The 72,089-nt window shown below is 33.5% G+C and overlaps 2 protein-coding genes across 5 annotated transcripts in view; one reads left to right on the top strand and one right to left on the bottom strand.

Moving 5' to 3' along the window:
• Window positions 1-25,720: 25,720 nt before the first annotated feature.
• LOC134684888 (uncharacterized) lies at window positions 25,721-65,914 on the top strand. Of its 4 annotated transcripts, none has more exons than XM_063544200.1 (5): window positions 25,721-25,876; window positions 39,560-39,643; window positions 43,170-43,234; window positions 56,661-60,416; window positions 61,761-65,914. In XM_063544200.1, exons 4-5 carry the CDS (start codon window positions 56,683-56,685, stop codon window positions 61,792-61,794), a joined length of 3,768 nt encoding a protein of 1,255 aa, XP_063400270.1. In that variant the 5' UTR covers window positions 25,721-25,876; window positions 39,560-39,643; window positions 43,170-43,234; window positions 56,661-56,682; the 3' UTR covers window positions 61,795-65,914. The 4 variants fall into 4 exon arrangements, with proteins under 4 accessions (XP_063400270.1, XP_063400269.1, XP_063400272.1 ...); XM_063544199.1 differs by lacking the exon at window positions 25,721-25,876 and adding an exon at window positions 27,546-27,796; XM_063544202.1 differs by lacking the exon at window positions 25,721-25,876 and adding an exon at window positions 34,051-34,135.
• Window positions 65,915-70,667: 4,753 nt separating this feature from the next.
• The window catches only part of LOC134683492 (uncharacterized), a 2,074-nt gene continuing 652 nt past the window's right edge, over window positions 70,668-72,089 (bottom strand). Inside the window, exon 1 of the mRNA XM_063542801.1 lies at window positions 70,668-72,089. This exon is cut by the window's right edge and continues 652 nt beyond it. Within this exon, the coding sequence (XP_063398871.1) occupies window positions 70,828-72,089 (1,262 nt within the window). The 3' untranslated portion in view covers window positions 70,668-70,827.

The raw sequence follows: 72,089 nt of genomic DNA, 5'->3' as shown, positions 1-72,089 counted from the left end.
GATTTCATTCTACCAATTCGTTATAGTGATGGTCCTTCAGCTGAGATGATTTTTCTGCTGATGCTAGATTTCCAAAATGTTCAGTGAAGCCTTCGATTACTTTGTCACCAGAGTAACAATTGTCATTACAGTTAAGTCGGCCTCATATCTTGACTTACATCTAGAAATTGACAATAAGGGTCGATTGAAAACAAAACTTAACGACAAAAGAGATAATTTCAGCTTTCCAATTTGTGAACTTTCCATTTCTACGTAGCAACCACTAGCAGCACCTGATTGATACGATATTCCCGTGCTTGCATTTCCTATCATGATTTTCTTGATAGTTGATTGTTGCTCAAAAGGAAGCTATTAAATCAAGAGTTCCAAATGATGAAGTTGAAATAATCTCTTCGTTAATTTTACGGACGCCATCACCAGTTGGTTGACCGTTATGGAATAACCGTTTCACAAATGATATCGGATATGTTTATTACGTCGTTACTACAGTCTTCTCCCCTTTCATAAATGTGACCTACAGAATTATACTATTTACCGGATGTGTTATCTCATAAGCAACACGACGGGTGCCACATGTGGATCAGGATCTGCTTACCCTTCCGGAGCACTTGAGATCTCCCCTAGGTTTTGGTGGGGTTCGTGTTGTTTATTCTTTAGTTTTCTATGTTGTGTTATGTGTACTATTGTTTGTCTGTTTGTCCTTTTCATTTTTAGCCATGGCGTTGTCAGTGTATGATTGTTTTATGAGTTTGACTGTCCCTCTGGTATCTTTCGTCCCTCTTTTAAATGTAGATCCATTTTACCGGCCCTGTTTCTGTTCCTACTGCTTTTTACGAGTTTGTGGTACAGCATACTGTCTCTTGTTCTTGCTCCCTAAATCTCTAGTTTTCCCCGTCTCAGTCTCTAGCCAGTTAAACTTTTACCTGCTTTTTAAATTCCTTGCTAGTATTAATTCTGTCTGGATATGTTCAGTTAGCTGGGTTGGTCGGTTCCACAATTCTATTCCATACAGCATAGCATTTTTTCGTCCCTTTCAGGCTACTTTTGATGATTGGCGTCCATACTTTCAGTTTTGGCTTTGCCTTATATCTTGATTTATTCGATGAGCTCTCACTTGTTGCTTTTGATAGCATTTAGTGCATCTTACTGATTAAAAGATTAATTGGCGTTTTCTGCTGTATCAGCTGGGCTTTCTGCTATTGTATCCATCTGCTCGTTTATAATTGCCAAATAAAAACCCTGGTCTACTTTGCCAAATATTATAGTTGGTTGAATTTGCTTTAATATGTTGGTTTGGTTTGTACTAATGTTTGGTATCCCTATTTTAAGTTCACATCTAATAGGGTAATGGTAATAACTTACTAATGACATTCTTCAAGACCTCTTTAAATTATCTGCAACCTGCACCTGTCTGGACTTATTCAGTAAGTAGTCGAGTTCGGAACATTCTTGGCCATTTGTCTTAATAAAGGTCATCCCGGTATTATTATAGTCTGCGATGAGTTGTTGTAAGTACTTTTCCCGCTTGTTTTGTCTTTCTTCATTTCCCAAGTCTTCGGTGAGGTCTCCGACAATTACAATATCATGCGTATCTTGGTATTTTATTATGATCTCATCTAGTTGAGGGGGAGGACAGGGGTAAGGGAGAAGGGGGTATGAGAAAGGAGAAAGGGGTGGGAGAAAGGAGAAAGGGGGTAGGAGAAAGGAGAGGAAGGCTGGGAGAAAGGGGAAAAAGTTGGAGAAAAATATAAAATATGAAAAAATAAAATATCTCTCTTTTTTCCGGTAAATTAAAAAAAATAAAATAAGGAGAAGAGGGGTAGGAGAAAGGAGAAGAGGGATGGGAGAAGCGAGAAGGGTACCCCCTGTCCTCCCCCTCCTAGTTGGTCAATGGTGTCCATGTATTCATCTATACTGTTTTGCCCTCCTGTTGAAGGTAAATACACTGATCCTTACCTGATATTTCCACACGTTGGATCCTCTCTCTAACGTCATCCAGTGGTCTGCCTCTACTGTCTATTTCTATGCTGAGCCTGACTCAGCTAGTATAACCATGGGATTGTATCGCAGTCTCGGCAAATTATAAAGAATAACAACTTGTGAGTGAAGCTTGTAGATTATAATTCCACCAGAAAGGATACAGGAGTTTTTACAGAGTGTGTAATGTTTGGTAAACTGAAAGAAATAAAAATACAATTTTTTACAATATGTACGAAAGAAATATATGAATGTTCAATGCAATAATAATATCAAGTCAAAAACGAAAGTAGAATTCTCAGTTCAATTCATAGAAATAAACAATTACAGTTCGTATTGTTGAATAAACATGGAATCCAAGTTAACGGAATTAACGGTATATATATTTAACAGTTTATAATTGATTTGAAACGTACTTGACGGTGATTTGTCACAATATCCACAGGAGCAGTTTTGTCGTGGCATCCATTTGCAATAGACCGGTGAGGAAGAGAAAGTAAGCACTAGTGAAAATACGGAGAAGTCCAGATTATTTCCGGAAAATACGGATGTCTAAAAATCCAATCATATAGACTATACAGTGAATATATAATTGCGGATGTGATCCAGAATACTCCCCGTCTGAAATCTACCTGATATCACTATCATTCCATAAGATATAACACATATGAATGTCACTATATAAATCCAGAGATATATACATATATTTACACAGGAGTGTTCTCTATGAAGAGGATCATGTCCACGATAGGGCGTGTGTAGGTTGTGGCTTTTCCATTAACGATAACTCGCACTTCTGCTTTTCGGACATGTTCGTCTGAACTTTTAAACGAGTTCACTATAATTCCAACGGGCCATTGGGTACGGCAAATGTTTTTGTCCTTAAGAAGAATGACGTCTCCTTCGATGAGATCACGGCGATCTTCGGTCCATTTTCGTCGTTGTTGTAGTAACGGCAGGTATTCCTTCCTCCAACGGGACCAGAAAACACTGGCCAGAGCCTGTACTCGTCTCCATTCGGCAAGACAGAGATCTCGTTTGTCGAATTCCCCAAGATGGTCTGAAGTGAAAACGTAGTCGGTTTTCTGTGTCAATAACATAGCCGGAGTTAATATTAACGGATTCTCTGGATCTGTTGATACCGGTACTAGAGGTCTAGAGTTCACTATTGCTGAAACTTCTGCCATTAGTGTGTTCAGCACGTCATGTGTAAGGCTTCTTCCGGCTGCGTTTAGAAGCATAGAATCAAGAATTCTTCTGGTGATACCAATCATTCTTTCCCAGGCTCCACCCATGTGGGACGAATGCGGCGCATTGAAGATCCAAGTTGTACCAGAATTGTACAGAAAGTTCTTGAAGGGTCCATCTTCAACGTTGATTGAGTCAATCTTTAAATCGTCGATTGCGCCAATAAAGTTTGTTCCACGGTCAGATCGGAAAATCTTTACTTGGCCTCTTATAGCGGCGAATCTCCTGACAGCGTTTATGAAGGCCGAAGAACTCATTTCCTCGATTAATTCGATGTGAATAGCTCTTGTCACTAAGCATGTGAATAAAATTGCCCAACGTTTTGAGTTGGCGTATCCACCACGTGTTTTACGTGAAACAATTGTCCAGGGTCCAAAGGTGTCTATTCCAACGTTAGTAAACGGAGGTGAAGGTTCAAGACGGTCCTCTGGCAAATCAGACATGATTTGATACTCAGTTTTTCCTCTGAGTTTGCGGCATGTCACACATTTGTGAATAATAGATTAGATTAAGCGTTTTGCTCCTACGATCCAAAATCCTGCGGATCGAATCGCTCCATCTGTGAAATGGCGACCTTGATGTTTTATCTTGTTGTGGTAGTGTCGAACTAATAATGTTGCTACATGATTGCGTCCAGGGACGATCAATGGTTTCTTTTCATGGAGGTTCAAGTCCGATTTTACAATACGGCCTCCAACTCGTAATAGTCCTCGTTCATCCAAAAACGGATTGAGGTTAGCTATCGGGCTCCGCTTATTAATTTGTTCCTGACGTTTTATACAATCTATTTCATCTCCATAAACTTCCTGTTGTGCAGATATTAAGATGAAATTTTCGGCATTTGAAAAACTATCCACAGAAGTCACTGATGATGCCTGTTTTGACCCGTGTAAACGAGAGAAACGTTCCAAAAAGGCTATCGCTCGCACAAGTGATGTCCAGTTGGAGAATCGATTGAATCTATCAGTTCCGATACCTTTATGCTCAGGTGTGGAAAATGTTTTTGCAACATTAACAGTTGCACGGATTTCTCCATCTTCTTCTGGATCTATTAGTTGGTATATATCCTCAGAATTCTTCTGTTCTTAGGAAAGAAGTTGTTTTGGTCCTAATAACCATTCGCTGCTGTGAATTTCATGGGCTTGTACGGACCTTGTTCCCGAATCTGCGGGATTACGGTGAGTTGGTACATAATTCCATTGACTTGGAGAGCTAAATTTTCTTATTTTCTCTACTCGATTGGCGACATAGACGAAGAACCTTCTTGTCTTGTTACTTATGTAGCCTAGGACTACTTTACTGTCTGTGTAGAATTTTACGGTGTCTATATGTAAATCTAAATTATCCATGATGGTCTGTGTTATCTCGACTGCTTATACTGCAGCAGATAGTTCAAGGCGTGGAATAGTATGACCACTTGTTGGTGCAACTTTAGCTTTCCCAAGAATGAATCCTATGTTTGGTTCACCACTATTGTCGGTCGTGCGTAGATATACAACAGCTGCTATGGCTTTTTCTGATGCATCAGAGAAGACATGTAACTCCTTTGTGGCGGTTTTGCTCAGATACGGCACGTAGGTACGTGGAATGCGCAATGTTTCGATAGCAATTAGAGTATCTCTCCAAGATTTCCACTCATCTGCTGTCTCATCAGTGAGAGGTTGGTCCCAATCGACGGTTTCTGATACTATTTTCCTCAATAGGAGTTTCCCTTGTATAATTACCGGAGCCAAAAATCCCAGAGGATCGTAGAGACTGTTTATCGTTGATAAAATTCCTCTCCGAGTGATCGGTTTGTTTTCTGATGATAATTGAAATAAAAAGTTATCAGTGTTTACGTCCCAGCTGAGACCAAGACTACGTTGTAGGGGTTTGCTATCGCATTCTAAGTCTAGATCTTTAAGATTTGAAGCCAAATCACTGGCATGAAATGCAGACATAACTTCCGCACAATTAGAGGCAAACTTGTGAAGGCGTAAGTTTCCATATCTTGCTAATGCTTGCTGTGTGTCCTTCATGAGCGTAACAGCTTCCTCTTTAGTGGGACATGACGTAAGACCGTCGACATAGAAGTCTCTTGTAACAAAGCTAGTCACGTGACTGCCAAACTCTTGTTCTGATGCTTGAGCTGCTTTTCTGAGTCCAAGCGTAGCAACAGCAGGTGACGGACTATTCCCGAAAACATGAACTCTCATGCGGTATTCGACAAGGTTCTTCTGTAGGTCATTGTCTTTATGCCATAAAAATCTCAGATAACTTCGGTGGTCTTTTCTGACAACAAAGCAGTGAAACATATGTTGAACATCTGCAGTTACTGCGACCATTTCTTTCCTGAAACGCAGCAGTACTCCCAAGAGATCGTTGGTCAAGTCTGGACCTGTAAGCAGGACGCTGTTTAGTGAAACTCCGTTACATTTGGCGGAAGAATCAAATACACCTCTTATCTGATCGGGTTTCTTCGGATGATAAACACCAAACAATGGCAAATACCAACACTCCTCATCTTCGTGCAATGGTAAAGCGAGCTCTGCATGATTATTGTCTAGGATTTTACTCATAAAAGTAAGAAAGTGTTCCCGCTTAACTGGGTTTCTATTCAAACTGATGTCTAACATATTAGCACGATGAAGAGCTTGTTGTCTGTTGCTTGGCAATGGCTGTCTTGGCACTCGGAACGGCAACGGTGCTACCCAACTTCCTTCCGAGTCTCTTACAAATTCGTTGTCCATCTGCTTCATGAACATTTTGTCCTCATATGACTGTCCAGGCTTGTCATCGTCTCTTGTTTTTTCAAAGAGTGGCGATTGTAGGTCTTTCGTTACGGGGTCTGTGTAGTTTTCCCGGATGTCAAACTTGCTTGTGCATGGTTGAAAGGTTGAAGGTTGTCCTGTAGGCAAAATGTTGGTTATTTTGACATTTATCTCAAGAGGAACATGCTGCTTGTTAATGCAGGTTTCTCCTATCACTACCCAACCAAGTTTCAATTGTTGTGCATATGGAGTTCTGGGTGGTCCTATGTGCTGATTGAGGACATGGTGTGCCTCTATAAGGTCTCTGCCAATTAAGAGAAGAATTTGGCAATTTTCCTCTATTGGTGGAATGCTACCTCTAAGTTCTTTTAAATGAGGGTGGTGCATTGTTACTTCAGGAGTAGGTATTTCGTCTCTATTACTGGGAATATGATCACATTCAATCAGTACGGGAAGGTCAAACTTGTCATTACCATTGATTGATTCCATGACGAAACCTCTTCCTCTTTTGCCGGAAGTGACTACTTTGCCGGAGCATGTTGATAAAGTATAGTTTTCTGGTTTATCTTTGACGTCGAAAAGATTAAAGAATTCGGGCGATGCTAGTGACCGGTTGCTTTGGTCATCAATGATGGCGTACATGCGAATAACTTTGTACTGGTTATCTTTGTGATAAACATTCACAGGAAGTATTTTAGCACAAGATTTTCCACTATATGTATCTTTGCAGATCTCAGTACAGGTAGAGTTAACTGAGGTTGCCTTAGTTTCAGCCGATTCTATAGGCTCCCCGCCGTAAGCTTGCTTAGGCGATCTAGACTGTGAACTTGCAGGTTGCTGTGGTCTAGTGATGTGAAGTGCGGTAGTGTGTTGTTTACTTCCACATTCTTTACAACTTATGCTTGCATTGCAATCCCGGCTTCTATGTGTGGTAGAATCACAACACTTGTAACATCCATTGTTTTCTTTTAAAAGACCTTTGCGCTCCTCTATTGACTTGGCTCGGAACGCTCGACATTCATTTAAGGAATGTTTTGTATTGTGCAGAATACAAAGACCTTGTTTGCTGGCGTCTCCAGATTGCTGCTCAACTGCTGTTTTATGAGCACCAACTTTAGTCCTAGGGTAAGACATAGACCTTGGCGTAGCACCTTTTGTATTTGGTGTGGCTTTTGACCCAAAGATAAACCCAGGATCATTCTTTGTTTTACTTATTTCCCTGATGAAGGCAGAGAATTCTGTGAAAGGTGGAAAGGCAACTTCATATTTGGACTTGTATCTTGTAGCCCTTGTTGTCCACTTTTCTTGGAGTCCGTACGGTAACTTTTCAACAATAGGATTAATCCCGGATGAGGAGTCAAAATATCCTAGCAAACATCCCAGCTTGGGATTTTCCTTGTGATATTCTATTTCTGATAGAATGTCAGATAGTTCGTAGAGACGTGTGTTCTCCTTATTTGTTAAGGTAGGGAATTTGGCAAGTTTACTCATGAGAGAGGCTTCCAACATTTCTGGAGCACCATACCGCTCGTCAAGCCTCTTCCATAATCTCTGTATCCCTATGGTAGGATTATTGGCGTTCGACGCTCTTATGCTAATGGCGTGTTTAGCAGACTCTGGACCGAGCCACTTGATCAGTAAATCGATCTGTTCTGAGTCAGAGACTTGTAACTCATCAGTCACATTCTTGAAGCTTGCTTTCCAAGTATGGAAGGATTCTGCCCGATCGTTAAAGCTCGTTAACCGGGAAAAAAGCAGGTCCTTACGTAAGAGGAATCTAGTTATCTCCGATGTGAGGTTGATTTGTTGCTGGTGTGCAACAGGGATCTCTTCTATTATGCCTTGTTTTTGGTGTGAAACAGGGATCTCTTCTATAAAGTCTTGTTTTGGGCGTAAGACAGGGATCGTTTCTTTAACACCCTGTTTTTGGTGTTCAGTAGGGCTCTCATCTGAAAGGCCTAGTCTTTGTATGCCGGTTACTAATCCCAGATCTGGGATAAAGGTAACTTCCGGTGACTTAGAATCGGAAGGTAAGACAGCAGATGTCTGTGACAGCAAGTTCAGTGCCGCGGACGGCACGAACGCTGGTGCTTCGTGGCTCAGCTCAATTTTAACAGGAAATTGCTTTTTCTTTTGAGGTGCTGTTACTTCCTTCACAGCTGTTGATACAGGAAGTTTGTTGACAAAATCTTGCACACGCTGGGGCGGGTCTTCCTTTTCGTCAGGTAGTTCGCTAAAGGCTCGACTATCGTCGTATTCCAGAATACGAGCCTCGGCTTCTGCGGCTGCAGCTTCTTTCTGTGCTTCAAGAAGGTTAAATTTGGCTTTAAGCTCGGCCTTTTCTCGGCTTACTCGTGCGGCCTCTTGTTGCATTTCAGCCTTCCTGCGCATAGCCTCTTGTTCTAATTGCACTTTTCTGTGAGCGGCCTCCTGTTCTTTTTCAATTTGGCTGAACAGGGCTTGTTCCTCTAACATTGCTTCCTGTTGTAGGATAATGGCATGTTTTTCTACAAAGGCTATTTTAGACTTGGCAGCCTCTGCCTTGGCACGCTTTTTCCGTGCTAGGCTTGACATGTCTGACACGTTAGAACTACCACTGCGTGAGGTTTTCTTACCTTTTGAGGTCTTTGTTTTAGTGGATTTGGTCTTTGTTAGGGCGAGGCGATGCTCGTGTAGTTTTTTCATAACAAGTTCCACTTTGGACAGACGTAAATCCAAAGAGAGTTTACATGCATCAATTTCTTTTTGACTCTCCAATGTTCTGGTCCTTTTCAGAAAGTCAAGGTACTCATCTGTGAGCCTACGATAGTTATTACAGGCTTTAACTAGTTTGTCCTGAGCTGTGAAGAGTTGCTGGAGCTCGTTAGGAGGCGTTGTTACTTCCAATAACTGGGATTCAATGTCGCCCAGAGAGCCTCCAGTTCCTGACAGAACTTGTCACGTTTTTCAGTGAAAGCTCCTTGTCCTTTTTCTGTGAGGTCACGTACTCGCCTAGCCTCGGGAGTTTCATCTGACTGTGATGTATTTGACGGATTTTCTAATAGTTCAGGGACATCTCCTTCTTGGGGCTGTATCTCTTCTTGTTGTTCCATATGACTGGGATCCATGTTGACTCAACGTTGTTGGGTTGCTGTCGAGTATACACAAGATCTGTAGTCCATTGTCAGTGTAAAGGTTTGTACGTTGCTACGTTGTCGTTCCTTGTTTGGATATGTAAAGACAGGTTGTCGTCAATTTACTATGCTGAGCCTGACTCAGCTAGTATAACCAGGGGATTGTATCGCAGTCTCGGCAAATTATAAAGAATAACAACTTGTGAGTGAAGCTTGTAGATTATAATTCCACCAGAAAGGATACAGGAGTTTTTACAGAGTGTGTAATGTTTGGTAAACTGAAAGAAATAAAAATACAATATTTTACAATATGTACGAAAGAAATATATGAATGTTCAATGCAATAATAATATCAAGTCTAAAACGAAAGTATAATTCTCAGTTCAATTCATAGAAATAAACAATTACAGTTCGTATTGTTGAATAAACATGGAATAATAGTTTATAATTGATTTGAAACGTACTTGACGGTGATTTGTCACAATATCCACAGGAGCAGTTTTGTCGTGGCATCCATTTGCAATAGACCGGCGAGGAAGAGAAAGTAAGCACTAGTGAAAATACGGAGAAGTCCAGATTATTTCCGGAAAATACGGATGTCTAAAAATCCAATCATATAGACTATACAGTGAATATATAATTGCGGATGTGATCCAGAATAATTTCATTTTTCCATGTTACTGCAACCCCTCCATGTCACCTTGGTAGAAATGTTGGTTGTATTGGGTCATTTTGAGCACAACCTAATGCAGCATAGTTGATACATTTGCCGATCTCTTGTAGATAATGTAGCAGCCAGTGTTCTTGAAGCAAGCTTAAGAGTATATCAAAATTTATTAACTAAAACAATTATCTCCCTTACAACACCAAAGGAAGATGACAACTGAAATATCTTGGACGGAAATATCTCCATTCCGAAAATGTATTTTTTAGTTAATGTCACAATATGAGGCATGGAAAGATTTCCAATGAAAGGCTTCTTAGTGAAGAAGAGTTGCAATATATTATAAGGGAACGTCGGAGTTAGCAGCCAACCTAAAATCTCAATGAAGGAGAAAATAAGTTTCTATCAATATTTTATGAAGTAGAAATCACCCCATCGAAAATTATACGGACGCCATCACGAGTAGGTTAACCGTTATGAAATAACCGTTTTACAAATGATATCGGATATGTTCCTTACATCGTAACTACAATTCCCTTTCCTTTCATGAATGTTATAACATAATCAACACGACGGGTGCCACATGTGAAGCAGGATCTGCTTACTCTTGCGAAGCACCTGAGATTATCCCTAGTTTTAGTGGGGCTCGTGTTGCTTATTCTTTACTTTTCTATGTTGTGTCATGTGTTCTATTGTTTCTCTGTTTGTCTTCTTTCATTTTTAGCCAGGCGTTGTCAGTTTATTTTCGATTAATGAGTTTGACTGTCCCTCTGGTATCTTTCGTCCCTTTAAAAAAAAAGGAGGGGCTCCAACCCCTGAAATTCCACCCTTGATCCGCCACTGTGTATCAGGGGCGGATCCAGCCATTTTAAAAAGGGAGTCCCAACCCAGAGTAAAGAGGGGGGGGTCCCAACCCAGAGTAAAAAAGGGGGTTCCAGCTATATGCTCCCATTCAAATGCATTGATCCTTAAAACAAAGTGGTGTTCCAACCCCCTGCCCACCCCCCCCCCCCCCCCCCCCGGATCCGCCAATGAGTACTTTGTTACAATTATGACTGTCAGCTGTGTTGTACATATAATAAAAACTCCTTCAATGTTTAACGTTTTCCAATCGATATTTATATTTTGCGTTTCGTTGGAACGACGGGACGGTAAATTGAAAGTAAAACAGCACATAGCAAAATCTGTTGAAAAAATATCAGATAACAAACAGAAGAAGAAATAGTTTCCAGAATGCATATGTTCAGGACAATGGTGTATAACCCCTATGAAAATTAAAATAACCGAAATACCGGAATTCCTTATGTAGAAAATGATGGATTAAACTAACCTGGTTTTATAGCCAGCTAAACCTCGCACATGTATGACAGTCGCATGAAATTCCATAATTATAAATCGACATACATGTAGTAGGGAATAAAATAAAAAAAATAAAAGACAAGAATACAATAAATGACTTCAGCACAGAAAAAACACATTTAACGGATGCATAAGTACCGAGCCACACCAAAAGGATATTACAAAACAGTAAAGGTTAGTAATTACAAAGATAAATGACAAAATGCTATAACACGTCATTTAGATGTGCCAGACTTAAGTTAGTTCACAATTATGTAAAATGTTTTTATAAAAAGCAATAAAAATTTAAACTTTTATACTGACAATATATAAGATAAATATCATTTGTTCGTGTTAAAGTGAAAAGAAGTGCACACAAACAATTCAACTCCTGAAAGTATTTTCAGTTTATCACCACAATGATCTATAATCTACCGTATTGAACTCCATAGAATTCATATTTATAGGATCACAGTATTGTGTAATGTCAGATAATACATTTCCTCAGTTTTCTTTCGTTGTGTGACATTCCAAAGTGGCCTCTTCGGAGATCGGCAACATCTAACACTCCTTTGCTATCATAGTTAACGGCCTTAAATAATGAAGAAAATTCCATACTGTAGCCTCAGTGAGAAAAATTCTAAAAGTGAAGTGAACTTGTCATTATCTTATTCGAATTAAGCAAAAAAGGTAAAATATGAAAACAAATGTATATACGACAGGACGATAAATATAAAAAAAGAAGATGTGGTATTATTGCCAATGAGACAACTATCCACAAAAGACCAAAATGACACAAACATTAACAACTATAGGTAACCGTATGACCTTTAATAATGAGCAAATGCCATACCGCATAGTCAGCTATAAAAGGCCCCGATAAGACAATGTAAAACAATTCAAACGAGAAAACTAACGGCCTTATTTATGTAAAACAGTGAACGAAAAACATATATGTAATACTTTAACAAACGACAACCACTGAATTACAGGCTCCTGACTTTGGACAGGCACATACATAAATAAAGTGGCGGGGTTAAACATGTTAGCGGGATTCAAACCCTCCCCTAACCTGGGACAGTGGTATAACAGTACAACATAAGAACGAACTATAATCAGTTGAAAAAGGCTTAACTCGTCAGATAGACAAAAAATACAAGTAGACGTGGCCGGGTACTTATACATCCCGACACAAAAAAACGCAATGAACGGAGTACTCGCAGTTATCAGACAGCTAGTTCAAAGCCACTAACAACTAATAAAAAAAGCATGCATCTAAGACTAAAGACAAGCACTGGAGTACATAATCCTTGAATCGATTAGACATATTCTCTGAAACAAGCAAATGCTTCCTTTGAGTAATATATACTTATCCAGCCGTGAGCAATGAAGCCATTGAGACTGGGAGTGCTTCCTGTGAGTAATAGATACTTATCCAGCCGTGAGCAATGAAGCCATTGAGACTGGGAGTGCTTCCTGTGAGTAATAGATACTTAGCCAGCCGTGAGCAATGAAGCCATTGAGACTGGGAGTGCTTCCTGTGAGTAATATATACTTAGCCAGCCGTGAGCAATGAAGCCATTGAGACTGGGAGTGCTTCCTGTGAGTAATATATACTTAGCCAGCCGTGAGCAATGAAGCCATTGAGACTTGGGAGTGCTTCCTGTGAGTAATAGATACTTAGCCAGCCGTGAGCAAGGAAGCCATTGAGACTGGGGAGTGCTTCTTTTGAGTAATAGATACTTATCCAGCCGTGAGCAATGAAGCCATTGAGACTGGGGAAATGGGAGTGCTTCCTGTGAGTAATAGATACTTAGCCAGCCGTGAGCAAGGAAGCCATTGAGACTGGGGAGTGCTTCCTGTGAGTAATAGATACTTATCCAGCCGTGAGCAATGAAGCCATTAAGACTGGGGAAAGCTTCCTTTGAGTAGTAGATACTTAGACAGTCGTGGATAATAAAGCCATTGAGACTAGTTAGTGCTTCCTTTGAGTAGTAGATACTTAAACAGCCGTGAGCAAGGAAGCCATTGAGACTGGGGAGTACTTCCTTTGAGTAGTAGATACTTAGCCAACCGTGAGCAAGGAAGCCATTGAGACTGGGTAGTGCTTTCTTTGAGTAGTAAATACTTAGCCAACCGTAAGCAATGAAGCCATTGGGACTGGTTAGTGCTTCCTGTGAGTAATGTATACTTATCCAGCCGGGAGCAAAGAAGCCATTGAGACTGGGGAGTGCTTCCTTTGAGTAATTGATACTTATCCAGCCGTGAGCAATGAAGCCATAGAGACTGGGGAGTGCTTCCTGTGAGTAAAAGATACTTATCCAGCCGTAAGCAATGAAGCCATTGAGACTGGGGAGTGCTTCCTTTGAGTAATAGATACTTAGCCAACCGTGAGCAAGGAAGCCATTGAGACTTGGGAGTGCTTCCTTTGAGTAGTAGATACTAAGCCAGCCGTGAGCAAGGAAGCCATTGAGACTGGGGAGTGCTTCCTTTGAGTAATTGATACTTAGCCAGCCGTGAGCAATGAAGCCATTGAGACTGGGGAGTGCTTCCTTTGAGTAGTAGATACTTAGCCAACCGTGAGCAATGAAGCCATTGAGACTGGGGAGTGCTTCCTGTGAGTAATAAATACTAAGACAGCCGTGAGCAATGAAGCCATTTAGACTGGTTAGTGCTTCCTTTGAGTAGTAGATACTTATCCAGCCGTGAGCAATGAAGCCATTGAGACTGGGGAGTGCTTCCTTTGAGTAGTAGATACTTATCCAGCCGTGAGCAATGAAGTCATTGAGACTGGGGAGTGCTTCCTTTGAGTAATAGATACTTATCCAGCCGTGAGCAAGGAAGCCATTGAGACTGGGAGTACTTCCTGTGAGTAATAGATACTTATCCAGCCGTAAGCAATGAAGCCATTGAGACTGGGGAGTGCTTCCTGTGAGTAATAAATACTTAGACAGCCGTGAGCAATGAAGCCATTGAGACTGGGAGTGCTTCCTGTGAGTAATTGATACTTAGCCAACCGTGAGCAATGAAGCCATTTAGACTGGTTAGTGCTTCCTTTGAGTAGTAGATACTTAGCCAGCTGTGAACAATGAAGTCATTGAGACTTGGGAGTGCTTCCTTTGAGCAATTGATACTTAGCCAACCGTGAGCAATGAAGCCATTGAGACTTGGGAGTGCTTCCTTTGAGTAGTAGATACTTAGCCAGCCGTGAGCAATGCAGCCATTGAGACTGTAGAGTGCTTCCTTTGAGTAATTGATACTTAGCCAACCGTGAGCAATGAAGCCATTGAGACTTGGGAGTGCTTCCTTTGAGTAGTAGATACTTAGCCAGCCGTGAGCAATGCAGCCATTGAGACTGTAGAGTGCTTCCTTTGAGTAATTGATACTTAGCCAACCGTGAGCAATGAAGCCATTGAGACTGGGAGTGCTTCCTGTTAGTAATAAATACTTAGCAAGTCGTGATCAATTGAGCCAATGACACTGAACAGTGCTTCCTGTGAGTACATGTAATAGATATGTATTGCCAATGAGACAACTATCCACAAAAGACCAACATGACACAGACATTCACAACTATAGGTCACCGTACGGCCTTCAACAATGAGCAAAGCCCATACCGCATAGTCAGCTATAAAAGGCCCCGATAAGACAATGTAAATCAATTCAAACGAGAAAACTAACGGCCTTATAAAATGATGAACGAAAAACAAAAAGTGTAACACATAAACAAACGACAACCACTGAATTACAGGATCCTTACTTGGGACAGTCACATACATAAGTAATGTTGCGGGGTTTAACATGTTAGCGGGATCCCAACCCCCTAACCCGGGACAAACCCGGGACAGTGGTATAACAATACAACATAAGAACGAACTATAAGAAATAGTTCAAAAGGCTTAACTCATCAGATGGACAAAAATACAAGTACTTCGTACAATTAGTTGTTTAAATCGCTGACTTTGAACACATTATTATATAGATTCCCTCCCAGGTACGAGTCTTGGTTGAGACAATGTAATTTTATAATAAGAATCATGCTATGTGGATTCCAGTCACTCCCACGTGTGTTTAGTATCAGACACATGTTTTCAGACATAGCAGATGTCTCATTGCCATACGTAGTATATGTTCGCTAAATAAAGTAATTAGCAAAAATAAGATCTTGTATATGATTAAAGTATTTCAAGTAATTTTTGACTTCATGTGTCTGTTTTGCCAGGAATTTTGGACTTCATTTTGTGTTCTTTTGGCAATAATTTTGGACTTTATTTCGTTTTGCCATTTGCCAGTAATTTTGAACTTCATTGTGTGTTCATTTTATCAATAATTTTGTGATTTATTTTGTGTTCATTTTGCCAATAATTTTGAACTTCACCATTTTTAGTAATTAAGAACTTCATTTAGACAGCCGTATGTGTCCATATTTCTAGTAATTTTAGACTTCACGTGTCTGTTTTGTCAGTAATTTTGGACATAATTTTGTGATTATTTTGCCAATAATTTTGACTGCAATTTTCAATTTCATTTGGACTTCATCGTTATTTCAGTAGTTTTGGACTTCATTTTCCCATTTTGTCAGTAATTTTAGATTTCGTTATGTGTCCGTTTTGCCAGTAATTTTTGACTTCATTATGTGCCCATTCAACCAGTAATTTTATACTTCATTATGATTATGTGTCCGTTTTGTTACTAATTTAGGACTTCATTATGTGTCTGTTTTGCCAGTAATTTTTGACTTCATTATGTGTCCGTTTTGCCAGTAATTTTTTACTTCTTTATGTGTCCGTTTTGCCAGTAATTTTGGACTTCATTATGTATCCGTTTTGCCAGTAATTTTGGACTTCATTGGGTGTTACGTCTTGGAATTTACTTCCCTCGTTAACAACTTTGAAATTATTTTTAAAATAGGAATACAAAATATATTTTAAGATTAGTTTCCCCAAACATATTTTGATTTTAATAAGATAAAGGTATGGTGATAAATTTTGTGTTTTACATTTTTGGATCTTTATCTTGACATTTTAGTGTAAACACAATACTCATTAATCAGACAGGGTACAATGGGGCAGTATTGATTTTATTAGGAAATGTCTTTACTGATTGTCACTTTCACTGAATATTATGCAGAATAGATTGTTTGAATTTAAAGTAATTTAAAATATTATGGCATGGAAAAAAGTTTACTTACTGTTATAAGCTAATTATATTTATTCCAAAGAATTTGCTGTGAATGAAAAAAAAATGCCATCAGATTTTTAGATTAAAAAATCAATTAAATTGTTCATAAAGTTGAATTTGAAAGGTATAGTTAAGTAAAGAAAAGAAAAGGCAGTTTCGTTTTTATCATTTCGATATTCCGTTTTCGTTTATCAAAATGAATAGATTATTAGAAGACGTAAAACTTCTTTGAGGAATAGTTTATAAATCTAATTAGATATCGAAAAGCGATTGTTATAATAGGTACTGTTTTACACCTGAAAATTCAGAATTAAAAGGGAAGATGATTTTAAACGTTTTTATTCAAAATTATTAAAAAGCAAACAATAAGGGCATAACATTGAACAAGGGTCCTTACCATGTATGTTACAAGCTCTATATATCACAGAGCTGTTTATATATTTATAATTTGTTGGTAAAATAAAAAAAAGTTTCAACTCCCTAAAGGCAAAGTTTACCTAGGGCTATTATATTTCCGTTTTTGTAATATAGCTCTTCACCTGTTTCGGTTCTCAGTTATAAACTCCATGGCTTTCAAATATTCGATTTCAAGTCTTTCCAACGAATATGTAAAACCAGAAATAGCATAAACTGATTCTTTGTTCTTTTCCTTCAGTTTTTTGGGCAGAGGGACTTAGGATAGATACCTAAATACGTGGTGTATGACTTGGGAAAACACAGATTTATAAAAACCTGTGAACTTGCATTCCTCAGTCTAATGATAAGTATTAAAACCGTAGACCTTAACTTAGTCAATCTCAACAGATAATCATTGATAGATACATTCAATGGCAACTATTATTTTGACATAAAATTGAACTATCAATATGAAATAAAAAATCGAAATCCATTACAAAATGTATATATATCTACTTTATCAATATAAGAAAACCCAAGTAAAAACCTCTTTGAAGTTGATAAAGATTGGCACGTTTACAAATACTGGGATTTTGTCAGCTTTTTTCAAGGACATAATGAATGTTAATGCACTCTCTTGTGTGTGTTAAATCTTAAACATGTCACATAAAATATATAATGGGGCATTTGTGAAAAATAACAGAGGAATAGTCTTTTGCAAATTCAATCTATCTTTAAATATTAAAGTCAATCGTTGTCTTATAAGTTGAATAAGTGCAAAAACCCTACAAAAATCATTAAAAAACACGAAGATCAAGATAGAACAAAGGAACATTCTTCTGTTTATAATGAAACTATATGGAAGATGCCTTCGTTGGCTTCACTTAATTGTTTTTCTACAGATATTATCCTTTAAAACCATTTTAATCTAGTCAGCATTTAAACAATAGATTTCTTCTACGGTTAGGGAGCTACCATTAGATTTTAGGAGGGGGTGCTGGTAGGACGAAAAAAAAGCATCATGAGCAACTTGGCAAATGAAAGACAGGATGAAAAATTATGTAAAAAAAAATCAAGATAAACTGATAAAAGTAGGTAGGACCGTATAGAGTTAAAAAGTTTGAGGAATTAAGGGTTTCCGTACGGCCTTCAACAATGAGAAAATATCCATACAATATAGTTAGCTATAGAAGGCTCCAACAAGATAAATTATTTCCGTATTTGGTTAGGGCATATCGTTTTAAATAAATGGGCTGTAATGCATGGGGAATATGACAGTTCTTGTCCATTCGTTTTTATGTGTTTTGTCATTTGATTTTGCCATGAGATTATGGACTTTCCGATTAGATTTTCCTCTAAGTTCAGTATTTTTGTGATTTTACTTTTTACTCATCTCGGTGTTGATCGATAACTCAAGTCATGATCTACAAAATATCAAAATCGAGTGATTTTCATTGGAAACACTTTCTGTTTTCTATCTTCGTTTATATATAGCTCAGAGATATATAGTTATGCACAAATACATCTATTTTAGTTTACGGAGCACACAGCTTAACTTTCTGTTATATAAGTGTGTAGTTCCTTTAATAGAAAAAACATCACTGCAAGTTCGAAACGGTCCCTAGCACCCACTTGAGCGGACCTAGCGCCCACTTGAGTGGAATTAGCACAGATATTATACTAATCAAAAAGATTGAGTTCAGGTACAAACACTATGTCCGTACGGTGACATATATAGTTGTTAACTTCTATGGGTTAGATTTGTCTCTGGCAGATTCGTCTCATTGGCAATCATATCAAATCTTCTTACTTTTATATTTAACTTAAATTGTTTGTTTTCATGAATATAATGAAGTCGTTATTTTTTCCAAAGAGGTTTACTTTCCTTTCTTTGAGATAAATCAAACATTCAGTTTTTTCCCTTTGTCCAGATATTTATAAAATACACATTGGTTTAACCATAACTATCAGAAGTGTAAGTTGTAGTGACCATTGAACCTGTTGAACTGTCCTTACTCAAACAGTGAATGAATACATATTGACACTAAGAAATTTATGAATCTAAATAGTCATTGACATTTTATTGGTTAAATATGAAGAATTACAATTTCTACAAGAGTTCGACCACCATGAAGTGGTTCTATTGGGTGCTTAAAGTTCAGTGAAGTACCATTGTAGCTTTTTGATAAGGTGTGCATGTCAACAAACCATATTGTCGACTCAGCAATAACTGTTATAAAGACGTAGTGATAAATAACGGGGTTTAAACAACAAAGGGTTTGGTTTATGTTACAAAATTTTTGAATCAGAATAAGAAATAATTATGTAAATTGTATGTAAGAGTGTACCTTACAATCAATCTTTTATCAGTGTGACCTATGTTAAGTATCTATATTTGAATAAAATAATGATTCTAATTGTTATGATCTTTTTTTCTCAGGTTATTGAAAAAACTTGTTTTAACAAGTCAACAAATTTTCAAAAGATAATAATTGTGCGTAATTGTTTTGTCAATATAACTTAACGGAAAAATTCCACAAAATCAACATGAGTCTGGCTTGTTAGACTCAATCGTTTCAATTGTATTACCATTTTTCTGTAAAAAAATACCAACAAAACCATGTCGTTTTAATCAAAATGCATATTTTGATGTCATAATTGGTGGCCTTGTGGTGTTTTATGCTCTTTGTTCATTCTCATTTTTTTTTGCTCTTTGTTCAATCTCAATTCTAAATATAAGATATAGCGTTAAATTATTTATAATATATGCATGCGCTATTTTCGTTTATTTCTTCTATTATCTGAATATATAAGAGATTGAATACTGTCAAAATATGTGAACATTTGTATAGTTCGTTAAGGGAAATCAGTCTAAAAATCCTCAGTAAGTTTGTATCAGCCATTTTCATAGATGTATTCTGAGCTTCTAAAACACATAGATTGTTTCCAATCTTTCTCATGTAAATGCTTCAAAAATAATGAGGAAACTTGAATTTTACTAACACATCACTGAATTATAGAGTTATCTCCCTGAACCAAGGTCTCCCCCCTTAATTGATATAAAATGATTATTTGGTCTTCATCAAAGACATTCCTTTCAGACGAGCTGAATGAATTCTTAAAGTAAACATAAGTGTCTAAAACAGATATATAACGGTGAAATAAAGAAAAATAGCAGAAAAGACAAACAAAGTTTCACTCTTCTCAACACATAAACTTAAAAACAGGAGAAAAGTCAAACAAAGTTTCACTTTTCTCAACACATAAACCTAAAAACAGGAGAAAAGACAAACAAAGTTTCACTTTTCTCAACACATAAACCTAAAAACAGGAGAAAAGACAAACAAAGTTGTACCAGTATATAACTTTTATACAAAGTGCTCATTGTCAATTTCTAGATGTAAGTCAAGATATGAAGCCGACTTAACTGTATCTGTAGTATCCTTTATCTCCAATTCGATGGGATAGATGCGATCCACATAGTCACCAAATTTTGAATTGTTTAGTGAAAGAACGTCATCTATATAGCGGAAAGTAGAGTTAAAGGATATTGCTAACTTCTTATCTTTCTTCCTAAGAAGTTCCTGCATGAAGTCAGCCTCATAATAATAAAGAAACAAGTCAGCAAGTAGAGGGGCACAGTTTGTTCCCTTTGGTATGCCGACAGTCTGTTGAAAAACACGTCCTCCAAATATGTTGTCAATCAAGAAATCAAGCATCTTGATAATATCGGTTTCAGAGAATTTTTTGTTTGAATCAGAATGGTTCTTTACAAAGTATGATTTATCCCTCCCTAAGACAAGATACTTGTATCTACGTTGGCCATTCTTTTTTATGAAGCAAAGTAATACCAACTCTTTTAATTTGTCTTTTAGTTTGGAATGTGAAATAATTGTGTAAAGAGTAGAAAAGTCAAATGTTTTAATACTGTTACAAGATGAAAGAGAGTTAGATTGTATGTACTCTAAAAGATCTTTGGAATTTTTAAGTATCCACATCTGATTCACGCCACCTCTAGAATAGGCAGTTTCACAATAACTTTGAAGCCCGTCTTTGATTGCTGATAAAATGGATGTTAATAATTTAGAAAGGGGTTTCGTGGAGCACTTGGAAGACCCAGCAATATACCGTTGTTTGTAAGGACACTTATGTAGTTTAGGTATCCAATACAGTGATGGAAGATCCAGTTCTTCATCTTTGGTTGAAATACCAAAGGAACAAAGAACAGACCTATGATTATCCAGGATTTCCTCTTTGGTAAGTGTCAGGAGGGTATATGTTGGGTTTCCAAGTGAATTGTCTATACCCAATTCGTTTATCAAGCAATTTATGTAATGACTTTTACAGATAAAAACGATGTTATTTGGGGCTTTGTCTGCGGGGACAACAACATATTCATCATGGAGGTCAGATAGGTGTTTAGCAACATTTGGATCTTTGAAGATTGACGTAGCATGGGCATTGATGGACCCATTCAGTTTCTTAATTCTGATTTGTATTAACGACCTCACTGCCTTAATCCATTCGGATAGAGTGTCTACGTCTTCCTCCTCGCGCTTAGCCCATTGCCTGGCATAATCCTCGACTGAATCCATCAAAATTTTAAAGTTGTGTTTCCAATTGATGGATTTAGGCTCACGATATTTCGGACCTTTAAATGGATTTAGGCTCACGATATTTCGGACCTTTAAATGTCACAGAAATAATTTTGAAGATGACTTTTCATTTGGTATTGCAAAACACGCCAATCATTAAATAGTAAGACTATGTTATTATTATATTTATCAGTTAGAATATATCATTATTACATATTAAAGGGTTTATAAACTTATACGTATAAGTAAACAAATCAGTTGTACTCAATGTAATGCGTATTTACTTAATAAACCTTTGGTATGTAGTTTTATATATCGGATCTGCCTTAAAATAATACATTTAACAGAATCAATGTCCGCATTGTTAGTTCTGGGCTATGGTTTAAGTAAACTTGTATTTTATAAAAAAAAAAAAGAATGCATCAGAAAAATTGTCTTTAAATACCACTGGAAAAACGTGCATATAATTAAGATGGATATATGTTTATAAACCATTCTGAATTAATATATATGAGATCGATCCCAACAAGCTAAAATTCGCGACATTCTTGTCAAATAATACCGATGATAGCAATAAGGAACGCCATCTGTATAGGAGATATAGTCAAATTCAAATATACAATAGAGAAATAGAAAGACGGACGGTACTAAAGGTATAGTCCAACTCATAAATCGAAAATGAATTGACAATGTCAGGACCAAAAACGAAAAACGATCGAAACATAAAAACGAAACAGTCTAAATAAAACAATATATAAAACTAAAGACTGATCAACACGAACTCCGCAAAAAAATACCCAGATGCTCAAGAAGGATAAGCAGATTTTGCTCCACAACCGTCCTGTTGGTCATGTGAGTACAAACCCCATATTTAATTCATAGTGCGGAAAAAGCTCACAATTGACAACAAAGTCAACTTTCCCGAAATCTAGTTTTAGTGAAAAATCTATCAAGATGTCGAACACACTGCATCTGCTCTTGTGGCATGATCTGCAGCCAGGCCGGCAAAATCAAGAAATTATAATCTATATCAAATCATAGGTTGTCTGACGTCACCATCTGTAAACTGACCGACAATGTTTTGTAACGTGTCCTAATAATTTTTCTTTATAACTTAAAAATAAAATTAAAAGTTTATCAAACGGTTGCTAAACATACTAGTTTAACTAGGCCCAATTAAAAAATGGCGTATACCGCCACATTCAGAACTATTGTGCTATTTCATAGCGGTCATGCAGTTTTCATTGGTTAAGGAAGCCGGAATACAACATATTTTCCATAACGGTCAACCAACTCGTAATTTTCGTAAATATTTTGAATAGATGACTTAGCCACTCCGCTTATTACGCTTGATTTAATAGCTTCTTTGAAAGCAGCAATCCTCAAGGAAAATGTCATTATAAATGCCCTGAAATCTCGATCAACTGCATGGGAGATATATATACTCCATATGTTCAGACGCTGTTGGAATGTGTTACATAGAAATGGAAAGTTCACAATTGGATAGATTAAATCATAAATTTAATTTCTAGATGTGAGTCCAGATATATGAGACAGACTTATATCAGCAATAAAAGTTTGGTATTAAGGATGTATTCTTCTGACTTTTCAGTCTCGTTCAGTCTCGTTGAAATCTCGTTCTTAAATTATTTCCAAAACATATGATAGAAGTGGAAAATATTAATGAATTTTAAAAATATTATAATCAAACATAACTCTGTGAAAAAAATGTGTATTTACCATGAACGGTTTTTGAATAATTCAGTTTTCAAATTTTAAGACCATTCAAGTCAGTATTTTAGTCAAAATTTTGAGAAAATGGGTGAGGGATACAAAAATTGATTTTACAAGAATAGTATACATCCCATCTCATTTTGGTCTTTTCAAAATTCTTAGATATGTATTTTTTCAATCATTTATAACAAAAAAGTTGAATTAATATGCATTTTGTTCCTTAAAATGAGAAAAATCATAAAAATACAAAATTGGCAGTATGGTAAATTTTACACAAAAAAGCATCAAAATATGATAAAACTTTCTTATATTAACACCTACCTATAGTTTTTGTAAGTTAAATTTATTCAGATTGGTCCACTTCATCTTTATGGAAAGTATGAAAAAAAGTTTAATTGTGGAACTGTGATTTTTTTCACGATAATAGCCCAAAAATAGGAAAAAATCGATGAAAAGTGAGAAAATCATCAAAATTGGGCATTTTCAAAGGGCCGTAGCAAAAAAAGAAGCACACCACCATATGATTTTTTCTTCACCAATTGTTTTGTTACAGTCTTATAAACCTAAAAATCAGGTTAAGAAAAAAAGTTTAATTCTAGAAATTTTTGGCTCCTCAGAGGTGTACATCCTTAATATCAATCAAAACAGGCTTCTTCTAAACTGCTTAATTTTCAATGTCAATGTTTTGGAATTTATCTCGATGTACCTGCATGCATGCAATTACACTGTACACACAATTAAAAATACACAATTATTTGTTTTCAAGTACTAGTATACACATGATCAATTTCTAAAAAAAATTTTACCAAATTTTTTTAAGAACAAAAATGATTTTTTTTTTTCATTGTTGTCCCCTCAAAATATGTGCATCGCGGGGGGGGGGGGGGGAGGGCATAGGAATTTGAGATTTAATTTGTATTATACTAACCCTTGCCTAGGGTCGATGAGGGTGACTAAAGGAAAACCTTTTGAACTGGTAAATACCTGACACGTTATCCACGCCGTGACTGGACGATTATTTATAGGGATCCGCAATATGTATGCTGCACGAGACATGAAACTGAATACGATACTATTAAGGCATGTTTCGCTCCCCATTCTTTCGTGGTACATCGATAAGAAGGTCAAACATAGTAAAACGAAAGTATACAACAAGAAACTTGATAGTTTTAAAACAGGAGCACAAGGAAAGGACGGGTGTTGGTTGTATAAGGTTTTCTCAATATATAGATGTAGAATATTATTTGTACTTTGGTTGGTTTGTCACGGAATAGAAGTTCCTTCATAATATAAGTTCCAAATGGAAACAATATTCTGGAATATTATTTCCACAGCACAGGCACTTGTTTCTATCCATTGGAAGAACCACTATCAACGTATATTTACGAGAAACAAGTGCCTGTGTTCCACAGGAATAAATATTACAGTAAATGTTCCTAACGGAAAAAAGGGGATTTGGTTGATTTAAGATATAGGGAATCACTGAAACATGACTGGAGAAGACCCCCTTTAGTTCAGTCAGTGCTTGTCGCTTAGAGCTAGCTAAAATGAGAATGGCATTAAAACATACATGTCCTTTTGGCTTAGTGAGAGCAAGATCAGAATGGCATCGAAACAGGTGCCTAATGTTGCTTAGTGCTAGCTAAAAACAGAATGGCAAGAAGTATGTGCTTTTTGCTTAGTGCTAGCTAAGATCAGAATGGCATTGAAACATGTGCTTGTTGCTTGAGTGCTATCTTAAATCAGAATAGCATGAAACATGTGCTTGTTGCTAAAGTGCTAGCTAAAATCAGAATGGCATGAAACAGGTGTTTGTTGCTTAGAGCTACCTATACTCATATGAAAAAGAAGATGTGGTATGATTGCCAATGAGACAACTATCCACAAAAGACCAAAATGGCACATTATTTAACAACTATATAGGTCACCATACGGCCTTCAACAATGAGCAAAGCCCATACCGCATAGTCAGCTATAAAAGGCCCCAATAAGACGATGTAAAACAATTCAAACGAGAAAACTAACGGCCTTATTGATGTAAATTGGCATGAAACATGTGCTTGTAGCTTAGTGCTAGCTTTAATCAGAATGGCATGAAACATGTGCTTGTTGCTAAAGTTCTAGCTAAAATCAGAATGGCAAGAAACAGGTTTTAGTTGCTCAAGTACTAGCTAAAATCAGAATGGCATGAAACATGTGCTTGTTGCTTAAGCATGTTTTTCAAAACTACTAGCTAAGATCAGAATGGTATTGAAACAGGTGCTTGCTGCTTAGTGCTAGCTATTATCAGAATGGCATGAACATGATGAAACTTGTTGCTTAGTGCTAGCTGTAATCAGAATTGCACTACAACAGGTGGTTGTTGCTTAGTCATGTGAAGTACTAGCTAAGATCAGAATGGCATAAAATATGCGCTTTTTGCTTAGTGCCTGATTAATCAGAATGGCACTGAAACAGATGCTTGCTCCTAGCTTTACTAGGATGGTGACATTACAAGTATGTGTTACAAGCTGAAAAGAAAATCACAGTAAAACTTTTGCTTTACCATGTTTACACTAGTAAAAAATAAATGACAACTTAAAAGTAGGTTAACAGTAAAACAGGTGGGTTGTTTGGGATAGATAAATATGTGAGCTTTGTTAAATCAATTTACTAAACTTATAAAAACTTATTTAGGATTTCCCTAGTGGAAGGTGTTAGAAATAATAATTATCAGCTGTCTAGAGTGGGTAAGGTTTATAATAAAGACTTCTGTCTATCAGGAAACTTTCTATGAACCTAAATGGACTCGGTGCTGATGGTAAAATTGAAGTCTGGTGACCAGTGAGAATTGTGCTTCCTATCTTACTGACATTGTTGATGGTAAAATAAAACTTTCAGGTTGGTATCAACTTATTGTGAAGATTGCATAAAATTAATTTAGAAATACATTGATTGTTTTATGCTTTGATGAGACAGCTACTCATCAACACAAATATGAAATAGACATTTGAACAGACAACTTTCGAGTTCGATGCGTTTACGTCAAAAACTTCGGTTTTAGTGAACATTTATGCTGCACAATGATGATGACTAAAAAAATTAATAAACATTAATAGTGTAGGGATACAGGCGATCCCCTCTATCTGGTAAATGACTTCTTAAAGGCGTTCTTAATTGACAAGTTTTTTTTGTTGAAGGACAAACTCTCTATAAAGCTCTACAGTTGATATGACAAATTGATAAGTTTCAGGTTCATAATCGTACAATATCTTAATTTATGTATTGTATGAATATCAAGCATAAGGTCTACTTGTCTTTTATAAGTTAGGATAGGTACTTTTGCTATTTGCAAGACTCGGGTTAGAAAGTTTTTTGGAAATAATATATGGATATCTTATTTATGACTATTCTTCAAATCAGGAGACATAGTTAAAAGTTTTTTAAAAGGTTAAAATTACCCAACATGGTCATCTCTTAATGTAAGGAAATGCAAAATACAAGCTCTATCATCATGTAGCATCTTTTGCCTTACAATGAGGGGGATAGGACCTTTATCGGAACTCCAGGATCGGGTGTTTAAAGCTCTGGATTTCGGGAATGACCCTGGCAGGATCCAGGAAGTCTTTTTTTCGAAATTCTGGATGTGGGGATTTAAATTATTTAAATTCAGGACCACTGGGTTTCGTGTTTTTAAGCCTGGGATATCGGGACCCCTCTACAATGAATCAATACTCAATCATGTGTCAATAGTATGACTCTATAAAACTTCAGTCTGTTTGTCTGATTGACAGATTTCCTCAAAGTTTTCTTCACTTCTATGCCAGTAAATGATTTAATATCTTGTCTGCAGCTTGCATATATAAAAAAGAAGATGTGGTATGATTGCCAATGAGACAACTCTCCACAATAGACCAAAATGACTTATACATTAACAACTATAGGTCACCGAACTGCTTTCAACAATGAGCAAAGCCCATACTGCATAATAAGTCAGTTTGAGTTTTAGCGAGTATGCAATTTTATTAAAATCTGCTGTTTAGTCATTTCTATAAGACCACCGGCCCAAGCTTGTAAATTGCTTTCAGAGTTGTAAAATTCTCCTCTACAAGACAACAGAATCACACTAAAATGAAATCTTAAAATTGAGCCTAGGGGTTCTGGATTCAAAACTTATCGTAAAGAATGATGTCACAATTTTTAGCAATAATAAAAACATTGCTTCAATTTATAAATTTCCAGTACTGCTCACTTTTTTACTTTGCTAAACAAATAATCAGTGATTAAACATGGATTAGTGATTAAAGATGGATTAGTGTCTAAGTAGGTGGTCCTCTGGGTAATGATTTGTCAAAAGGACAATTTGTTAATTAATCAAAGTAATTCTCTCAAAAATAATCAGTTTTCACAAGTCCTGCATTGTTTTCCAGATCACATATCTTAATTAGTTCAATTTGATAATTTAATTGAACAAAGTTGTTGATTAATCCATATTGACATGCTTAGGTAAAGATATGTATTGTTCATATGGTTCAGGTAAGATGTCATGGTTCAGTGATCACCAGGTAAATAGTATTGATTGGGTGAGGGGTAGACTACAGGGTGTTGTAATCTCTTTGCTACTGGATGTGTAAGTCGTTTGGTGAGAAAAAGGAGGAATTTCTGCAGTTGCATCTCCTGGGATTTATTTGTTTGGAATATTAAATGGTGGACGTATTGTTTATGAGGTGACTTTGTTGAAAACAAAAACTTTTTTTCGAGGATTGTTTTTTAAATGGGAGAAAATTGATTAATTTGTCCAGGTGGAATACACTGAATCGGGTAGGTACATAAAGTAGTTATACCAATACACAATTCTATAATCTTACCAATGTACATTTCTTTGATGTTATAAATTGAATATTTAAACAGATCCATTTTCTTAATCTTATGAAGTTCAATTTTAATTGTTGAAGTAGTGATTCACTTAGTTACAGCATGATAAAATAGACATTTTATATCTTACTATTGAAAAGTTTGACAATAGAGAAATGTCTTCTGATTGACAGGGTCAGTCCTTTACTTGTCCTGGGTTGCTTGTAGTGAATACCAAATTATTTATTCTTAGCCTGTTGTCAAGAACATAAATTATTTTTTTAATAAAAATGGAATTCAATCCATCATAATGTATATAGTTAAACATATCATTTTGAGCTCACATTTATATTCATATTTACTTAAATGATAAATGATGATCTTATTTGGAGCAGTTTTGCTTATCCAAAGTACACATGGTTTAGGCTATTGCTGCAGAACTGCAGCTCTTAAAGTCCCTATGATATTTTTGTGACATACCATAGACCATAGACCAAGTTTAGGTATTGCAGAATATAAAAACAGAAAGTTTGTAACAAGTTTAAAATACTTCTCTCAAGCCAGGGAAGTCTCCACTTCTGATAGAGGTTTACTTTTCTTCTTACAGTTCTATGAGAAAAATAATGATCACCAATAATAGATCAGTAAACTTATTTGAAATGCATTAGACTTTTTACATGTTTGAAGTAATGGTTAACAAACGTAATTTGTGAAAACTTGTTGCACAAATATAACAATCTAGATAAGATAATGCAGTTTTACATTTTTATTGAATTGTTGAGGGCTGTTATAATTATCCCTTATCCTCTTTCTGACCAACTTAAACTGAAAAAGATGTTTGGAATTCTGAAATATAAGACAGTCTATTTGATAAGTATACAAGCATTGTATTAATGAATTTGATACAATATAAGTATGTATATACAATGTATACATCATATAACATGTATTATTCAATAGATTTATGAAATAACATCTACGTTGTTGTAACATTTGTTGCAATTTTTACCAAAAAATCAATTTCATTTTTCACAATATTTTGAAACATTAGCTTTTATGAATAATAAATAGATATGAAATTAATGCATTCATATTGATAAGTGATATATTGGCCTTTAAATAGATTTATACAGTGCAAGATGTTACTGTGTTTTGGGTGTGTCATACAGAATATTGTGGGAGGAAAAAGATGCACAATCAATGTTTAAATTCAACAATTTATTCAATGGTAATTCTCAGTAAGAACATTTACATGAATTAGGGTAATTTTGTGGTTTCAGTGATTTTCTATATGTCCTTTTGGTATTTAAAAAATGTAGATGTCTCTATTTAAGTGATGTTCTTATGATCAATTCTAATCCAGAATTGGTAAATTGAGACAATCCAAATATAATCACGGCTCAATGAATTTCCAAGTTAACATTTGTATATATATCCTTATCAGTGAAGATATCAATAAAAGGAAGGTTTGGGGGGTGGGGGTCCAAACTTTGTATAAAGGGACGGGGGTTCCAATTATTTGTCGCTTTCTAATGCATTGGATGTCAGAAATAGAGGGTTTTCCAACCCTCAAACCTTCTTGGGTCTGCCACTAACTGAACTGAAAAAGAATGATTTTTATGCCCTATTTATGGGTACTATGTTTTCTGGTCTGTGAGTGCATTCTTCGTCTGTCCATCTGTTCCTTCGTCTATTCATCTGTCCCGCTTCAAGTTTTTGGTCGAGGTAGTTTTTGATGAAGTTGAAGTCCAATCAACTTGAAACTTAGTAAACATGTTCCCTATGATATGATCTTTCTAATTTTAATGCCAAATTAAAGTTTTGTTCTCATTTTCAAGGTCCACTACACATAGAAAATTATAGTGCAAAAGGAATATCTGTGTACTTGGGACACGTACATTCTTGTTTTATCTGTTTTAAAATTTTCACAATAATGTTCCATAGATATTGATGTAAGTCAGTCAGAAGAAGTGGGTCTAACTCCTATGTCTTGTATACACCTTTCGATCACTTCAAATTCAGTTGCACGAATTAAATTCCTGCAGGAAAAGTGGCTTTGAAGTTGATTTTTATTTTATCTAATGATTTACCCATGCAGCATATTTATAATACCCAGTGTTAACGTACAATACATACAGACTAGATTTACATTTAGACAAACTCATTTTCAGATAAACTCATTTGAAACTTTATGATTGCTCTACAATTTCATAAATCTAATGGGAATTCTAAATGCACAGTATTACAATTTAACTAGTTAATTTTTATCAACTTATGCAATTTATTTCTTGATTAAATTGCTTATGGTAAAAAAAATACCACAAAACACAATCTCCTGGGGGATGAAGATAATTGTTTGAATATAAAAATATAATTTCCTGGTTCAGTGATGTTTGATTGGATGCTGATTAACTCTCTTTATTTACATATATAATATCTTTATAAGCGTCCTAATTCTACCACAAATAGATATTTATACAAGGAAAAGATAAGCAGCATCGATACAATATAATTATGTTGTAACAATAATAATTCAATTTTAAGAGAAAAAAAAGGGTCAGTGTAAAAATAAGGTGATATGGTAGGATTGCGAATGAGACAACATTCTATCCACCAAAGTTACGTGGACGTGGATGTAAGCAATTATAAGCAACTGTACAGTGCTCAGGTTTGGCTATTAGGTATGTTTTGTTCACTCATGGAGGGTATACCAGACATACATGTTGAGTCATAATGCAATCTTACAATCATAAAGTCTAATGGATATGTAGTTATATAACAAATAATATACTTTAGAATTTAAATGCCTTTTTTTTTAACATTTTAAAAAACTGTCATAAAATTTAAATGTGATTCTACCCTGCTCATTGTTGTTGAGTTCTATTTATTTGTAAATTATTGCAAGTTTTACATGCTTTTGTAATTGAACATATATAAACCTGATGAAAATATTATAGAACATGCTGTTCCAAACAGCCAAATTGATAGCTTTACAGCACATAATTTTACAAATAAGTGATACTCTTGCAATTTAAGCATTTTGACTTCAGTTTGCTACAACAAACTGCCAGCAATACTAACAAACTGCTGTCATAATAAAAAACAAAACAAAACAAAGACCAGTTAATCCACAAAGGAGTTTGTCTTTTTATCTTGTCATAAAACTTGTCATAATTGATCAGTATTAAGACAATCCAACATTGGCTTTAGGGGGGACAACAAAGAATATTTGAAGGGTGTATGAATTACAAACCAGTTATTAGTCAGCATACAGCTATCAAATTTGTTATCATGTACAATCTACCGTTTTAAAACACTATCCTCTAATTTAACACTGACCATAGGACATGTTACATTGTTTACAAGGATTGCCAAGTTTTTCTTGTTTTTAGTGATTTTTTGGTTTAGTAGATTTTTCTTGAGTTTTACTGGTAGCTTCTGGATATATATGTAGATGGTAATAAAACAATTTAACTAATGTTAAATGAAATAAGAATATGTAAAGTAAAAGCATGGACAAAAGGAGGTAATTAAGTTATGACAAAATAGATGATTGATGAAAATCATATGGTGGATAATTCTTATCAGAAAAGTCCAATTTTGTTACATATCAAACTTGTGTTTATTCTATGAAAAAAGAGTATTATGAATCACTAAAAATATGAAGTACAAAATATGTATTCCTCTGAAAACCAGTGTTGACTATGCATTAAGATGAGCTTTAGCTAGGAGTCAAAGGCCTCAAATTAACTTTAAAATTAGGAACAGCAATAAAAAGCCCTTTGCCATTGGTTTGGTTAAGTATATATATGTTATTCATTCACGATTGTATTCCCGGACGCAAATTGAATGTTTGTTTGGTGCAAAATAATATTAATTCATGAAATTATAATTAAGAAATTGTCTTTGATTAATTCTAATAAACAGGGGAGATAATTGAGGAAATGATCTGATTTGAATTATATTTTATCGGTTTTCATTCTGCTCAGTCCATAAAAAAATGGCATATATATCACTGCTATATGATGTCAAATATATGAAACGGACATATCATGATAATTAATGAAACAATTAGGTTGATAAGTTTGAACCAAAATTATCAAGTCATCTTCCAGGTTGCTTGTGAAACAAAATAACAAAACACTTGTTTCTTTCATGCAAAATACACAAACTCTTGCAAAATATCAGCTGTTAGTCACAATACAAAGATTTTTATAGAGTGACCACAATGCACTCAATATTTGTTACCTCCAAAATATTCAATTATATAAATATACATGATTTTCCAATATTTTGCTGCTTTTTCCCAGAAACAAATTTGATGTCACAAAGCAAATATCTAAATATCTTAACATCACAATGTCTTTTGACACCATTTCTCCCTGGAGCAGTTCATTCAATAAAATGAAATTCAATTGGAATTTATAATGTGTATTATGATATATATACCAAAAATGGTATTTGTAACAAATTAGATTTGACCTAGAACTTTAATAAGGTCATGTTGTATGATCTTATGTCTTCTGGAGCATGTCTGAAGCAATCCTAAGGCTATTAGTATGTTATGTAAAGGGGATTAGTGACACCCATTGGTAGGGAGGACCATTTAAATAAGGAGTTTAACCTTGAAATGACCTGAAAGGGATAATTGATTTATACATCAGTCAACTGTTTTATTTAGATTGTCTTATATTCTACAAGTTTTCTAAATTTTAAGATATTGATTCCAAAAAAGTTATATCACTTAAGCATGTGCACATTTTCAAATTTGTTGAAAAATGAAGACATTTTATTTGATTCAAATTTGAACTGTCTGTGAACCTTCTGGCCCTGTCTTACATGTCCGGAGTCCATGTTTTCAAACAATGCCAGAGCTGCAAACTCTGTCACAAAGCTGCCTGCAAAAAGAAATAATGTATGGTAAATCAACTAATTTTCATGAGCGATTTATTTTGAAAAACTAAAATATATGTCCATTTTCGATAAATTTTCGATATTCAACTGCAGTGAGGCACAGATAGTTGGTCATCTCCCTTGAAAGTATTTCTAACTTGTTCTGACCTTGTATTAACAACTTAAAGAGTTTGTTTTAGCATGTATAGTAAATTGTGATATTTTTTACAAAATTACCGAAAAATATGTAAGACCTGTCAGATATATATATGCATGATATGTAAATTAAAAGCAGAGGTTTTACATCTTAAATGAAATTCATCAAAAAATGTTGGTGTCTTAAACTTTTGACTGATGGTTAAAAGTCCAGGTGAAAGTTTTCTCAAACGACCTAATTTTAGGTCAGGTGAAAATCATGATGGATTTGTTGACAAAAGTAAGTTTTAAGAGATTTATTGTGAATTGAAATGTGATTTGAAGAGATTTTTACTGCGATGAAAAGGTGGTCAACCTAAGATTTGTGGACATTATTGATTGATAAAAGACAATTTTATGATTCAGTATTAAAGATAAGCAGGAATATTTGACAAGTTTCCAGTTTTGTACATTTTTTGTGAAAGTGGAAAGACAGGTCAAGGAAAAGATATATCATAGAATGACTTTTTAGTCTTCAGGAATTATTTGCAGAGTGGTTTACAGGCTACAAAAACAGAACAAAAGGCTAGTAAAAATTTGTTTGACCTAATATCTATAAAGTCGGGAATAATTAACAGAGTCAGGTTAACAGGCTCCGATAACAGAATGGAAGGCTAGTATAAATTTGTTTGACATTATAAATATCCGTAAAGTTCTATAGAATTAATTTGTCAGGAGCTATTGCACCTTAAAAAAAAATATTTAGAGTTAATAATATAAATTGCTTTGTACAAAATTCAATTTGATAATAGTTCTATAAAAGACTCCTAATTGATCAACAAGTGTTAATGTTCACATCTTAATGATTTTATTTGTTTGACATCCCAAAAATAATCTGTTAGAATCAGTGGGATTATATTTGGTAATTATAATTCTGTTTATGTCAGCGTCAGTTATATTTGAATACTTGTATGAACCAGCCTGTATGAACATATGAATTTATATAAACTCTATTAAGGGATTAGCCGTCAAGTTAATCTGTTAAAAGTGAAACTTATTAGTCATATTTGATCACATTTAATCCCTGTTGAAGGATATCTGAGATATATAGACCACTTTGATAAAGATTATATACTTTACTTTATACAGACTTCCTATACTATGGTATAAAAAAGTGGGTCCAAATTTCATTTTTACTATAATACAATGGACCAGAACTTTTTAACATTTGACATATAGGTGCAGTCACAATTAATGTGTGGACTTATTATCACCACTGTAAGTTTTTGTGGTATCTCTTTAAAGAACTTATTTCGCTAGATCTGTGAATTTGTTTACAAATTTTCTGACCATAGATATTTGTTATAAGTTTGCATATTTTATAGACACCTGTTTATTATTGGAAGACTTTGTGTAACCCTCTAGCTATCTGATGATTTTGTTGTTGTTGAGTTGCTGTATCATTGATGTACATTGTAACCCCCACCTCTCCTTTTACCTATAATGGTAACAATAATCTTGAGTATGTGAGTGTTTTCATTAATTTTGTCCCTGACATAACAAATCAGGACCTTAGATACTAAAAGATTTTTGTTCCCTTTGATGTTTTAATTTCCATTCTTTAAATTCTTATTCTTCTATATTTAGTAAACCTTAGTTTCATTAAGTTTTATATTGTGTTAAATCATACATGTTTTCAGTTGATAACAATCATTACGTGCTGACTCAGAAATTTATATTTTTATCTATTATAATCTATATACATTGTGTACAGTTGGTGCACATTTTCATTTCAACAAAGCGTTAAATGAATTCTGTATTTAAAAAATGGTTATTTTGAAAAGAATTCCAAACCAGTTTCACAGTAATGAAGGCCACGTTATAATGCAAGGGTAAAATTACTGTATATACAACAAGTCATGTGATAATTTTGTACCAAACATGGTAAAGTGGAAAATCCATTAAGATGAAGAAAATTGATAAAGTCATTATGTAATAAGTAACAATCTTAAAAACCATATGAGATGTTTACCAAGCGCAATAACGTGTTTCTGGAATTACATTATTAAAGTATGCTTCAGATTGAAAGATTGGCAGCTAAAAATGTAAATTGTTTGAGAGAATAAAAAATAACTAGGATGTAAAAGGAAAATCAAAACCAGCCAAAGATCAACTTCTCATAGAAAAAGAACACTATTACATCATTATAAAAACCCGCCAAGATCAACTTCACACAAGAGAAGTTTGACTGCATTAGTTTACGCTATTATATCATTTTATGAACTAGAAATAACATAGCATGAATTTGAAAGGAACATGGGAATGAGGAAGGATATAGAATTCTATGTTCTGATTTAACTATTATTCATATAAAAGGTTCTGTAGTTTTGTCATGTTTTTGGCAATCAATAAATTTGTAGTAAATTGAAGATTCCTGCTGAGGCAGAACACCATATATATGTAAGAATATAAAACCATTCTCTTAATTCTGTGTACAAAACTCTGAAAGTTAGAAAATGGTAAAAATGTTGATTTTATCTCTTTTAAATGTTGTAATATGAAAAATCGTTTCACCTAGTATAATAACTGACAATAATTGTGACTTGATAAGTAAATTGCATAATTAACACATGTAATTAGCTTATCAATAAAAAATCAATTCCGAATCCATTTTGAAACGAATATTTAACAAATTTAAAGTTAAATCTTGTTCAAATCAAGTTCAAAAGTGTGAAAAGTTTGAACATGATTGGAATTTTACGATAAACAGTAATTATAATGATATTCATCTCCCCTGGGTAAATATTTAAACAATATTACACTTGAAATTGTTAACTGGACATACAAGGCTTTTAATAATATTGAACAAATATATGCACTTGAAACTAAGTGAGGCAAGTTAAAGGGGGATGTTAAAAAAAACTATAATTTCAGATATTTTGACATAAGATTTTAAGGGGATATTGATTTTCTAGTATATACAGTTTGTAATTTCAAAAACCAATCAAAGCATTGGATCATTGATTCCAATATTTAATGATACATGTACATCTGAAACAAATGCATATTTTTATGATTTTTTTTAATGGTAGTTGAAATATATATAAAAAAAAATCAAAGAACTATCAAATCTAGCTGAAATATGACAACAATTGTACAAACCCTTTCAAAGATCTGAAATATGACAACAATTGTACAAACCCTTTCAAAGATCACTGAAATATGACAACAATTGTACAAACCCTTTCAAAGATCTGAAATATGACAACAATTGTACAAACCCTTTCAAAGATCTGAAATATGACAACAATTGTACAAACCCTTTCAAAGATCACTGAAATATGACAACAATTGTACAAACCCTTTCAAAGATCTGAAATATGACAACAATTGTACAAACCCTTTCAAAGATCTGAAATATGACAACAATTGTACAAACCCTTTCAAAGATCACTGAAATATGACAACAATTGTACAAACCCTTTCAAAGATCTGAAATATGACAACAATTGTACAAACCCTTTCAAAGATCTGAAATATGACAACAATTGTACAAACCCTTTCAAAGATCTGAAATATGACAACAATTGTACAAACCCTTTCAAAGATCTGAAATATGACAACAATTGTACAAACCCTTTCAAAGATCTGAAATATGACAACAATTGTACAAACCCTTTCAAAGATCTGAAATATGACAACAATTGTACAAACCCTTTCAAAGATCACTGAAATATGACAACAATTGTACAAACCCTTTCAAAGATCACTGAAATATGACAACAATTGTACAAACCCTTTCAAAGATCACTGAAATATGACAACAATTGTACAAACCCTTTCAAAGATCTGAAATATGACAACAATTGTACAAACCCTTTCAAAGATCTGAAATATGACAACAATTGTACAAACCCTTTCAAAGATCACTGAAATATGACAACAATTGTACAAACCCTTTCAAAGATCTGAAATATGACAACAATTGTACAAACCCTTTCAAAGATCTGAAATATGACAACAATTGTACAAACCCTTTCAAAGATCTGAAATATGACAACAATTGTACAAACCCTTTCAAAGATCTGAAATATGACAACAATTGTACAAACCCTTTCAAAGATCTGAAATATGACAACAATTGTACAAACCCTTTCAAAGATCTGAAATATGACAACAATTGTACAAACCCTTTCAAAGATCACTGAAATATGACAACAATTGTACAAACCCTTTCAAAGATCACTGAAATATGACAACAATTGTACAAACCCTTTCAAAGATCACTGAAATATGACAACAATTGTACAAACCCTTTCAAAGATCTGAAATATGACAACAATTGTACAAACCCTTTCAAAGATCTGAAATATGACAACAATTGTACAAACCCTTTCAAAGATCTGAAATATGACAACAATTGTACAAACCCTTTCAAAGATCACTGAAATATGACAACAATTGTACAAACCCTTTCAAAGATCTGAAATATGACAACAATTGTACAAACCCTTTCAAAGATCTGAAATATGACAACAATTGTACAAACCCTTTCAAAGATCTGAAATATGACAACAATTGTACAAACCCTTTCAAAGATCACTGAAATATGACAACAATTGTACAAACCCTTTCAAAGATTGCACATTTTTCATGCAAAAAGCCAAAATTAGTATAATAGCTAGATGTCTACAAAGATTTTTTCAGTGCTTGTAACTGTAACATCATATGCATAAATTAAAGATGCATTCTGGTATGAAAATTAAAATGTGTATATCCTCTTAACTTAAAGTGGCACTCATTAGATCTTAGGTGACCAAATTCTGAAATGAATAAATGGCTATTACTTTTATATGGAGCTCTGTGAACTTATGACTTTAAATAATATGTATTAAATTGTATTTATTGAATAGCCATGAGTTAAAACTTTCAGGACATAGTACATGTGGTTTTAAAACTAGAAAGAAAACATATTTGTGGACATGTTCTTAGATTACAATCTTTAATTTTAGGACAACTTGTCTATTATATTATTGTATAGTTCAGTTTAGTCAACATAAATTTTAATGTATGTTTAAAGTGTGTAAAGAAGTGTCCACAATAAGATTGAATGGTCCAGATTTACTGCCTTAATGGGGTTCCGGAGTATTTATGGATATCTTTAGATTGTCTTTCCCTACGTTATGGTATGTAAGCCACTTTAATTTAGTTGATAAAGGAGCTGATATTGTCACTGACTGATACCTACATTATAACACATCTGTCCTTCGACATGGTCATTATCTAAAAACTATTTCACGGGGAAAGATCAAACATAGCGTCGAGGTCATGAACCATTCAAACTTTAAAAAAACATTGAAAATACAAAATTAATTTCAAATTTGTAAAAAAGTTGAAAACGAAGCAATGTTGAGGTAAACAAATTTGATGATCCAATTTTGTAAATAAACAAATGACATTTTGCACTTTATTAAGGCCCTTAGATTTGTAAATGAATGTGAGTGACTTTTGTCCCTCTAAGTCTCAAGTTCACTGGAGCTCATTCATATAATATCTAGCCTACTGAGGTTAATAATGCTATCCTTATTTAGTCATAACTTTTTTTTTATTTCATTTATTATTCAGTATAAACTAGAATTTCATTCAGTAAAATTTTTAATTGAGTTTTATGAACGAACACAGGTAAGCCTCTACAATACCTTTTGGTCAGAGTACCCCAAAGTCTGGAAAAACATTATGTTTCTTACCCAGTCAGAAAAAAGGAAGTCATTACGCTAGCTTTAAAGCTTTTGTGTTTGACGACCACAAACTTTCTTTAAAAATATACTTATATTGTCATCGTTGGATGATTTTGAAAACCCTGTGGTGAATTTTATGAATGAAACTGGAAATTTGAGACGTGGATCAACAATTTAATGAATAAATTCATATTTTCAGTTTATAGATCTTATTTATTGTGAATCTGTCAGCTCAAGGATCTTATATTTATAGTAGTTTTGTTGTGTTTTTGATATAAGGATTTTTAAGTTCTCTGTTAAGATATGATATTTTTGACTTGTGGTATTGAGAATGTTTCCATGGAGGATAACTTTCTAATTTAGTATGTAAGTACAGATTTACCATGGAAAGGTTTTAAAAATATTAACTTCTTTTTATTTTGTTTATTTTTCAAATTTGTCACATTAGCTGTATTCTTTTATCATTTCATAAATTTCTGTAGTCCTAAGAAATGGTATTGAGATATGAAAATATTTCTATCCCATAAAATGTTGAACAGGATATGAACACATTATCATAAGCCACGGACCCAGCTCATGCAGGTGCACAAGAGTCCATTCATAATTGACTAGGATTGTATTCCTATCGAAGGTCTGGGCACTCCCGCTTCCTCCACTAAAAAAAGCTGGTTGCTATGAAATAGCCCAAAGGTGGTCTTAAAAAGTGTTGTTTGAAAACGGCAACAATCGATCAATCATAAAAGCCACCCTGGATAGCAAAGCAATTTTTAGGGATTTTTGGTTTTCAGTGCTATTGACAACTTCTAAATTGATTTAGTTTTCCAACTAGCACCACTGATGACTTGTTGTGGCAGAATGGTTGAGCCAACTTTGAAGATTTTATTTTTAGTAGATGCTTTTTTTGAAAGGTTTAAAACACAAAACTGTCATGACTGTTTCTAATTGTAACTCATTTTATTTACAGATTATTTGGAATATGTTGTAAAAGAAGAATTCAGAAATTTCTTTCTCACCAAACTCAAGGCCATTTAGTCTTTAATGACATTAGGTAAGCTATCATTTATTGTAGTTAAGTCAATGCAACCAGAATCTCTGCCAAATAAAGGGAACCCTATTTATATATTTAAGTCAAACAAATATAGATGTACATAGTATATGTATATCTCAAGCTTCCTGATTGTTTTTTTTAGTAATTTTAACTATTTAGGGAGTTCATTTCTGTTCAAACATGAATGTTTCATTGGAGATTCTTCATGTATTATTTTTCATGTTTTTATAAGGATATGTCCAAATTTTAGTTTTTAAAAATCTAAGAAGAAAACAAACTTCAATGGATTGGAAAAGAATACAAACTACTTGTTTACTTCTGCATGGTTAAACTATGTCAGTTTTTATGGGGAATATGACATACTTTTGAATAGTTCATAAAAGTTTTGACAATATATATTAAATTTGATTTACTGCACTGTTTTTGAAGTGAATTTTTTTTATGTCCTCTAGATCTCCTTATGATTAAGAATAATAAAATGAGGTTTGATATTCTATTTATTTGACTTTGTTTATCATTGTCATTATATAATTTAATTTTGGATGTAACACGTCTTCTGATTGGCTGACTTTATTTTGTTATGAGCCCATAGACATAATTTAGTCATGTGACCATGACGTCATCAACGTTTTTTCATGGTTTTCTACAGTTTAAAATGGAATTTAGAATTAAATTATAAGAAATAACTGTAATATTTTTTCTGTCTATTTGAAATAACATAAAAAATTTGGTGCACACTGTTAAATAACCCGCTACAGGCATTATTCAGTGTGCACCAAATTTTTTATGTTATTTCTTCATAGACAGAAAAAATATTACAGTCATTCCTTAAATCAATACACCAATGCACAATTCCACAACAATATACAGCTATATCAAAACAGAAAGCTGCAGCTTAACACAAAAGGATGTCATAGAATATTGAAACACCACAAACATTAAAAGAAGCGTAATAATGACAAACATCACACCAAAACACAGTCAATTAGCACATTAAAAGGTATTTTCACACAACACTGAGAATCTGTGATATGATATCACACACAAAAGCAGTCATAACACACCAGAACACAATGTCATCACACACAAAACACAGTCTCAACACACCAGAACACTATGTCATCACACACAAAAACAGTCACAACACATCAGAACATAATTTCATCACACACAAAAACAGTCACAGCACACCAGAACACAATGTCATCACCCTCAAAAACAGTCACAACACATCAGAACACAATGTAATCACACACAAAAACCAGTCACAACACACCAGAACACAATGTCATCACACAAAAAACAGTCACAACACATCAGAACACAATGTCATCACAAACAAAAACAGTCACAACACACCAGAACACAATGTCATTACACAAAAAAACAGTCACAACACACCAGAACACAATGTCATCACACACAAAAACAGTCACACCACATCAGAACACAATGTCATCACACAAAAAAACAGTCACAACACACCAGAACACAATGTCATCACACAAAAAAACAGTCACAACACACCAGAACACAATGTCATCACACACAAAAACAGTCACAACACACCAGAACACAATGTCATCACACACAAAACAGTCACAACACATTAGAACACAATGTCATCACACACAAAAACAGTCACAACTCACCCAAACACAATATCATCACAAACAAAAACAGTCTCAACTCACCTGAACAAAATGTCATCACACACAAAAACAGTCATTGCACATTATAACACAATGTCATCACACACAAAAAACAATCACAACACATCAGAATACAGTGTTATCTCACACAAAACAGTCACAATGTCATAACATTTAAAAACAGTCGCAACACATCAGAACATGATGTCATCACCCTAAAAAACATTCACAACACATTAGAACATAATGTCATCACACAAAAAAAAAGTCACAAAACATCAGAACACAATGTCATCACCCTCAAAAACAGTCACAACACACCCTAACACAATGTCATCACAAACAAAAACAGTCACAACACACCAGAACACAAAGTCATCACCCTCAAAAACAGTCACACCACATCAGAACACAATGTCATCACAAACAAAAACAGTCACAACACATCAGAACACAATGTCATCACGCAAAAAACAGTCACAACACACCAGAACACAATGTCATCACAAACAAAAACAGTCACACCACATCAGAACACAATGTCATCACACACAAAAACAGTCACAACACACCAGAACACAATGTCATCACACACAAAAACAGTCACAACACACAAGAACACAATGTCATCACCCTCAAAAACAGTCACAACACACAAGAACACAATGTCATCACCCTCAAAAACAGTCACAACACATCAGAACACAATGTTACCACCCTCAAAAAACAGTCACAACACATCAGAACACAATTTCATCACACAAAAAAAACAGTCACAACACACCAGAACACAATGTCATCACACACAAACAGATCACACAAAGAATCAGTCACAAAATATCAGTCATAACACTAAAAGTCACAAGGCATCACTCAAAAAAATTGTCAAAACACAACAGATCACACACATTAACAGTCACAAAATATCAGAAAACTAAATAAAAAAAAAAACAGTCACAACACATCAGACCACAAGGTCATCAGGAAAAAAAATCAGGTACAGCACATTAAAACTAGAGTTTTATTTCCCTTTCCTAACTTAGTAACCATGAATGATCAGAATTTTTGTTTCCATTTAAAGGAATTTCCGTTGTTACTTACTCAAAGATACTTGACCTATAAGTTATAAAAAAGTTAGTAGAAAAGAATAATTGTATGAATGTTTGTAAGTATAAATGACAGGCCTTGTTTATTCGGGGGGTTATAATAGACATGGAATTAAAGTCATGTGTCTGCCTTTATTTTTGAATGGTTACTTTATATAAGAGGGATAAAAGACCAGTTTTTAAATTCTTAGCCTCTTTGTGATATAACGTGATCTGGTGTTGTTATATTTCTCTAAGTGTGGGAAGATCTCAGTGACGATATGTTTTCATTGATGATTATTTTACCTTGACCAGAACTTTTTCATGTAATTCTTTTTAGTTATTTGACCTTGTCTGTAACCTTTGTTCAATAGATAAATGTACTTTCAATGCAGACCATTGTTTATGTATAATTACCAACAACCATGGTCTGGTATTTTAAAAAACCTCCAAAACAGTACCCTATATGACATATATGATTAGATTATTAACTGAAAATAGGAGTTATCTCAACACAACAAAAATAGTTGCCTTGCAGAAATAAAGAGTTATCTCTATATTGCCATAATAATTAAATTTTTATTAATATGTTACTAAATTTAGTGTGACCTCCATTTTCTCTGAACAAGTACACATTTTTGTAAAAATGCCCAACTGAAGCCTGTCTCGCTGCGTTGAAGACCCATTGATGGCTTTACACTTTTTTCTTCTTTTTGGTCGGTTTGTTGTCTCTTTACGCCTTCCCTATTTCCATTCTCAATTTTATAACAGAATACATTTTTCTTTCAGATATGTTCCTGTATACTACGATATGACTGGTCAGTACAGTACCTGAAACTCTGCAATATATAGAGGTTTGTATTTCAGACATTTATTCATCATTCGATTATTGGTGTTGATAGATATAGGAAGATGTGGTATGAGTGCCAATGAGACAACTCTCCATCCAAGTCACAATTTATAAAAGTAAATCATAGGTCAAGGTATGGTCTTCAACACAAAGCATAGGCTCACACGAAACAGCAAGCTATAAAGGGCCCCAAAAATTACCAATATAAAACCATTCAAACAGGAAAACCAATGGTCTAATCTATATAGAAACTATGTTAAGCAATACGACAGAGATGGGCCAACATACCTCTTTGTGATAACCAGTTTAAAAATTGCTTGTCAACAGCATAAAGAATGAAATATTTTGCCTTCCCTACTCCCATCTCTTGTGGCTTTTCATTTAAGAACCCCTCTAGATTCTACGGTTAAAACACTTTAAAAAGCATGCATAAATAAATGAAGAAAGAAAGAAACTGCGTTGAATGCATTTGTGGTTTATAAATGTGTTTATTTATCTTGAAAGAAAAACATATCTCTTTAAATTTCTATTGCTATTTAGTGGTAATTATATTTTCTAGTCAGTGCATCCATCTAGCTGTTGGTTCATCTGTTCTTAGACAGTCCCTTCTTTAAAAGGTTTAGCTATTAGTTTAAGGTAGTTGGTTACCCTTAAGTTCACATCTACTGGAAACATGTACAAATGCTCATATAAACTTCTGTAATTATACACCGAATTATGACTTTGAACTTGATTTCACGGTTAATTGAGCATTGAAAAGAGGGACGAAAGATACCTAAGGGACAGTCAAACTCGTAAATCTAAAACAAACTGAAAAGTGATAGTACACAATTAGTACATTCCCAGTTTAAATTTTTGGTTTTCCGTTAGTTTTGTGGTCGCATCAACAGGAAACTAATTACACATGTTCATTATGAGTTTAAGTTTAAATTTTTATGCCAAATTATAATTTGTATAAAAAAGAAGATGTGGTATGATGCCAATGAGACAACTATCCACAAGAGACCAAAATGATACAAACATTAACAATTATAGGTCACTGTACGGCCTTGCATTTTATGGTTCACTGAACACAGACATAATATATGGAGCAGGTCATTGTGTCAAATGGACATGTCTAATATGTATTAAAAGCAGACAGATATTTTTCAGAAATTGAATAGAAGGCTAAATATTTGTCTGGTCTTCGTCCTAAATATTTGTCTGGTTCTCGGTCAGACCAGGTATTAGTCAGTTCTAGTTTTGACCTATATATGTGGGTGTTATAAACTGTCAAACAATACCTTATTATTCTTTAGTGCTGACCTTCTGTGTGTGGTGTATAATGATTACAACCTAGGATATTACAAGCCTGTCATAGTCTCTATCAGACTTGGAGTTAGCCCAAGCCTTGCACTGAGGTGTAAATAATGTTAAGAACCAACAGGTCATTTTATAACTGAGTTTGCCAACTTCATGTCAGGACGTTACTTTTTTACTGATGTAAGTAAGGTTTTATAGATAATATACAAGAGACCTTTCGAGAGAATATTAATGGACCATCCTGTGCGACAAGGTTATGGCAAGACTCCTTGGATTAAATCTAACCTTTTTGAATTGTATGTCCGGGACTTTACCTCTATACATTTATTATGAATTAAAGGATAGGATTTTGTCTGCTTTAATGGTTGATGAATTATTTTTAAAACTGTTATTCTGGGAAAGTATAGATCAATTTTACTTAGTTATCTCCCTTTACTGCATATTTGGAATGTAAATTTATAATATTGAGATTAAAAGAGCAAAGAAAAAAAAATTAGGTTCCAAAATCATGATATATTATATATCTTATGTACTTTGTAATTTAATAACCTTGTCAAGATTATTAAAAAAAGGAATTTTCACTCAATTAAAGTGGTTTAACATTTGCCCATGAGTTTAAATACGGGACACTTTAAGACTATTAGATTTAATTTCTACACCCACTTTTGTAATTGGTGTATGATAAATATTAGTTCTTCTAGTACTGAATAACTGAGAACAAGTTCAAATAACATACCACAAAAGGAGTATCCACATATTATTAAGTTCATATTAACAACTATAGTAAAGACATATTGGTCTTAATGGGGTGCTAAAGAGGGGAGTAAGGTTAGACATTTATTTGATGTATACTAAATTTAAAAAATAATTAAATAAAACATTGTAAGTAAAAGGTTATCAAAGAAATTTCACCTTAAAAAATTCGTAAATATGCATCGATGAATTGATTCAGAGTAATTTGATAATTTTAAAGCAATTGTTGGACTTGGTATTAAAGTTGACACATTTGACAGTGATTGATCAATTTTTGATTCGATAAATTTCAATGATTTGGGATAACTTGATTTGAATTCTTCCCCGCTTTAGAAATTGAAACAATGATCAAACATATATAGACAACATTGATACTTTGGTTTATGGATAGTAATTTCATACTTGTAAAAGCCATTCAATATATAGAAAGGATTACCCAAATTATAAGATGTTCAAACATCATAGAACAGGATATTACAGGGGTCCTGAGAAGCACAGTCCTTTTCTTGGATTATACTGAATTGTGTGAAATCATTGAAATTTTCATTATCTTCTTTTAATGATTATGTGTTAAACACTTCATGAAATTGTAAACGTTATATTGGGGCCTCTTTTAATGACATTGTTAGAGAATGAAATACTCTAGAACCCCCCCCCCCCCCTTTTTCCCCATCCAGAATATCACCACTTTTGTGTTAGCATTTCTTGTAAACATTGGTAAAGGACAGTAATAACAAATAGCAATTAGATAAGCAACATGACTGGTGACACTGATGAGTCAGGATTTGTTTACCTTAGATTCTGGAACATATCTGAGAAAACCACAATAAGCATGTTTTAGAGTTGTTGGTGAGGCTCATGTATTTTAGTCTAGTTTTCTATGTTGATGGGTCTTATTTGTAGCCTTTGGTTTTTTGCCATGGTATCCTCAGATGGTCTTCAACTTGTAAGATTTTAATGTTGTCTTGGTATCTATCACCACTACCTTTCCCATTATTAAGAAGATAAAGTTTAATTTTTAAATTGGATATTTAAAAAATAAAGAATTGTTACTTAGCCAAACCCTGATATATATGACTGATAAATATACCCAGAGGCAATTGACTTTAAAGAGACTTGATATCGAGACTATAAGATCTGGTAAATCTATTCCCAAGTAAAATTATAGAATATAGATTCACTAAGTATTAAAACAAGATTTAAAATATAGATTTCTTAATAGAAAGGATCTTCTTTCACTGTTTTGAATGATTTAATTTGATCAACTGTCAAAACAAGTCGTCACCGTTTAACCAGTAAATTTAATAATGTCTCCTTGATAGCGACACTTTGACTATCTAATATAGGTGAGATATAGACAATTATTTTAGGATGGGACATTTCTTCCTCACAATAAGACAATAACTTTACATGTCTGAACAACTTTTATTCTTGATTTTACTTTCAATGAAATCGTTATGTGAAACATGATCATAATTGCAAAAAACTAGTAATATATACGGAAAAAGTAACAAAATTCCAAACTTTTTTGGTTAATTGTTTTAAAAATATATGTTCATTATTGGATTTTATAAATACAGTAAAACAGTTAATAAACCTTGCTGTAGATCCTCATTGTAAACATTTCATGTCTGAAGTTCATTACAGTGGTAGAAAATTATCTGTTAATTAAACATTTAAATATCTTAAACAAAGATTTAACTATTAACTATATGTGGTAACATAAACAGGCATAGAGATTCTCTTGTTTATTACACTGACTAGTTGTCTTTAATTATTTCAAATTACTAGGTATCCCATAAGTCATTGCACTGACTAGATATTAAGTAAGTCACTACATACTGACTTGCTAAGAGTAAATCATTAAACTTTGTAACTCTCAGGTCATTATATATCAGTGTTGTTTTTTTTAAGTCATTATGCTTTCATCAACTATAAAGATATAGGAAGATGTGGTATGATTAATGCCAATGAGACAACTCTCCATTCAAATAACATTTTTTTAAGTTCTTATATTATCATTTATTAAATTTTTATGACTGGTCTTTTAAATTGGTTCACAAGTCATTATTTTCATAACGTCCTAATGTCTAGAGCTGTTTAAAGTCATACACACTTATTGACCTTGGACAGTTTATAGCCTGACCTTGAACAGAGTTTGTCTGGTTACTCTTATTCTCAGTTCTTTGATTTCTATGTGATTCCAGTCAATCAACTATAGAAGACATTGACAAAATCTTTAATAAGACGATAAAAAAGTGTCTTATAATGACTTTTATCGCACCTTTCAGCGTCAACGATCAGATAAGTTTATTAAGGTTCTTTTAGATGCTACTTCTGATATAAACCTGTTTTGATCGTATCAATAAGTTTGTTAATAAAACCGTTAATCAATAAGAGATCAGAACAGACCATAATAGTTGGTGAATATTGAAATCTCCTGTTTAATAGGTTGTGGTAAACTGATTTGTTGAAGTACTGATTATGTACAGGGTATTATACACATCATAGTGTGATAATACATGAGTAGGAGGTCCATCAATTGTATTGGAAGAATAAAAAAGACAGACTGATATTTCATACTGTGATTTTAAATTATCTGTGTTTAAGCATGAATTATAGAGCGTGGATAATCTATCTCTTATAATGTAAGTTTCTAATACATATAATACATATAATTACTGTTTTTAAATTACGCAAATGGTATACAATGGATTTTTGTATATATGTTATATTTAGACTTTCTTTTTCTTTCAATTTGAACAACATGAACATCGCTTAAGAGCATAAATTTAGAAAATGGTATACAATAGATTTTTTTTATATTTTATATTTATATTTTCGTTTTCTTTCAAAGTTAACAACATGGAACATTGCTCAGGAGAATATATTTTGAGAAACTGATTTAATTTTTTGTACAACATTACTGGTTTGATGTCTATGGAGTTTTGACATCAAGTCTACAGTATAACTAGGTCACTGCCTTGAAGGTAGATCAGTGGTTTCGATGGCTTAATAGTCTTAAGTATCTGTTGAATCTAACCCAATGAGGTCACATTTAAAATAAATTAAAATGAATTCATACCGCATCTTCTTTTTATTGAATCCAAACCAGGCCTTTCAGGTTTGGTGTGAGCCAACTTAAATTCTCAGTGTTGAAGACCGTACTTTGACCTATAATGATTTACTTTTACAAATTATGACTTGGATGGAGAGTTGTCTCATTGACACTCATACCACATCTGATCTTATATCTACTTGCAGTCATTTAAAAATTCAAGTACGATAAATACACACAGACTTGGAAATCAACCAATCAATGTTTGGTGCACAAATGGTGAACTGAGTCAATTTTTATGAGTGAGAACCCATATCTGTAGTTATTTTTCTCAAGAGTTTTAATTAAACCATGAAAACAGTACATTGTTACATTAAGATATCATACTCTGTTTTCCTCCACCAATGAAAATGCCTGTATGATATAATTTATATCTAAGAGTGCTGAAAGTGGCATGGAACACAAACAATCTATTAATTAGTTCTTTTAAAAGGAGTTATTTGTTTGTAGTAATTGGTTGTGTGACTGTATCATTGATGTTTTGTCTATTATCGGTATGAAGTTTAAAGTGTTTTTGTAGATATTAAACATGTGGTAGCGGATCCAGAACTTTTCATAAGGGGGTGCCCTCTTCTGAGTCATGCTTCAGTGATTCCCTATGTAATCAACCAAATTTTTCACACAAAAGAGGGGGGGGGGAGCTTGGATCCGCCTATGAACACATGCATAGTGTAGCTGGCATATTGTGTCAAATAAGATCCCCTTATTCCAATTTCTCCGGCGCCCCCTGATCTGACATCAAATCCTGGACTTGTGGTGTGCACCAAATCTCCTATATGAGTTATTTCATGTTAAGGTGGTATGGGTGTCTTTCGCCATCTTGGATTGTAAAAAACAGAGAATCTAAGGTCCAGATTTTCAATCAAATTCGCAAAATTTGATGCAGGAATGCAGATACTCATGTGAATTTGCATTTAAAAGAACAAATTTAGAAGATTATATCTTATAAATATTAATATTTGTACAAGTGTTGATTAGTTATGCTTAAATTTTAATATTTTTTAAATTGGCATTTTAAGGGGAGGTAACTCTGAAATAGTGCATTTTCTGAAGGAATCTACATGGAATTTTGCTATTTCGTATTTTAGCCGGGAAAAACGCACGGTGACCCTATCTTTTCTTTTGATATTCTCAAAGCATTTAAGAAAAGCTATCTTCTCGTATTTTATTTTACAATTCTATCATTAAGCTCAGCTTCTAATCACATAAAGGTGATTTTTCCTGTATAATCCATACAAAATGTGTCATTTTGTCACGACCTGTAGCTTGAGAAAATGCACGGTGACCTATCAACTTTATGATATTTTTGAACATATATCAATATATAGATGCTACGTTTTGACAAAGTATGAACAAATTCTATCATTTTTAATTTAGACTCCCATACCACCTTAAGTTACTTATATGTGAAGGAATTATCTCCCTTGTATAAAGAATAAAAAGATGTAAGCCAATAAATAAATTTGAGATTTGATATTTTTATTTCTTTAATACATGTAATAAGAGATTGATCACTTTATTTCAAAGTGACAGACATTTGTATTTTTACTGATTTCAGATTGAAATTAGACCTCATCAAAACAGAATATAAAATCATTATTGATAAATTGTTTCTGTCATTTGATCAAGTTATATTGATCTCAAAAATATTTTTTTTAAATGGCAGAGACATAAAGCTGTTACAAGTGATATTAGACATCTTATTTTACCTTATTCTTAGCATATGCCAAAAAACATTACATGATCACCCTTTTTCAACTGTTATTAGGTCAACCTTCAGAACAAATTGAGGTCAGAAATCCAAGAACCAAAAATATATTTCCTCTTGCGATTAACGGTGAAATACAAATATCTATGGTTTAGGAATATTTGACGTCATTTATTAATTGAAGATACTCCATTTTTGTCGAGCCTGCAACTTTTGTTGCAGAAAGCTCGACATAGGGATAGTGATCCGGCGGCTCACTTCTTAAAAGATTTATATTTTAGCAGGTGGAAGACCTGGATGCTTCATACTTTGTATATAGATGCCTCATGTTACGAACTTTCCGTCAGTCACATGTCCAATGTCCTTGACCTCATTTTCATGGTTCAGTGACTACTTGAAAAAAAAGTTAAGATTTTTTGTAATGTTAAATTCTCTCTTATTATAAGTAATTGGATAACTATATTTGGTATGTGTGTACCTTGCAAGGTCCTCATGCCTGTCAGACAGTTTTCACTTGACCTCGACATCATTTCATGGATCAGTGAACAAGGTTAAGTTTTGGTGGTCAAGTCCATATTTCTGATACTATAAGCAATAGGTCTAGTATATTCGGTGTATGGAAGGACTGTAAGGTGTACATGTCCAACTGGCAGGTGTCATCTGACCTTGACCTCATTTTCATGGTTCAGTGGTTATAGTTAAGTTTTTGTGTTTTGGTCTGTTTTTCTTATACTATACGTGATAGGTCTACTATAATGTGTGTATGGAATGATTGTAAGGTGTTCATGTCTAGCTGACAGGTGTCATCTGACCTTGACCTCATTTTCATGGTTCAGTGGTCAAAGTTAAGTTTTTTAGTTTTGGTTTATTTTTCTAATACTTTATGCATTAGATCAACTATATTTGGTGTATGGAAATATTTTATGATCTATATGTCCGTTACGCAGGTTTTATTTGACCTTGACCTCATTTTCACGGTCCATTGCTAAGTTTTTAAAAGTGTTTGTGTTTTGGTCTGTTTTTCTTTTTTTATAAGCAATAAGTCAACTATATTTGTTGTATTGAAGAATTGTTAGCTGTACATGTCTGCCTTGCATGGTTCATCTGACCTTGACCTCATTTTCATGGTTCATTGATCAATGTTTCATTTTCTCGGTTAATGTTGAGTTTATGTGACATTTGTAATAAAGCTTTATGTTTAGGTCTATCAAGATAGTATCAATGATTAGTAAAGAAGACGAGACATTTCAGTGTGTGCACTCTTGTTAGGTAAAGCCATAAAAGTATTTTGTGAGGATAAATTCCCTAGTACCTGCAAACATGACAATCTTCATATGAAAGAAAATTAATTAATATCAAAACAAAATTTAAATGACCAGACATAAATTTAATAATCAAAGATTTCAATATTTGCTGTTTAAATAAATGTCTAGAAAAGATAATATTTTCTTTTAAGAACTTATGAAAATTTAAACTGACAACGTTTACTGAAGTGTAATCTGTCACAGGAAATTTAATTTGGTCAATATTTATATAAATTGAATACTTATATAAACCAGGAAAATAGAGAAATATCTGATCGATTTTCTGAAGTAGATCTACCCATGGCTGATAGATAAGGAAACACATTTGTCAAATTGTAAAATAATACAATGGCTACTTTCATTTTCAAAAAAGGTATGTAAAGGTATGGAATTTCTCGTTACATTGAAGACCTGTTGGTGACCTTCCGCTGTTGTTTTTTCTATGGTTGGGTTGTTGTCTCTTTGATACATTCCCCATTTCCATTCTCAATTTTATGTATAGGACTGATGAAAATAAGGGGAAAACTGATTTCTTTTCTGTTATGATCGAATTGATTTCAACATTCACAAATAAAAAATAGACAACATTTACTCTATCAAACATTGCCAAGGCATGTCATAAAACAGCATAACCCGTCATTTAAACACAAAATGTCTGTCATACAATGCTGAAATTGCCTATTTTACTCACATTTAAAAACTTCGTATTAATTTTGGTGGATAGTTGTCTAATAAAATTAACGGTACCAATCTTCTTGCACCAGATGCGCATTTCGACAATCCGACTCACATATCTCTTCAGTGATGCTCGTGGCCTAAATGGCAATAATACCAAATCCCCTTAAGTTTATCTTTAAATAGATATCTGCATGTATGATTTAACCCTTTAATATTAAAAAAAATTTAAATTATAATATTTTAGCTACTTTTACTCCTCAAGCCATATGAGGGATTAAAATATTTTTAAACTTAAGCTTTTTCAAAATTTTAAATACCACAAACTTGTTTTTATGGGTAAATCAAAAAATTATAATTAAATAAATCATTTGATAAATTAAATTTCAACAGATTATTCCAATGTGTTAATTTATATTTTTTTAAATAACTAGGAATATTTAAGTTCACTAAAGTTCGTATCAGACCGTGTGAGTGTATTGCTTACGGAACAGCGAGCACCTGTGACCTGGGTCAGGTGTAATGTCACAGTTAATTTCTTTACGCTAATACATTTCACACTGCATTACATTTTTAAATAAAGAAATATTATGTTGACAAATTCTCATTATTTTAAGTAATTCGGTTAAGTCTTGTGGTTCTCACTACCTGGGTTTGAACTTTTAATCTTTAAGTTGATCAATTTTCAGTTATTTATTATGTAGATATATATATAAGGAAGGTGATTTGTTTACTTTCTTTGGTAAATTTTGTTTATCAATTATGTTAACACTTAATGAGTTAAGGAAGGAGTATATTTGTTTACTCGATGATAAGGTTCAGTCTATACTTCTGTAATTGAATTTAGATATTGGGCCTTACCTAGCTAAGTACTTGGATAGGTAAACTTAGTAGTGACAATTTTATAGATGAACTGGGAATTTTAATGTTTCTATTGCTTTTATGGTCAGTATACTTACATAGAATAGGGAATAGAAACAAGGAATGTGTTAATGGGACAACTACCTAACATAAAGTCAAGTCAAAACAAAAAAAAAGTAAAGTTTGCAGCAAACTTTTATTATACATGTATATATAGCTATAAATATGTGAGTGTTCCTTACACCATTTAATATGCATATTTTCTTATAGTTACTAAATTACAATATTTTATTTAAGATATGATTCACTAGGTGCTTTAAGTAATATTTAAGTTATAATGATATAGGCAAATAAGCAAGTAAGTTATTAATTTGAATTATTTTATTAAATTTGGCCGATAATAATTATCAATCTTTTTAGTTCTCTTTGTAAAACATTAATTATTATAATTTTTCAGAATAATTATAATTTGGTCCCATATATTAAGAAATGGACTTTTGTTTTTGGAGAGTTGTCTCATTGTCAATCGTACCACTTCTTCTTTTTTATATTGATTCATCCCTAATAGGGATTGACATCCTTTATGTATAACTCCTACACTGGTGAAAGTCATTTCTATTGAACTTTGTATTCCATAATGAAGCTCAGTAACCCAAACCAATGATTCAGGGGACATCGGTCAGTAACTTTCCCATAGGTGGGGTATTAAAATTTTTAATCAAACAAACAAATTACTATCACAATGTCCTCCCATAAAACTCAGATAACGTTGTTGTAGTTAACGGTGATGACCGATATAAAGTGTCAGAAAAATTAATATTGGATATAATATATGTATAATGAGGGCAGTTTTATGTTTTATATTCCCTGCGTTGTGATTATTTCCCTTAATCAAATCGTATTTTTCAATTATATGCAATATATTATTGGATATAATACATCAGTGAATTTTATGGCTAGCCTTACAGCATGCAACATGTCTAGAGGTCAATGTATTTACTCTAATTTAAAAAAAGTATGTCAAATTGAAGCAGTCTCGATGAGGACTATTGGTTTTAGAATGTAATGGTAAAAACAGAATAATCTGTCTTATAACATAAATTTTTTTTTAAAGTTACATATCCCTTTGCACAATTTTGTAAGAGTTATCTATCTTTGAATGAGACATCTCATTAGAATCACTACCGATTTGTTCATTTGTTTGTCTAAACTCTCAGCACATGCATCTCTTGTTTCATATTTAACTTGGTTTTGGAGTGTGACTGTGTAGAGAGAGACTTATAAAGAGTGTACAGTTTTAACTTACTGAATTTGTTTTTGGCAATTATTATGCTAATGTTGCACTCTGTTTGGGTTCCTGTCGCTCAGTTGAAAGTTTTCCATGTAGTATTTTATGTACAGTTTATCTTTTGATCCTTTTCATTTAACATTTTTTACCCTGACATTGTTAGTTTGTATTATAAGTTTTAATTCCTTTTGGTGTCTTTCCCCTTTCTTTAGATGACCTCTATTTGTAACTTTGTTTTTCTTCTGCATGTTTGGGTTGCAGCCAGCTGTATTCTAAGAATTATCCTTCATCTTTTATACAAGTTATTTTATTGCTTAGATTTGTCTGTTTAACAATTTTTGCTGGGTTTTTACAATAATTATTTTTTATGTAAATTTATTTACCACTTTTCACTCCAGAATGACTATTTCCTTGACCTGTCAAGTTTATGAAATGTTTACCACACAGGAGAAGTTATGGTAGTGACATATATAGGCTTTATGTGTTATGAGTCAACTTCAATCTTCACTTGTCATAATTTAACCTTTTTAAATATTTTTTTTGTAGATTTTTCAAATAAATAGTGCTCTTAATGATTCAATAAAAAATGAAGGAAAAGAAATTTTATACATGTTCATATATGATCTTTTTAACTGTATACCTATCAGTTTCAGTTAGGTATCTTTTATAGTTTGCTAGCAAACATCAGCGTTCCAAGTATTCTCTATAATTTTATCATATTTGTTATTGCCTCATATCTTGTATTCAGAAATCAAATTTATTGTTGATTTGAATATTTAATATGAATTTCTGTTTTAAGTGACAATAGTTTGAAGGCTTTGTATTTGTTTTGTGACTACCTATTGACACATTGAGGTCAATATTGTAAAAGTAATTAATTAAAAGATGTTTACTTGTTATTTAATATTTCACTACAATTGTGGTCAATATGATAACAGCTTCTGAATTACTACTCAGTTTGTTTATCTTTTAATTTCAAAGGATTATAACTTATATAGCAGATTTCAAACATTTTTGATTTTCCTCTTCAAGTAATGGGAATTGGAGTTATTGGACATATGTAACTTGGGTGTGACTATACCATAGGTCCTTGTCATCTAAATGTTAAAGACACGTAATGATGTTGATGTGAACAACTATAGGTCACCTTATATGTCCTTTAACAATGAGCAACACACATACAGTATAAGTTGGAATATGAAAAAATACAAAATGCAAAAAACTAAAATCAATTCAGACTAGAACGAAAAAGCCTGATTTAGGATAAAACAATAAACAAAAAACAAACATGACAGACACTGAGACTGCAATCAACAAAAAAAACTAAAAAACAAACATGACAAACATGACAAACAGCAACCAACATAAAAATAATCCAGACAGTAACAACAATAACCACTGAATTACTGGACTATTGTTATTTCCTATAATTACTTTGTTTTCAATTCCATCCAAGGTAGTTGCACCCTTTTATTATTTATGGATTAAAATGAGAAATTTCATAAACTGATATTAAAATAAACTTGTCTTACAACTAATAATAGATGTATTTAAATTAAAAATAAATAATAAGTTGGACATTTACCCTGGATAAGTCTTTATATTACTAATGTATACTTTTATTGTTGTAACGTATTAACAGGGTGTAGCTCTCTTTCTATTGCGTATTTCAACATTTAGTTTGCTACAATAGAAGGAATGTTTAAGAAACGTGATAGATTATAAAATATAGACATTTGTCATTTTATGGCATGTTGAGAAAATAAAGTTTTCTCCAGAATTGACATCTTTAACAAATGATTATAGTTTTTATATTTATGTAAAATTACAATGCATTTAAAAGAGGTTTTTGCCTATTATTAAATTTACTTACTTGGTTGAATTATAAGTCAAATTAAAAAAAAATATATACTTATTTTGACTGTCTAAAGATGTGTTGATCATTGGTCTAAAGCGTCTTGTTATTTATAAATTGAACTTGGGTAGTCCAGTCAATTTGTGAAACATTTGTTCATATTGTGGTTAAGCATCAAACTTTGCAGGTTTTTAGTTAAGGTCATAGTAAACATGATCTATAGCAATGGACCCAATTCAAAAAATCTTTGGATTTACCAAGGAGGGACGAAAGATACCAAAGGGATAGTCAAACTCATAAATCGAAAAACAAACTGACAACGCCATGGCTAAAATGAAAAAGACAAACAAACAAACAACAGTACACATGACACAACATAGATAACCAAAGAATAAGCAACACGAACCCCACCAAAAACTAGGAGTGGTTTTGTGTTGTCAACAATAGAGTACATTGTACATATATGCTTTTGTTACATTATTTGAAACACCTTTTAATCAGTGTTATAAAACAGATTAGACTAAAAGGAAATATGTTATTTTATGTTTACTCTTTATATTTTATAGGTCACTAGAGAGCTGAGACACTATGGGACAGAACCAAAGCTCTCGTTCTATACCAACAACCCCTAAAGGTCCACCAGCTAGACCTAGTGCACAGCCAAGTGCTCGTGGACTCAGTCAGCTAGGACCACAGGGACCAAGTTATGTTAATCCTGAAAATAAAGTCTTGCCAATAGTGCTTCCTCCCTCTGCCAAATCATTATTAAGACCAGTGTCTCAGGAATTAAGTGATTTTCATCCAGAATACAAAGAAATATTCCGATCGGAAAGTTTAGAAGATGATAACGGAAATATTACTAATGGGGAAGTGGTTCATGATGGTTCAAAACACAGTACAAAAAGTCAGGATGTGAATGGGAACTTATCTCCAAGGTCAAATGGACATATACCCAATGACAACAGAAATGGAGATTTGAACCGACGACCTGTATCTATGTACACTAATGGTGGTGGTGGTAATAATAATACCAATGTCAAAGGTCATCGCCGACAGCTTTCTGCTTCGTCTGTTCTTTACTCTAAAGAGAACACGATTATAGAGCATCCAGATGAACCTAAATATAATGATGATCGACCAAGGAAGGTAACTCTTCCTGCTAAAAGTTCCTTTGATATGCCTTACTCGGAAAACTTAACTTATGCTCAGTTAGCCGAATATCGACGTAATCAAACTCTGGCTGAATTAGAAAGGAAAACAGGGAGGAAGATTGAAGATCTATCGGCATACGCAGAAGATAAACAATCAAACTTTGAAAGAGCGCCATCTACTAGATCTGCCAAAAGTTATCATAGTGCTGGATCAGCTCTCAGTAAGAAGAAAAGTCGAGCACCACCACCTCCTAACCAACCGCCTCCTCCTCCAGGGTCTAAATCAGCCCCAAATACACCCAGAGCTGCACCAGGGTCTAAATCAGCCCCAAGTACACCCAGAGGTAGTAATATGCATACACCACCTGCCAGACCTAATAAGCCACCACCAATATTAAAATCATATTCAGTGGACAGGGAGCCACCTGCAGATTATGATGATGCTCAACCAAGGAAAAATGTTTCTATTAATAGATCGTCAAGTTCTGCTAGTGGTAGCAGAAAATCATATGCTCCCGCTACATCACCTCCACCGCCTAACGCACCACCACCCCCACCACCACCTGGATCAGGAATATTACGCAATACTAATCAAAGATTGAACAAATCAATGGTAGAACTACCTAGGGCCAATAGTGCTAGTGACTTCATAAAAGTTCGTAGTCCACCAGTTCGTCAAGATAGCTTCAATAGACCAGCCTTACAAACTGAACAGAATAAATTTTTATCACAAATTCAGAAGGCTGCAGAAAATCGTGCCATGAGGCGACAAAACTCAGAACCAGCCATGACTTCAACACCACCAATTAATGGTGATATAGACAATAGAGTTGAAAAGAACTTAATATTTAGTGCTACTACAAACATCTTGGAAAGTGCCAAAAATAATAATGAGAAAGATTTACCCGTTAAAACCCCACCACCAGTGGCGCTGAAACCCAATAGATCTTCATCATCATCATTTGAGCGTCAAAATTCCGTTACATCAGAATCAAGCACTGCAAATAGTGTTCATTCCTCAAGTAACAGTGAAGATCAGAATGGCGCAATTCGTCGCCTCAACAGTCTATTGCAACATGATATAAAACTAGCAGCACAATCAAAGGCCACTAAAATTGTTAAACATGCCACACCAGTCAAAGAAAAACCTATGGATCCAGCACAAGCATTTCGGGAGCAGCTTGCAAAGGCTGCTTATGAGCGTGATCATAGGGCAAAGACTGGGCCAACTATTGATGAGAAATTAAAAGCTGCTCAGGCAGAGGAAAAAGAAAAGAGTGAAGCTAACATTGTGTTTTATACAGATCAGGTGACTGTAAAACGAACCGATAGCATTCGTAAACAGAATGAGGAATTTAGAAGAGAGGATACTAAAAAGAGAGAGACTAGTGTACAAGAAACAAATGTTGAAGTTGAATCTCCAAAAGAAGTTTTTACCATCAATAAAGATGAAAAGCCTAATCTTCCAGTCTTAACAAATGGCTATAAGGTAGAACAAAAGGGTGAAATTATACATCATCCCCGACAGATGACCCCTGGTGGTGGCATCAGTTCTCAGAAGGACAGTTATCGTAATTCTATTTATGCATCAAAAGACTGGACTCCAGAAATAGACTTAGATTCTGATGACAATATATCTGACAGTGAGGTATTGACGTCAAGTCTTGGCAAATCTAATGGTTTCAAATCATCAGTGTTCCCAGCCAAAGTTAATGAAATTAATTATAAAGGAAAGAAACAAAAGGGAAAGGAGAGAAAATTCAAGAAAAGCATTGAAAACGATGAAAAGAAAAAACATGGAAGCATTAAAAAATTCAAAAACTCTGTTCACAAAAGTGTGTTAAATGCATTTGGTTCGATAAGTAAAGCTTCTGGGAAGGTATTGAAGAAAAATAAATCTGAGGACTTAGATAATGTAAATGAACAACCAATGAACTGGACTTTATCATCATCCTCATCTACGCCATCATTCTCCGGCACTCCGGTAGAAAGTCGACCAAATCTAAGTGATGGACAGTTGTCAAATCGTGCCTTTAAATACATGGTACCTAATGGTTACCAAGATCATGTGTCTCTGAGTAGTGAAAGCTCAGATGAAGAGAGAATTGTCAATAACAATGTCATGTTTGAATCAAACGGCCATATTGAAAGTAATGAAGATACGGATAATGATGATGGCAATGATCAGAAATATTTGAAACGTGCTGGTGTGGCATACGTAAGTAAGAGTGGACAGATTGTTGTTTTACCGGAGTATGATAAAGTACAACCAGGTGAACAGAGACCTGGAGAATTCGATAATCATGCACCAAAACTTAAAAATAAGAAAAAGAAGTTTGCTTTCGATAACACTGTCCGTAGGAAAGAGAGAGAACATATCAGTGAACAAATCACCATGGATGCAACAGAAAAGGAGAAAAAAAGAGAGGATGAAAGGCGCAGAGAAATGGAGGCTGATATTGATATTAAACGTACTCGTGAGTTAGAAGCTCGTGAACGCTTGCAGAGATTAGAAATGCAGGCTCAGTATCATCAGCAGTTATTACAACAACAACAACAGTATGGGATGCTGTCAGCGCCACCTCTGCCTCCACCTAATGGATTCCAACAAGGATTTAATCCAGTGGAGTTCTCTCAGTTCTTTGGCCAGCAACCTGGGTATGGTTTACCCTACGGTGCTCCGTCAGGGTTTGGAGGTCCCATGTATAATAACAATGTGCCAAACATGTCTTATGATCTGAGTGAATACATGAGAATGATGGGTGTTCAAAACTCAACACCTACATCAACGTCACAGCAATTAAATGCTTATATGTTACATGGAGGACTAAACTGGCCACAAACAAGTCTACTGTCATATCCAAACAAACAACAAGATGATTCTAAACGTAATCAGGTTTATAATAATTGGAGTGGTCCTAAGAAACAAATTGTTAAATCTAATTCTCAAGGAGACAGTAGTGCTAGTACTTCTAAAAAGACATCATTTTATTCAGCTGATGAGTCTGACAGTTCTGCTGGACTGTCGCCACAACGAACTGATGCTTCACTAAGTGCATCAAAGAACAATATTAATGGTGACACAAATGACAATTATGGATATAAGTCTAAAATATCTGTAACAACTGTCTACACACCAGGATTTAACAAAAGTGCTGCCTCAGATAATGGGTAAGGTTATGATAACACTTGTTATGTTTTAGGTTAGTCAGGGTACTCTTTCCATGTCATATATATATTCTATGCTGATTGAAACTTGGGTAAGCATAGTATTGGTTAATACCTTTATTATGTTTATATTGAGAGTACAAATGCTTGATGAAAGATTGCGACAACTACTAATGTGTAATGCAGAGTTGTATCTAACTTAAAGCACACCTTTTGAGGGTAAAGATCATTTACATACCAGTACTCTTTAGGGTATCCCCTGTCACACAAAAAAGGCATGGTAATTTAATTGAAAAAGGGCATTAAGAGTGCACAAAATATTATAAAAAGAGTACCTAGAGCATGTAGAGAGTATGAAAAATAAACAAAAAAAGTAAAAGGTAACCAGTTCAATAGATTAGTTGTATTTTAACCTTATTTTAACCTTTTGTAGAAATTAGTCTTAATTTTGACCACCAAATGTTTTGGTTTTTTTTTTTAAATATTTTGCCAATTCAGTTAGTTTTGTATTGTGACAAAATTGTGCTGTGAGAATTGATACCAATGATACATGTTAAGAAGTTTAAAATAATAAGTGCTTTTAACTGTTATAATATATGTGGGACTGGTATTTATACAACAATAGATTTAGGATTAAGAACATTTTAAGATAAAGTATGCGGTTGTCGGTGTAAATGACTTCTTTATTCTGTATGAGAAATTTAAAGTACAAAATTATGAATATAGACACAATTTAATAAAGTCAGTAAAAAAACTTGCTCTGTAAAAAAGAAGATGTGGTATGATTTAGTATAATTTAGGTAGACAAAAAAATTAATTTGAATTAGTATATTGAACTTCATTAGAAATACAGGATATCAAGTAAGGGTACACCACTTTAAGTGGTTAATTTAAAAAAAATTGTACCCTTCAACTCATTTTACAATCTCTTTAACAATGTTTGATTGATTACTTGACTTCAGTATTTTTAGCTAATTTTTATGTGCATTCGTTTGTCCGTCCTTATGTCCGTTCATCTGTCTGTCCTGCTTCAGGTTTAAGTTTTTGGTCGAGGTAGTTTTTGAAGTTGAAGTCCAATTAACTTGAAACTTAATTCACATGTTCCCTATTGTATGATCTTTCTAATTTTAATGCCAAATTAGGGATTTTTCCACATTTTCAAGGTCCACTGAAAATAGAAAATGACAGTGCGGATTGGGCTTCCGTGTACTGGGGACACATTCTTGTTTAAATTAAGATTCAGTTTTCTGAGTGGGTTTTAAGAAAGTTCTTTTAGAATATAAAAAATTAATACATTATAAGGCTTGAATTTCTTTGTTTCATGTATTCTTATATTTCTCTTTTCAGTTCTGTAATTAGTGACAATAGTGCTGATCGATGATAAAAGACGATTACTAAATACAGGAAAAATAATCAGTAAATGGCCTTGACCTACTGTGTTGGAACAGTTCGAGAAGATCAAGAAGAACTAGTTGAATTGCGAGATAAGAGTTGTGACACAAAATAAGAATTTCACATGTAAATTCTGCAAGTCAAAGGTGCTCAGAATGTTGACTTTATATGTTCATGGTTGTGATTTATAGTTATATATTTGTTTATTTTTGTAATATTTTATTGTTAAAATGGTAATGTTAGTTTTAGCTGTCTGAACAATATTTGACTTTCCTGAGTGCCCTGTCATCTAATTATACGTAGGTTTGAAGGTCAATGTTAAATCCTTGGATAGTGTTGTTCCAGATGTCTTGACAAAAGCCAAACTCCACATGACCAATATAAGAACTTCTTATAGTAATACTTTGTCTGCATGTTGAACAAATTCTCAAGGTTCAGTACAGGCATGACAAGGTTACTCAGGGTCCATTATAGACAAGTGCCCAGATCTTTCAGGGTTTAGTACAGGGACTTTCCCAGGTATCTCAGGGTCCAAAAGTCAGGTCCCTAGTCTTTCAGGGTTTAAAACTGTCAGATTCCCAGGTAACACAGTGTCAAATGTAGCCAGGTCCCTTGAAGTCTCTTATGGTTAAAAAAACCCTTAAATATTATTTGTATTGACATGTTTCATAACTGAAGAAGTTTTACAGATTTTCTTACAAATGTTAAGAGTGGAGTTTTATTTAACATTCAAAATAACTAAAATGTTTGAATTTCCATTTTTAAACCTTGTCAAAACATTTGATATAGGTAGAAAAAAAATCAAAATAAACCTTGTTTTTAAAATTAGACAAACATTTTTGGAGAGTTGATAATGAATTATCTTATGTTAAAACATTCTGACCTATTTTATTTTATTGTTTTCTCCTACTTGTAGGTAGCAAATCATAACATATCTCATAATTAGTCAAAATTATCATGTACTGAATTACAAATACTATGCAAAATAGTTCTAATTTATTGATTTTTATGGATATTTCCTTGAAAGTTTGTATTTGAATCCAAAATACTATCAAATCATATTAAATACCTTATCACCATAAAATGTTTCCTTTAGGTTACTTGTGAAATAACAAATACATGTGATAATTTTTTAAGTCTGTTTAAAAGGTTAAAATTGTATAAATTTATAAAATTAATGTATGATTTATTGTTTAAAAGAGGATAATACAAATTAAATATTTTGATTATTTAAAGAAGAAGGAAGTTGAATTATTAAATTTCTCTCTCAATTTCATTTCGTAGAGAGAGAGAGTTAAAACAAAACAAGGTGGAAAATAATTGCTTTTTCAGTTATGCCAAAAAAAAATAAAACAAGACCTAAATTATCAGGATTCCAGATTAATAGTAATAATTAAAAAATATTTAGAATTATACTTCAGCTGTATCTATATGATGTTTGCTGCAGTGTGATAAATTGACAAAACAAATCATGATCTGAATTGTAATAAGCAAAATAAATTCATCAAATATGACTGACAATTCTTTTTATTATCTGTAAATCTTGTCCTATAATGAATTACCTGCTATTTTTATCTGATATAAACTTGATGAAGTATATTATTGTATAATTAAAAAGTCATCAATTGTGGATTTATTTGAAAGATGACAGTTGATTGATTATAGTTAATATTTTCAAGTTTTTATTCAGTATAAATGATACATATTTACTGTTATAGTGAGAATGTTGATGTTAAAGTTACAAAACCTCAAAGTTTTTTCGTCAGTTAACCTTGTACATTAGCAATTACTTTTTTGAAAATGGACTTTAAGCAAACTGTAAACACACAAGTTATAACTTTCTTTACCAAACAGTAAATCTTTAAAAGTGCTATTTAATACGAAACTCATTATAAAATAAATCTAAGCCATGTATAACATATGAATTTTTTAAGGCCAGTAAATGTAGTCCACCATTATTTGTAGACACAAACTGTACTGTCTTTTATTACACTAGCGTTTGTTGCCTTTATACTTTTCAGAATCTCAAAAACTTCTGTGATAACCTATGTTACAAGGGAAATAACCCTAGATCTGATTTTCAATGTGTGCATGTATATTGCATGGGAGATAACTCTATATTGGTTGTGAAAATTTTTATTTTATGTACATTTGTTTATTTTTATATTTTCGAAAAAAATATATTTTTGTTATCATATGATTTATGTTATAATTACATACATTTTCATTATTTTTGTAAGTTTTTTTCATTAATCCATTTATCATGAAAATTAAAAGTGAATTGAAAAAACTAGTCAGGAATCAGTTCATCAAATTACACGTGTGATTTTTAGAATTAAATTAGTTGTGAGTCTATGGAAGCAGCATAAAACAATGATTTGTTATTTAGAATGATATGTTTTTCAATTATCTATATCAGGTTTAAGAAAGTTTGTTTTATTTGTTCCACAGAAACACTTCTGGTTTTCTTTCTATGTGACATGATCTCTACAGGTCTGTTTAAATCAGCACTAACATCCTAACACTCATTTAAATACAACTTTTCTTTAATAATTTTAGAAACAAACAAAAAATAATATACACTCTTACCCATTCTTGTGAACCTGTAAGAAGATGCATGTGAAATTTTAGAAATTATTTTTACATAAACAAAGTTTGATTTTTAAAAGGGTAAATATTTTTATCTCTAGTACAAGGCAATTGCATTTCCTTTATGCAGGCTTTAAACTGAAAATTTAATGATTACTAAATTTTGCATTGTTACTAAGCACAGTTTGAAAACTGAACAAAAAGTGTTAAATTTTATCACTTTGCAAGTATCACCTCCATCCATTAAAATTAGCATTTATCTGATATAAAAGGAGGTTATGGTGTATAATTTCACACAGAGTCCAAATTGTTTCATTTGGAGAACACTATTGGTTAAGGGATAGTACAACAAACCTTTATTGGCGACATTCCTACTAAGATTCATTGATTTATTTTTATATATCATTAAAAGATTATGACACAATACATCGATTCATTTGAAGTCATCAATATTCCAAATATTAATCAAATATTCAGACATTTCATCTATGTTTTTTCTTCATATTTATACACATAAATCTACATATATACAAATATCATTATTTTATTTAAACAATAAAGTGCTGAATTGTATGTAAATTTGCCATGAAATATATTCTTACATATCAAAATTTGTATATTTCATGTTCATGAATGTTGGTGATATATCTAACATTATAAGCCATTATTTATTTTCATCAGGTACTCTTTTGTCTTCACCAATGATTAATTGAATGTTCTGCTTCTAAATGAAGATCTCTTATTTTTTTTCCTTCTTTATTTGACTTTAACCATTGATGTAAGTTATCTAAGGGAGATAATTCATATTTAGAATAATATCCATCCAAGAAATATTACATTCTGGTTATAGCAAATGCACTGACATTAAATGTATTTTCTGATTCTGAATCATATAAGATTGTTTCTCAATACAAAAGTAGAAAAGTTAGTGTTACTTCTCTATACACAAACACAGAAAAGCAGTTTGTCATGATATGATATTCAACTTTTTCTATTTTTTAATTCTTCAAGATGTGATATTTTCTTTTTAACTCTTTAATAAACTGACATTTGGTATTAATATTTTGGTCTGACATAAGCATTTTGATATAGAACTTTTATAAAGATGCGAAATTGTTTTGTGTATAATTGTTAGATAATTCCATATACTGTATGTCTGAAAATCCTTAAACAAGTAATTTTTCATAGGAATTCTAGTTCTTGCAACAATTCAAAGAATTAATATGTACCTTTACAATTCTCTTAGTTGTTAATTATATCACCTGAAACATTTAAACCAATAGATTTCAAACAAACTTACTGTTTGCTTAGAAAATTACTTTTTCAGGAATATTTTACCTTAAAAATTACTTTTTATAGGGAACCAGGTCAGATAGTAAATACTTCTTTCATTATTGTTCATGTGATGTCTATGTTTGTTATCATGATTATTGCAATACTATCTACCATCAGGGACAATACATTTATATCATTTCGTTACATTTATATCTAAATATATAAGAATAAAATAAATAAGATTTAATTCTATTGAGAATAGTTCTCCTTTTTGCCTACCAAAGAAGATGAGGATAACAATGAGTTGTTGATTGAAATGTGTTGTCTATATATATATGGTTAATGTGTGGTCAAACCCTATCTATACCTCATAGGGTAAATGTACATAATATAAATACTCAAAATGTATTGTAAAAGAAAGACCAGTTATGGAACTGATATAAGAGACTCTGGTCCTAAGAAGCAAAGGATCCAGTCACATCAATATTTCATATCATATGAAAAAACAAGATGTGACATAATTGCCAATTGAAACAACTCTTCACATGAGACCAAATGACACTAAAATCAACAACTATAGGCTTTCAACAATGAGCCAAGCCCATACCACATAGTCAGCTACAAAAGGCCTCAAAATAACAAGTGTAACTTTATATTCTATTTAATTTTGACAATTTCAAAACTTTCGTAAATTTTAATAAAATATTTTCCTCTGTAACTAATGGTTCAAGTTTATTATGGATATAGATAATTGTGAGTAGTAAGCATGTTCAGTAAAGTAAGATCTGCTAACACATCACCAAAACCAAATCACAATTCTGTCATTAATCCATCTGTGTCCTTTGATTAATATGCACATAGACCAAAGCTGTTGCAGAGAAATTTCAGGGTCTGTAATCACATTGATTGTCAAGTTATGTCACAACAAATCTTTCGTTGCATGAATACAGTTACTATCGCCTCCCTTATACATAAGCTAGAAATGCATTCAATGAAGTATGCAAGACTTCACATTTTGTTTCCTAAATGCACGACACATTGCATGAGTATTAGGATGCCCAAGTGTATTTAAATTACAACATTGCAAAAAAAAAATGTTTAAAAACCATTCCAGTTATTTATGTTAATTACGGTCAAGATGGAACTGAATTCTTATGATGAGTAGGCTTTAATAAACCAGATATAATTTAGTGCGCCAGACGCGCGAATTAATCCAGTTTCATAGAAGTAACTCCAATCATATCATTTATTATACCAAATATTTAGTTAAACAATCAAAGCTATTGGAAATATTAGTTGCTGTCTCAAAATGATTTTTTAATACAGAATAGAGATATAACTAAGATTATTTGAGCAAAAATTCCCTTTTGATATACCAGAGTATCACCAGTCCAGTCGTCACCACGTTGTGCTGCCGTGAATTATCATTGATATTGTCATATTTATAAAGTAACTGTTTACAAAACTTTTCAATTTTTGAAATACTAAGGCATTTTCACCTCAGGAATAGATTTCCTTAGCGGTATTTGGCAAAACGTTTAGAAACTTTGGTCCTAAATGCTCTTCAACTTCGTACTTTTTTTGGCCTTTTTAATAACTGTTTTGGATTCAAGCGTCACTGATGAGTCTTTTGTGGGCGAAACCCGCGTCTGGCGTAAATAGAAAATTTAATCGTGGTATCAATGATGAGTTTATTGGATAAACTCACCATAGGTACCAATATTGTAATTTCTATGTCAGATGCGCGTTTCGTATCCAAAAGTCTTACCAGTGACGCTTGGGGTTAAAAGGTAAAACGACCAAAGACAGTACGAAGTTTAAAAGCATTGAGGACCCAAAATTCCGAAAAGATGGTGTTATATCGTCACATTATAACGGATGAGTCTATTGGAATTATGACTATAGTAGAATTACTCAAACATTAAAATAAAGCTGACTTCAATATCGGTCATAGTATCTGCTCTGTTCCAGAAAAAATGGAAATAGCACCTTATCAATTTGATCTAGCTTTAAATGACACAGGCAGACAGAAAAAATATCAGAAAAACTTACGACACTATTTTACCTTAGCAATGTGTACACAAGGATAAGTATCGTACCTCTGAAAAATTAGAGATACATAAAGGGGGAGGTTTGGCTGGCAATTAAACCAGATTCAACTCATCAATTATCTAAATATTTCCTTTACCAAGTTATGGATAAGACAGTTGTCCATTTTATCCATTTTCCAATTCCCTTGTGTTAATATCTCAACTTGTCCGATTCGCTCGTGTATATAGCAACGTATTAGATTTCAGCGAGAGAAATTTATGTATTACTTAAAAATTATTACACCAGGGTTTTCGGTATCACAAACTAGTCAACAAATTTACCAAATTTTGTCATCGGTACAAGGACATCATTCGTAAATATAACTCCACATGTAGGCATCTTCATAAAAAAGAATTGCCAACGTAGATACAAGTATCTTGTCTTAGGGAGGGATAAATCCTACTTTGTAAAGAATCACTCTGATTCAAACAAAAAATTCTCTGAAACTGATATTATCAAGATGCTTGATTTCTTGATTGACAACATATTTGTTACGTTCGAAGGACATGTTTTTCCAACAGACTGTCGGCATCTTAATGGGAACAAACTGTGCCCCTGTACTTTCTGACTTGTTTCTTTATTATTATGAGGCTGACTTCATGCAGGAACTTCTTAGGAAGAAAGATAAGAAGTTAGCAATATTCTTTAACTCTACTTTCCGCTATATAGATGACGTTCTTCCACTAAACAATTCAAAATTTGGTGACTATGTGAAACGCATCTATCCCATCGAATTGGAGATAAAGGATACTACAGATACAGTTAAGTCGGCTTCATATCTTGACTTACATCTAGAAATTGACAATGAGGGTCGGTTGAAAACAAAACTTTTCGACAAAAGAGATGATTTCAGCTTTCCAATTGTGAACTTTCCATTTCTATGTAGCAACATTGCAGCAGCACCTGCATACGGGGTATATATCTCCCAATTGATACGATATTCCCGTGCATGCATTTCCTATCATGATTTTCTTGATAGAGGGTTACTGCTCACAAGGGAGCTATTAAACCAAGAGTTCCAAGTGGTGAAGTTGATATCATCCCTTCTTAAATTTTACGGACGCCATCACGAGTTGGTCGACCGTTATGGAATAACCGTTTCACAAATGATATCGGATATGTTCCTTACGTCGTAACTACAATCCCTTTCCCTTTCATGAATGTGACCTACCGAATTAGACTATTTACCGGATTTGTAATAACATAAGCACGACGGGTGCCACATGTGGAGCAGGATCTGCTTACCCTTCCGGAGCACCTGAGATCACCCCTAGTTTTTGGTGGGGTTCGTGTTGTTTATTCTTTAGTTTTCTATGTTGTGTCATGTGTACTATTGTTTTTCTGTTTGTCTTTTTTCATTTTTAGCCATAGCGTTGTCAGTTTGTTTTAGATTTATGAGTTTGACTGTGCCTTTGGTATCTTTCGTCCCTCTTTTTTTACGCTCAGGTATTTCATATCCAATCTTTTATGGTATTATTCAATACAAAGCACAAACATGTCAGTATTCACCTCAAAAACAAACTCTTTACACAGACTTATTAACACGGGATATAGTTACGATACTGTTTTCAGATCATTAAAGATTGCATATTTTGGCTTTAATATTGATTCACTCCTAGGGTCTTTGCATCGGAATTAAACAAATTTACTAGTATTCTAAAATTCTGTTGGCATGACACGGATTATGTTCTTCTGATATCTTTTATGATGACATAATACTAAACCCCTAACAAGAGGGATTGTGCTTGATATGCATATGCCGAGGACACAATCTTTCACTTTTTAATTGAGGCCTGGAGCTGGCATGTCAGTTACTGTTTGTAGTCCTAAAAGGCTTTGTAAATTTTTGTATTATTGTCATTTTGCTTAGTTTCATTTATTACCTATTCTGACATCGGACTCGAACTTCTCTTAAACGAAGTTTTACTATGTGTATTGTTGTGCGTTTGTTGTTTATACATTGGCTAGATGTATAAGGGAGGGTTGAGATCTCAAAAATATATTTAAAAGTAAAATCACAAAAAAACTGTACTCTGAGGAAAATTTAATCGGATAGTCCCTTGATTGTACCTGGTTTCATAGCGCTAAATCTCTCACTTGTATACATGTTGCATCAAATTCCGTTATATATCCAACGATGCGTGACAAAAACAGACATAATAAATAAAATACTCAAAATATGGGTACAGCAGTCATGACTGTGTTACAATCTCAAAACAAACAAGCATTTACAAAAGAGCACAAACGCATCTTTTAAATAAATTAAAACAAATTAATTGCTTCGCGTGTCTGAAGTCAGTAAATGTAAACGTCACATAAGAAAACAATTTGTCGTTCAATGTTTATTCAAAACAATTCTAATTTTACATGGGAAAGGGTAGTATACAGGGTTAAAAAAAAGAAAATAACCCGCCGCATTTTTGCGTCCATCCTAAGTCAGAAACCTCTGGTCTTATATATATGAGTTTTAATTTTAGTTTTTGTTTATAATTCCGAGTTTAGTATGACGTTCATTATCACAGAAATATAAACATATTTGTTTAGGGGCCAGCCGAAGGACTGCTATGGGTTCGGGAGTTTCTCGATGCATTGAAAAAACTAATTGGTGGCCTTCGGCTCTTGTCTGCTCTATGGTCGGGTTGTTATCTCTTTGACACATTCCCCATTTTCATTCTCAATTTTATTTTTAATTATAGTTCATTTACAATCTTTGGAGATTAGTGTTACGTCCATTATCACTGATCAAGTACACCTTTTTGTTTCATTTGTTCCATTCTCAATTTTACTTTTTGTTTAAGAACCAACTGAAGTACGCCTCCGGGTATTTAATTTTCTCGTTGTGTTAAAGACCTGAAAAGGAAATATGGGAATAATTCAATATGTTTTAGATATTGTTTTATTTCTCCAATAAGTAGTGAAAGTATTCATTTTTATTAAAACATGTTAAGCCTCTATGTTGTTCGATCCCATTGTTAACACAACTTGTGTTACATGTGAAAATCGCTACTTCAAGTATCTGCAACTTCTTTTAAATGATTGCTGAAATTAGGAGTATTTTTTCTGGTGTTCACTGTTCCATTTTCATAAATTCGAAGAATCGTTTAACTTCATTCGATTGTTGGCTATGATACATTTCTTTTGCCAAGGTTTCTAATTTGCGTCTTTCCATATGAGTAAGTTTATATTTGATTGTCTCTTTAAACTCTTGTGTAGCTTCAACTGCCTCTTCGGTTGTTTTATCATTCAGGTCTGGTGCTATCACATCGAATATGTGTTTTTGCTTGACTGGATTTAAAGAATTTATGATTGTGTCTTCCAAATCCCCGAATTTCCAAATAAATATTCCTTCGTAAGATAATTTGTCAGACAATTTGTCAAATCCATTTTTTTCCTTTAAAAAGTCTTCGATCGCTCTATCCTCAAATTGTGAGTAGTTTCCATAAGAATCTTTAAGTGTCTTAAATCCCGCTATCTTTTTTTTGGTTTCGTCCAACGTAATATATTTGTCACGATCAAAGAGCCATTTTGCAGACAAACCTGTCTTTTTACAAAAGTCGCTAATAGGAGTATCAAATGTTTTAGAACCAAGGACAACCATTTGATGGCTTATGATACTATGTCTCTCATCGCGGACTACATATGTGGAACCAACAATATAATCAAACAGACCTTCTAAAATAATCTTATCTGATATACCTTCTACGCAAAGTATTTTAGCTGCAAAAATGAGTTTCTTCAGAGTGTCAACATCCGTTATGCGTCTGTTTATATCACAGATTGCATGAATACCACAGGAAACTTTGGATGAATATTCATGTGTTTTCTTTCTGAAGAATACGTGTGTTTTCTCTGCCGTGATACTGTTTATCAGGAATGGGTTGTGTGATATTACAATCACTACTTTGTCCCTACTTTCGCTTCGAAGGATATCCCGCATCCTTTCAACCATCTGCGGATGCATGCATCGATCAGGTTCCTCTAGGCAAATTGTGTTGAAATTCTTATGTGCCATAATTAGTGAGAACTGTTTAGCTTCGATGACACCCTCTGGTGTTTTCAAAAGATGAAATTTAGAAGAATATGTCTCTTTTACAAATATTTCGTTCGGATTTTGTGTTGGTTCAAATTCATATTTGGAGGGATTAGTCAGAAACTTGAATATACTATCCGCTTTAACATGATCGACATCTTCTGATGTCAGTAGCGTGTTTATAATTTCGGCTCTTTTACACGCCTCAGTATAATTTTTTCCCTTACAGGCAATGTTCTCACTTCTAGTCCACTGCAGAGCACCAATAGCTCTCATGGGCATTGTTGCAACATACGTTG

Source organism: Mytilus trossulus, chromosome 9 (genome assembly GCF_036588685.1).
Source record: "Mytilus trossulus isolate FHL-02 chromosome 9, PNRI_Mtr1.1.1.hap1, whole genome shotgun sequence".
NCBI lineage: Eukaryota > Metazoa > Mollusca > Bivalvia > Mytilida > Mytilidae > Mytilus > Mytilus trossulus.
Note: the sequence above shows the minus strand (reverse complement) of the source record. Positions and strands in the feature narration are given on the sequence as shown.

Coding starts and splice junctions, on each gene's coding strand:
- LOC134684888 (XM_063544200.1), top strand. CDS start 56,683: ATGGGACAGAACCAAAGCTCTCGTTCTATACCAACAACCCCTAAAGGT. Junction 60,417..61,760: donor AGTGCTGCCTCAGATAATGG/GTAAGGTTATGA, acceptor TTCTCTTTTCAG/TTCTGTAATTAGTGACAATA.